General features: G+C 33.5%; 1 protein-coding gene across 3 annotated transcripts; it reads left to right on the forward strand.

Annotated features, from left to right (window-relative positions):
- Window positions 1-438: 438 nt before the first annotated feature.
- Window positions 439-31,973, forward strand: LOC128222492 (uncharacterized). Of its 3 annotated transcripts, none has more exons than XM_052931521.1 (8): window positions 439-861; window positions 9,621-10,225; window positions 16,603-16,854; window positions 17,663-17,737; window positions 18,315-18,395; window positions 22,129-22,284; window positions 22,743-22,781; window positions 30,243-31,973. In XM_052931521.1, exons 2-8 carry the CDS (start codon window positions 9,744-9,746, stop codon window positions 30,298-30,300), a joined length of 1,143 nt encoding a protein of 380 aa, XP_052787481.1. In that variant the 5' UTR covers window positions 439-861; window positions 9,621-9,743; the 3' UTR covers window positions 30,301-31,973. The 3 variants fall into 3 exon arrangements, with proteins under 3 accessions (XP_052787481.1, XP_052787483.1, XP_052787482.1); XM_052931522.1 differs by lacking the exon at window positions 439-861 and adding an exon at window positions 8,152-8,306; XM_052931523.1 differs by lacking the exon at window positions 22,129-22,284.
- The last annotated feature ends 24,847 nt before the right edge of the window (window positions 31,974-56,820 follow it).

The following is a 56,820-nucleotide window of genomic DNA, read 5'->3' on the forward strand; positions in this document are numbered from 1 at the left end:
CAAGCTATTACTAAGATGACGATGATGTTCGCTGTTCTAGTTTATTTTTACAATGAAGTATGACTACAATGTGTACTTATTGCATGTTTGTTAGAAGTATTTTAAGAGCAGGATTCGATGATTAATATCATAACAAATAATGGGTGTGATATCGAACTCCGGTGTACCGTACACTGCTGGTGTGCAAGTACGCATGTTGTTTTTTATTTATCAGCCTAATCATAATCGATTAACGTCTAAAACGTAACGTAGCGGTGCGCAATAGCGTGAGCGTTAACGTCGACTTATCCTAACGTGAACTGAATGTAAAAACATTTAAAGCAAACAAGCGTAACGATTAATTTATCATTATATAACAATTTCTACGGTTTGTGAAGACAACATTTAATACGCCCTGCCCATATATTTATAAATATATGCTATTCTATTTCCTTCCAAACTCATCAATTTTGCGGCAAAACGACCGTTTTATAATATTTTACACACAAAACGAATTTGATTCATCTCATAAGATTTTAGCGGTTTAAGATGGGTGGTTGAGGTGGTGTGAGAATGATTCTTTCTGGGTTTTGAAGGAGTGAGGCTTGATTTGTTTTGCTTAAATTTATGTTAAAAGGTCGTGTTCTATAAATAAAAACCTTGAACGTCATGAGTGATTTGTTTACTAGTACATAAAAAACATCTCTGACATAACTTTGGTCAACTCATAGTTGAATAAATGAAATCGAAGGGAAACAGTTCTTCATTCAGTGTTTTCTCACATATAAAGCCATCGGAATTTAATTGCAAAAAACGAAAACCCCAGACAAACATGATTTTGTAACAAAAAAGGATTTTGGAACTTTGCTAAACAAAAAATAGGTAAGTTATTTTTTAATTTTTATTTTGAGATAAGACTTAAAGACACTTTGATGCGTCTGTGGTCTGCATTAGGTGTCCTGTCTTGTATGTTTTTAAACTTAAATACATTGATAGGTTTAACTCTTTTGACTTAAATAATACAAACAAAAAGAAAACTCATAGCATTTGTTTTAAGATTTAATATACTAGCCTTTATAAATGTTTTTTTACAAATAGCTATACTTGGCCACGAAGTCCCAAGTTAAAAAAGCGCTAAAACATAGCTTTCATTATGTTTAACTAATTTGACTTTAATGATACAAACAAAAAGAAAACTCATAGCATTTGTTTTAAGATTTAATATACTAGCCTTTATAAATGTATTTTTACTAATAGCTATACTTGGCCACGAAGTCCCAAGTTAAAAAAGCGCTAAAACATAGCTTTCATTATGTTTAACTAATTTGACTTTAATGATACAAACGAAGAAAACTCATATTATTTGTGCAGAGATTAAAATATATAAGCCTTGATAAATGGCTTTTTTTTTCAACTAATAGCTATACCCAAGTGAAATAAACGCCAGACATGGCTTATATAATGCTTAACTATTTTGACTTTAATAATTAAAAATAAAAGAAAACCCATATTATTTGTGTAGAGATCAAAATATATAAGCCTTTATAGATGGGATTTTTCGATTAGTAGCAATACTTGGACACGAATTCCCAAGTTAAAAAAGGCGACAAAACATTTTTATCATTTTAAACATACTTATGCATACAAATAAAAACAAACCCTTGGCATCAACCAATATTGTTCCCCTTTAAAGGCTCTTTGGTGCCCTTTTTGGGGAATAAACGCAACATGGACGGAACCAACCAATATTGTTCCCCTTTAAAGGCTCTTTGGTGCCCTTTTTGGGGAATAAACGCAACATCGACGGAACCAACCAATATTGTTCCCCTTTAAAGGCTCTTTGGTGCCCTTTTTGGGGAATAAACGCAACATGGACGGAACCAACCAATATTGTTCCCTTTTAGAGACTCTTTGGTGCCCTTTTTGGGGAATCAACGCAACATGGACGTAACTCCATGTACAAATAGGAGAAGTTACGTCCGTTTTGCCCTTAGCCCTCGATATACCCATTTTAATTACCACCTTTCCATTCCATTTTAAACATCTTTTGATAGTAAAATATTTTCAAAGGATAACAAATGGAAATATGACAGCATTTGATATATATATTCAGGTACAGTGTTTCTAAAAACGTTTAACTGTCAAAAAGCGTATTTGTTAAAATATTTGTAATACGTATGTTTATATGTCTCGACAAAGTGGATAAAGAATCAATCAATCAATCAATCAATCAAGCAATCAAGCAATCAATCAAGCAATAAATCAATCAAGCAATAAATGGTCAAGGTATTGTTCATGGTCCGTGAGACAAGAAGTCATTTTCCAGTATAACTAAACAATGATAGTTCGACTGCACTGATTTATAATCTCCAAATATTTCGTGTAATTTTAACTAGAGATAATTAATCATTGCATAATTGAATATGTCAAATAATTTCCTTACTTCATATTATAATGTCTTTATAATACGCTGTTTTGATCAATTGAAGACATTTTGATTAATTTCTTTCTTCGAATTTATCCACGCATCTGACAGTTTTATAATATATTCCTTTCAGCTGCATAGGTATTCAATATCACATAAAATGTTCAAACAGCACTTTCTTGTCATCCCATGTCGCATTAAGCAGTGTATAAACACGCCCTTATTAAATCTGGACTCTCACAGATTGAATTTTTTGACAACTTTTATATTATTTTTTTAGTCTTGGAATGAGTTTTTTTTCCATAAATATGTAGAAACCAGTAATATAGACTGTTGACAAAACATCAGATCGCAGGTTTTTATATGTACATATGTATGATAAAAATTGATGTTTTTGCATTTTTCTTAAACCGTAAGTAGTTGATGATTTCGCTCGCTTGCTACAATTTTACTCGGCTAAAGCATAAGGCGACTTTAAATTGATTGCTAGACTTTCATCCTCGCCAGCCACCTCTATTTTCCGCCGCCCCTTTCATTCTATTGAGTCAAGTAAAAATGTTAAACTAGGGTATGTATTTGCGCAGGGACGTACCGAGACATACTCCAGTACGCCCAGGCGTACAAAAGAATGAAGGTTCCCACGAAATGGCCAGTAAAAAACAGTCCCACGTCAGGGGATATCGGTCCCGCTTCAACCCCATATATCATACTGGGTCGAGAATATAGAAATACTTTTACTTTTTTCACTGCTCTCAAGTGTACGGGCGTACAATTCAAAATGCTTCAGGTACGCCCCCTGTTTGCGTATTGGTCCGATACTGTCCGTGACCGGCATTTCTTCATACTTATGGCGTCGAAGTATAATATTAACATTTAAAATAGGAGAATTGTTATGAACGTTCTCGTGGTTCATCTAGATCCATGTATAACAGAGTGTGAACCACGTGATAAATCGCATCATATATGCTACGTCTGAAGGTTCGAATGAAGACTTTAAACAAAGATGACTTCACTATTTCTTCACCATTTTAAATGAAACATAGCGCAGTCTACGCCGCATACGGAGCATTGCGTTTGGTCTTTTACCAGAGTTAGATTGAGAGTTCAGTTTCTTAAAACACTTATACAAACATTTTCTCAATACAGCCGTCTGACGGAGCACTGTCAAAACATTATTTTTGAAACAGGTTTGTCGAAGTGTTTGATAAAACCAATCACCTTATCAAACTCCGGTAACAAAACGAAGGCATGTCTCCTTAAGCGGCATAGACTGCCCTTTGTTTCATTTAAAATGGTGTAGTAAAAGAAAAGTTATCTTTGTTTTAAGTCTTCATTTTACGCAAAATGTTGCATTCCGAAGTAGCATATATGCATTGTTCTGTTCTGATAAAAATGGATGAAAATCAAGCAATTAGTTTTATATTGGCCTCACACAGGTGTGGGCTAACATGAAGTAAGCAAAAAAAAATAATAAAAACTGTAAGGTAGGGTGAGTGTTAACATATTGGTATATCGGTGAAAATCAATTAATTTTGATATATTGAGGTTTAATCACTTAAAGATTGTTCACCTTTTTTTATTCACACCACTATAAACAAAAGGTATGACTGCTGTAACCAGTAGTGGGCTGTTTTAAAACCAAGGTGAATGAATGCGCTGAATTGACATTTAAAATTTACCATAAATGGATATTAATTAGAAATACGTGCATTAGTATGGTTAAATAAACGTTTATTTTTTTGAAAATGAGAATGAAATGAACGCCTGGTTGTTGTATTTTACTTTGTTCGCAAATTTTGAATTTGCATTAAACTTGAATCGTCATGTTGTGAAAAAAATACTTATTTTTTTAATTAAGATGCACTTTCACAGATTAAACATTTTGACAACTTTTTTTTTATTTTTTGTCTTGGAACGAGCCAATTTTTGCGACAATCCATGGAAACCAGTTATTTAAGACTGCTGACAAAAAATTAGATCGCATATTTTTATATTTAAGTTCAAAAATTGATGTTTTATGGATTTTTCTTAAACCGTTAGTAACGGTTTAAGCTATAAAACATTAATTTTCGAATGGAAATATGAAAATCAACAATCTTACATCATTGGGTTGCAGATATTTACGCAAAAATTGCTCTTTCCAAGACAAAAAAATAAAAAAACTTGTAAAAATGGTAAATCTGTGAGAGTGCAGCTTTTCAGAACAACGTGTTTATTTATATTTCGAGCTAGCACGATTTTTAAAGTCATTCATTTTTGTTTTCTTTTGCTGGCTTCAAAGACTCCTTTTATTTGCCCCTTAATAGGGACCAGGGGTTGAGGGCCATCCCCATGGGCACTGACACAATTCATAGTTTTAGTTTATTCAGAAATACATGTAGACATACTGTACATGTGTATATATTTGAAAAAGTAATATATATATATATATATATATATATAAGTTGTCAAGTGATCAATGCAATATTTACAGTATATAGAACATATATGAAATCGCATAGAATACAAAACTAATATATATTGTATACATGAAGAGTAAAATCAATACATGACAATATATGACAGCGAGAGATCAGTGTGAAATAACGTTTATATAGGATATCACAAGTCATAATAATAATGATACTTGTTTCTTAAACTAAATGCATAATTAACTTACATGGCTAAATTTCTTAATTTTCTTTAACATTCACGGATTGTATTATTTCAACAAATTCATTAACAGTACTGTTTCATAAGATATACATGCACTAGTCAAGTTATCATGAGCGTTAGCAAAATAAAATTTTGACAGCAATAGACATAAATATTTTGGTATTTGTTTTTGCACTAAAGTGACATTCGTATTCAATATCAATGCATACACATATATAACAAACATATATTCTGACTGATGAACCTTTAACTACTTACTAAATAATGCATTTATGGAAAATATCAATTACTGATAACAAGATTGTAACCGTGTATTTAATAGCTGAAAACACAAAAAGTATTAAATGATTGGTGAATGCTAAAAGATTTACTGTGATCTACTATGGTCTCAAATGGTAGAAATACTTTGATTTAAGCACATTTCTTCCAAATTAAAATAGGTATCCTTCATTAGAAACATTGTTTTCGACAATTAATCATCCTTTTTGGCATAACAAAACAATAATATTAATTGTGGTAAATCTTATGTGGGAGTAAGAGTGCATCTTTAAGTTTAAAATAAAATAACAGATGCGTTTTCACTAGCGTAAAACGTTTTATTAATCGATCGCCGTTTTTTCAAACAACATGACTTATGACGACGCATTGTTGACATCTGCAAAAATGTTGAAATTGCGAAAATCTTACACAAAGCTTCATTTTTATATGAATTTCCTCTTTATTAATTTCCCACAGTGTATGAAAACAACCATGTAATATAAATTAAGTTATAAAAATGTTTTTTTTTAAAAGAAACATAACAAATTAAGTCCGGTAAGCGCAGTGGTTAGTGCACTCGCTTCTCACCTAGGCGACCCGGGTTCGATTCCCGGCCTGGGCGCATGGGAGTTTTGATTGTAGTAATCAAGCCGGAAAATTGTTGTTGTTTTTTTCCGGGCACTCCGGTTTCCCCCGCAACTTAAGCAAGCCCAGACTCTCACCCAACATCGTGCCAACGAGAGTGATTAATATTAGTTGCAATAAATTGTTTCACAAGCGTTGTAAAAGAAATACGTTTAAACTAAATAAAGATGGAAAATTTCTGTTTTAAGATAAGTATGCGTATATCAAAGCTGACGGAAAGGGTGTCATCACCATACAGTTATGGGAATTTTGACATTAATGTTCGGAGCTACCAGTGTGGTATCTTTTGTATGTGTTGCATTAGCCTACATTAACAACAGGCAAAAAAAATCAAATAAAAACCATCAAATTGTTTTGGATTATTATAAATCGTGGCAGGTCCGTGGATTAGTGGTAATACTCTTGACCGTCAATCCAGGGGTCGCAGGTTCGATTCCCTGCCGCTACGTTACAAACATGCTAATCGTCTTCCGGGAGAGGACGTTAATTGGGGCCCCTGTGACATTGCTATACACTGGTGCATGTTAAAGAACCCGGGTAGCTCTAACCAGCGTTACAATCTGTCTGTGCACTATGCTCCAAAAACCTAAAATGACTTACAGTCTTACCGGAACACTCGCTGAATGGACCTTGCTCGAGTGCAAGTATAAATAAGCTTGCACACCCAGTGTGTGTATACCACGTGATAAATTACGTCATATATGCTACGTCGGAAGGCAACATTTTAACTAAATTAAAGACTTAAATCAACGATAACTTTTCTTTAACTACACCAATTTAGATAAAACAAAGGGCAGTCTATGCCGCTTACAGAGTCCCGCCTTAGTGTTATTACAGAAGTTTGATACGGTGATTAGTTTCATTAAACACTTCGACAAACCTGTTTCCTAAAAAATGTTTTGACAGTGTTCCGTCAGACGGCCGTATTGTGAAAAGGTTTGTCGAAGTGTTTTAAAAAACTAAACTCTCAATCAAACTCTGGTAAAATACCAAAGGCGGGGCTCCGTAAGCGGCGTAGACTGCGCTATATTTCATTTAAAATGGTGAAGAAATAGTGAAGTTATCCTTGTTTAAAGTCTTCATCCGAAGCAAAATATTGCCTTCCGACGTAGCATTTATGACGCAATTTATCACGTGGTATACACACACTGACACCCTTGGATTATAATAACTTACGTAGACAACGTTAACTCTAACGTACTTGACGTACAAAAAAGGGCGTTAGAATCTAAATATCGGTTATATCCTGGCATTAATTGTAGACACTATTAATATAAAGTATAACTAAATGTCGTCAGTGAAAAATGACTTAAGAGTTTTACTACAAAATTAATAACATGCCATTTAAGAACATGATTAAAAAAAGCAATAAAACGACAGCGCTTAATTTTCTGCGGTAAAGACGTCATCAAATATAACACAATTTGGTTAAAATGAAAAAAAAAAAACGTTTACAGAATATAAATTGTACTTTTATTTTCGTAAAATTTTATAATATCTAAAAAAAATGAACGAATAAATTAAAACAAAAAAGTTTAGATGGGCATCAGGGTATTAATTGCTCTTAGGTTAAATGCCACTAAATATTTTAAGTTCATATGACAATACAACAGGAGTTAACTCCCTTCAAACGATTGTGCTTCACAACTAAGGAGGTGTTATATATATATAGAGAGAGAGGATAATTGTTTGTTTCAGAGTAAGATCACAATATTTTCACCGAGTGAGCACCAACAGTAATATTTCACGATTGGCGTAGCCAGGAGTGAAATATTCACTTGTGATGTTCACGAGATGAACTAGATTGGAGCCCTCTTTTATAGGCTTTTTTATCCCCGTTTAATTTACTCATTACCGTAAAGCGTGTTCACAAAAACAAATACAGTTGTCACAATATTACGAACAATAATGTCTTTTGAACAAATGCATACTTTACATTTTATCATTGAAGTGAAAAGAACTTTTTTTTTGGTGATCTACATGTATGTTTTATCTACTATTTTTATCGCGCCGACTTAATGCTTATAATGCGTCAATTTCTTTCTTGTTAAGTAATAGTATGTGGTCGCGTTTAAAATCAAATTAATCTTGACGTATGTGTTTAATGAAGTCTCTGTGCAACTGTATTTTCAATTGCATTTCATAGACATTAATGCATTCATTGTTTGGTAATTAGCAAGCGTTCAATGATAAAACACTAGGATCAAAGAAATAAAACACCGATCCTTGTTAATGACTTAAATTAGATGTTTTTTAAGGCAACTGAAAGAAAAATAATCGTATTTCAAACAAAAAATGAGAATTAATGGATATTAATGAGAGCAGATTCATACGATATACATCTGTATGTATATGTTTTCTAGTAATTATATGTATATATTTTATAGAAATTATATTAACTATATGTATTTATATATTATAGTAATTATATGTTTATGTTATATAGTTATTATATGTTTATGTTTTATAGCAAGTATATGTATATGATTTATAGTAATTATATGTATATGATTTATAGCAATTATATGTATATGTTTTATAGCAATTATATGTATATGTTTCAAAGTAATTATATGTATATGTTTTATAGCAATTATATGTATATGTTTCAAAGTAATTATATGTATATGTTTTATAGCAATTATATGTATATGTTTCAAAGTAATTATATGTATATGTTTTATAGTAATTATATATCTTTTATAGAAATCATATGTATATGTAATGGAAGTTTTCTCACGATACATGGCTGCCCATGAAGGCATAATTAACATCATACAACGGATTTACAATCTTTCGCATATCTTTTCGATCAACACTATGTTTTAACCAGTGAATTTAGTTATATTTATGTTAACCAAACATTAAGCCTATTGAACACTTCGTATTAAAATTCTGAATGATGTGAAAAATGTATAAATACAGTATGATCTTTAGCAGATGCTAATATATCAATAAGTTGTTTACAGGTTTGTATGCATTGTTGCAGGGGTCATATTCTTGAAACATCTTAACTTAAGTCATTTTCTTAAGTTTAGTACCTCTCTAATAATATCAGATAAAGGCTTAATAATTCTGATTTCCTTAACAGTCATTGCCCTTATTGAACATACATACTTTTATGCTAAACACACTTTTATTTTTCTTTAATTTTGGTTTTGAAAATTTTAAGAAATTGTTTAGTTAACAAATGACTTAAGATGTTTTATGAATATGACCCCAGGGGTCGTATTCATAACACTTCTTAAGTCATTTTTTTAACTTAAGTCGATTTCTTTATTTTTTCATTGTCAAATTAAAAGAAAAATATGTGTGTTTTAACATTTAAGATTTTTTTTTTTAAAAATGTGAAGAAAATAATGTATTTTAGAAAGAATTTTAAGTTTTTTTAAGTTTTTATATCATTTGACCAATGAGATACTTAAAGTAGGGAAGTGACTTAAGTTAGGAAATATCTTAAGACGCTTTACAAATACAAGTCTAAATTGAATTGAATTGAATTGAATTTAACATTGCTGCAGTGATCGTTGCCCATTTATTTTAACCTTGAAACAAACTGAAACATGTTCAATTGTGGTTATGTTTGAAGGAATGTTGATTATATCCAAATACATTTTATACAATTGTTTTAATGTATGTTTACATTTTTTGATTGCAGGTTTCGCCTCGGGACTAGATCGCTCATCGAAATAACCCATTAAGATCAGAATCAACATCAGTTTTTTGGATCCCGGCTTGTAGTCTTGTTTGGTTGTTCCGGATTATAAACACGCAATTTAACATGGCGATCATAAGTTTAAAGCTCGGAACCAGTACTGAAACTGTTGGGTCGGAGTTTGTAACATCAGGTAGTTGGAGACCAAATGATAGTTTTGTCGCCCAATCGGCGGAAAGAAACGATACTTTAAAGGAGCAATTTACAAATATCAGTGACATTTTCGAAAGGAATAATTCATTAAGTGATTTAACCTCGCAAAGTGTCAAACATCTACAAGAAATTACTACAAAACTTTTTAATTTCGATAAAAGTGCTAATATCAATACTACTAAGGAAGTGACGTTTTATCCAGATGAAGTGACGTCACAGATTGTCATAGGAACTGCAGAAAAGGTTATAATTGGTGCTGGTGTAATTGTCTTAGTTCTCGCAGTTGTTGGAATCATACTGCGCATGCTCGGGCCTTATTGCCGGTCACGTGATTCAGAGGTCATTGAAGATCCGGAAGATATTGGTACCATAGAAACACTTCCGGTTAAATTAAGGTGAGTTTAAAATAGTTAAGTGTTAACTTTATGAAGAAAAACATTTGTCTTTTTGTTATCAGATGTTTTCCTGGTCATTTAAAGGAAATACTTTACACAGTTATAAATGGACATTAATATTCAAATTCGGCTTCAAAAAGACCATTATCTAAATTTATGACGTTTTTCTGTCAAATCACGAGTGAAAAAGCTTACGATATGCACAATATGTCACAATGGTTATTTGTTACTGTCACAGATGTACAAACATCGCTCGCATTTAGAAATATTTTAACGTTAACGTCCTAACGCGATAAAATCAACGTTGTATAAGACGTGTTGATATCTGATATAGGACATCTAATTAAACGCGATCATCAAACTGTCACCGCTATCGTGTAACGGTTATAAATTTGGCAGAACGTATAAACAATCAATCGGCTCATATCGGTAATGATCGCCACAAGTCGGAAATGAGTTGATTGGTGTATATTCCTCGCCATGGATGTTCGTCATTCAACGAAAACCTTCGCATGTTTACGTAAACCGTCGCCAGGTGGTATACATCGATAGAATGTCAAAGTTTAGTATTTAAACGCTTTCGTTCATCATGTCATCACAGAGGCTTGCCCATTCTTATTCATTTCAAAACAGCGTCGGGGATTAGTTTTCGTAAACATGTTTGTAGTGAATTAAAAAGCATCACAAAAAACATGGCAAGAAGTTAAATATTTGACGCGGTAAATACCACTTGTCATCTATTTCTCATTTTATTTTTGCGTGACACTTTCATTGCAAAATGACAACATTTAATGAGACTGAACCAGGTGGAAACATTGCACTGTTGAATTGCAAAGAATGTGTCTGCCTGAACTATTTCACACAAAGCTTAATTTAAAGCTGCACTCTCACAGATTGAACGTTTTGACAACTTTTTTATATTTGGTTAAGAAACAAGCCAATTTATGCGAACATTTATGGAAACCTGTGACATAAGACGGCTGATAAAAATCAGATCTCATATTTTCATATTCAATTCAAAAATTGATGTTTAATGCATTTTTATTAAATCGTAAGTAACGCCTTTAGCCATAAAACATTAATTTTCGAACGGAAATATGAAAATCTGCGATCTGATCTTTTGTCAGCACTTTAATATCAATGGTTTGCAGATATTTACGCAAAAACTATAAAAAGTTGTCAAAACGGTAAATCTGTGAGAGTGCAGCTTAAAGGCCAAAGCAGATTGATTCTATGTAAATGTCCGATTCCAATTATGAAACTGACCTCGTAGGTGTATCGACGGTTTACGATGTCAGGATTCTTTACATTTAACTACGCTGCAAGTAGATCGCGTAGTGATTTTAATATAAAAGTTAAACCTAAGGACTTTTCTCTCGGGACTCTTTTATCAACCATGCAACAAAATACACTTCTCTGGTAATCAATTTTAACTTAGTAATAAAAACACGTTCAAACACTGCAATCAATTAATGCTACTATTTAAAGTTTAAATATCTACTTCTACTGATATGATGGTTTATTATTGTAATGGGTAATAAACAAGTTTGATAAATAGGTTACGAGAAGCATGCATTCATGGGAGTGACTGTCTAGCGCAATTTTAAACTTAAATTTGTGGTTAGATTACATGCAGTTATGAATTGTTATGATTAGATGACATACCATTATGAGCAATTATTTATTAATTATGTTATAAATTATTTAAATCATAAACAACACTTAAACATGGGTTGTTACGCCCTTCTGACGCCAAAATCCGCCTTCACTTTGTGATGTTTCATTATTTTTATTTGTTTTTGTATTTGTTTTCCTTTTTTCTAAATAACAACACCAACGTTTCTTTGTATCCGGAAACTGAACTACATTTTAGCACTGTTTGATAATAATTCAGTTTTATAATTATTCAAGTTTTTTAATGAATTGTTTTTCATACAACGCAGTTTTACACTTCGAAGTCAATAGTTGAGCATATATAAACATTTTTTGAACGGTTCCAGCAGTCAGTATCTATTTTCAACACTTCTAATGGTTTGCCACACTTTCTTTCGCCATAAATGACTGAGCGAGATCCTTAAGATTATACTGTTTCATCAATACACAGGCTAATCTCGGAAAACACTGAAATTTGCCTCACTTGGTGACGTAACACTCAAAAAGTAGTTCACACGTGTACATATACAGGTGACTAGAGTTCGCAGTCCCCTTGTGGCGAATCGGTGGTTTGGTGATAACGCACTTGACTGTCATTCAAGTGATTGCAGGTTCGATTCCCCGCCACAACACTACATACTTATCGTCTTAGTGCCGGGAGGTTAAATTGGGGTTCTATGTGATTGTGCTGTTCATTGGTGCACGTTTAAGGACCAGGGTGGCTCTAAGTAAAGTATCATTCTGTCTGTGCACTATGGTGTCCGCCCGGTTAGCTCAGTCGGTAGAGCGTTGGACTGTTAATCGGACAACCCGGGTTCGATTCCCGGGCGGACCAGGTCACTTCTGTTGTGATTGGTTATGAAATCCTTTCTACGACCATTCGCACTGTACAAATGCCCCTGGCTATGCTAACTATGCTCCAAAAACATAAAATGCCAAACAATGTTATCGGAGCACTCGCCGAATGGGTCTTTCCGAGCCCGAGTGCGAGTATAAATGAGCTAACTACCCCTCCCTAACGCCCCCCCCTCCAGTAAAAAAAAGAAGAAGAGAAAACCCGTTCGCAGTCTTTCTATGTAACATACGGTCAAACAAAACTGCAATGTGATGTTCTACAATTTCATTGTGTTTTGCTACCTAAACAGCATCGCTGAAATATACTCGTCATGCTTAACGTGAACATTTAGAGCAGGGTGTTGTTGATCGTTGCCATTAGTGTGTTTGATCACATCATGACGATCAATTTAGTAGATTTATTTTGGAATTAAATGCACACGGGATTAAGGAAAGCAAATTTAAACACTTTATTTTTCAAAGCAAACGCACGCGCCTGATTTGTTAAAGGACTGTGATAAAACAAACATTTTTGTCTTCATTAATTTAACTACTTTATTACGTCTTTTCTCGCGTTTGAGAATTCATTCGTAAAGCAGATCGTAAGTGAAAGATTTGAAAAATAAATTAATAATTGAACCATAAAAATAGAGCCATCAGTATTGACAATTTACCATAACAGTCGAACCCGGTTGGCTCGAAGTCCGAAGGAATCGGCGAAATAACCTCAAGCCTCGAAAATTTCGAGCCAAGCGGGAATGTTTACATTCAGTATATAGAAATCGGTCATTTACAGTTCATCCAGTTCGAGCCAACAGGAAATTCGAGCCAAGCGAGTTCGAACCAACGGGGTTTAACTTTACTTAAAAAATTACGAGTCTGCCCCTCATAACCTAGAATTATTTGGTAAAACCCCATTTCAAACAATCCAAGGTATCCGGCCCGCAAATAAGCTAGTAATATGTCAAACAAAATGTGTACTGTCAAACCCCGTTAGCTCGACCTCCCAGGGACCGGCGAAACTACCTTTAGCCTTGGGAAATTTGATCCATGCGGGAATACTTACTTTCAGTAGCAAGAAATCGGTCTTTTACATCGAAGAAATCAAGCCAAGCAAGTTCAAACCAACGGAGTTCGATGTATCTCAAAATATTAAGATTGTGTTAATATTCTTATATCGATGAAAGGCGTTCTGTGCCACCATGTCTTCTTCGTAGTCGGTCTCTGTACCGTTTGCAACCAGTGCTAAGTAGCGCAAACCTCTAAAAAAGATGGCGCACAATGTAGGTTGAAGCAAAAACAAAATGTTTGACGGAATTTTAATGCATTATCATGTTAATTAGCCTTACTTCAATGATAAAAAGAAAAAAAAAACAACAACATATGATTATGGTAACGTTACAGATAAAAAAATGTATGCCTTTTTAAATGTGTTTTTTTATTAATATTTACGTGGCCACACATTCCCAAATTAAGAAAAAAAACCGCCAAAATATCGCTAATATTTTTTATCTATTCCTCTATTAAATGCATTCATTTGTTTGATAATTTAAGTCGAATGAGTTATACTCGATAATGCATTACACTTCAAACAAAAAATTGTTTGCATTGGCCTATATTGTGCGCCTTTAATGGCATGTATATTATATTTTTCAAATTTCATTTTTTGTACTTATTTTGTTTTCCTTGCATTTTTATCTTCAACAATTTGCGTACAATTTTTCGAAACTTGAAAATTTGACATTTTCTTATCAAATTTTACCAAGAGCTTATGTCGGTTAAAATTGTATTGTATTTTGTTTCTGTATTACTTATATTTGAAATAATAATCAAAAGTACATGCAACAGTAGGACAATACAAGTAGTTAGCAATATGTTACAGGACAGTAAAAATACTAAAATAACACTAAAAATAATGTAAATTATTAACACTCAAGATAATGTAAATTAACACTACAGGTCAGGTAAAATAACACTAAAAATAATGTAAATTAATACTAAAGATACATTATCTTTAAATACAAAATCAATCCACCGTCTTGTAAAATGAGTCAAATAAAATGAGTACTAATAAATTTATGGAAGTTCATTCGATCTCAACTGCAATATGAGGTATATGACATTTTTGCAAATTCTAATGGCCAATCCTCACATGTTAGTGATCTTATTTTTAATATATGCCTATCAAATTCCTTTTCCATATACAACAGTGAAATTACAGCACGCCGTATTGTTGAATCCGTATCTTGATACTGTCGTTTTATGATTCCATATCATGCGAGTACCGTGTGTAATTTCGGACCTACGTTCGCATTATTAAAAATAGCGTGACCAAAAAAATTAACTGTATACTCGTAAAATAAGTACCGCTTTTATGTTGTTCTGTTTTCTTTTGTGCTGTGACATTTAATAATTGTTTTCGTAATTTGTAAATTTTGCTAAAACCAAAAAAAATATGTTCTTATTTTGCTCAATAAAGTGAATTATGTAAGTTCTGACTTCGTTTCGCTGTAGTAGCCTCCCTTGTCTTCATTACACAAAACTACATAACACAGTTGAATTCATAAGCGCATTTGACAGATGGCGGTAAAATTAAATCAAATTGAAACCAAAAAATGAAAATGAATAATTAAATAAGCAGGTATGTAATAAATGTAATATTACGATAAAACGCTTTTCTGGTGACCTGTATTACGTCTCGTTCGGTGAGTAAACATGTATCCGTGTACACGTGTTTACACACCGAACTCGACGTGATACAGGTCACCAGAAAAGCGTCCAATCATAATATGCCCTATTGATACTTAAACACAACCCACGAATTTCTGTCTCCTTATTTTGACCGGATGTTGTGCAATCATTTCACGAATCGCGAACAACATACTAGATCTACAAAAAATCACAATATACACGTCTTAAGTTATCGACGGTTTGATTTAAATAAAGTAACATAAACATCGAAACGTCTTGGTTGTAAAACCTTTCTATATAGCTGACATGGACTCGCTACTTTCACTTTTGACAGGACGTTGTTATGGTTACGGGTACCTGTTCTGTTTCCCGCGTATTTGCGACTGGTTTACGTATTATTGAAGTAAAAATACCGATAATGAATGACAATTAGTACACCAGTTGCTTCTGAGATATGGGTTATAGAACACTAATTTTATTTTCTTCGTAACATTGGAGCAACGTTCGTCGGAAAAAATAAAAATAAAACTAAAAAAAATATTTTATTTTTATTTGGGTTTTGCAATATTTAGGTACGGCGCTCCCGTAAATCTAAAGATATAAAAACTCTAGCCTTGTTGTTATATTTTTGTTGTCTGCATACACAAACGTTAAAACTGATTTCAGTCTAATATGCCCTATTCAGGTATACATAGTTTACATATTTATGGACGCAATAACTTTGTATATATACACTCACTCTCAATTTTACACACTTTTTATTTGTTAAATGATAATGTATCGACACACGAGTATATGCTTGCTAATCAAAGAGACACACAATCCACGTTAATATTTTAATTTTGATAAATATGTCTCTTTATGTCTGCACTTATCAATTTGCTCTATACAAAATATAAAGATTTAATCGAAGTATGCAATAATTACTCGAAATAAATGAACACCGTCAAACTTAAGTGTTCATGCATACACGCAACACCTTCATGCACTTAAGGTGAGGAATCACGTGACTTCAAAGTGGAAAATGTGAAATATTGTAGATATGCTTGTATTTTAATTATGCAATCCTTGGTCAAAATGTCAACTTAAGGGAATTTACAGGAACCTTAGAAGCTATCTAGGATCCCTTGTACATTTTGACAAACACTGATTTAAAATAGTATTCAAAAAATAAATAACACGTTTTTTTTTCTTTTCAGCGTTTCGAGTGGGCTAGACTGCCTTGCATCGTCGGACAGTAGCGGAATCGGAAGTGCTCAAAGTCAGGATTGCTCCAATTCAACCGGAAGTACGCCGATCTCAGATTGGTCTTCGATTTCTTCCGACATTAATAAATCTGCGGAGAACCAGTCCACATCCGAGATATCAGACCAAAGCATGTCGGGAAAAGACAAAACTAATAAGAAAACCAAAGAAAATTTGCTCTCTGTACCACGTGTTTATAATGGCAGGTAAGAATATATTTAAATGCACATGTTTTACACCATTCACATGTATTGGAAAATTATTTATGGTATTTACCTTGTGTATACGTACGTTTCTTCGTATGTCTTGCTTTTTATATCTCATCATATAAACAAAATATATATCCGCAAAATAGTTACAACAAATCTATACAAAACATGAGTTTATAACGGAATAATACAGAAATCTTATAATGGCGCAGTGCTTATTTTTAGGCAATTGTTCGAAGAATGTCCAAACCAAATAAAAATCAATTTTATATGAATATACAAATATACTGTGTATATGTTATATAAATACATACAGAACATGCATATATACATATTGATTATTTTGTTGGGAATTGTATAGTCTTCATGTGCTACTTATGGTACAAACACACTAGATACCGCAATGATGATTATACACCAGCCAATTGTAACCACGGCCCTCCCAGGTCCGGGGGTGTACCGGGGATAGCCGGGGAAATGGGCCGTGTTTTTACCTTCCAGATGGCCCCGAAGTGCCGGGTAAATGCGGTGAGTTTGTTCTCGCCCCAAAATTAGCGGGGAATGGGTCTTACCTAGAGTCCCTGGGTGCAAGGGTATTTGGTGGGGATTTTACTAGCAGCTCGTCCCCGCAGGGCTGGGGTTTTACCCGGGGTTTGCTGGACCGAAAGTCACCCGCTATTCCCCGGACCTGCGAGGGGGGAGGGCGTGGATACAATTGACTTGTGCATTATGAAATAACCCAAATACCAATGAGTATGTCCACGTGAAACTGTTGATTCATCATGTTTGAGCATGCGCATTTCAGAATGTCCAGCGTAAGCTCCCCTTCTCTTCACCATAAGTTATCATGTGACCAGCCGCCCTATGAGAGGTCTCACTCGTAAGTATACGTCACAAACACGCACCTGTAAATTTAAGTGCAACGCGCACCTGCTGATTATATTTGCTGACGATATCTAACTATTTTTTTTAACTTATTGCAACAATAATATACAAAGGGTATATTAGTACTGCGTTTTGACCTGGGAGGTTGTATTTCACTCTAGTCATTCTTGCAGATTCGGATTTCATAAGATGCAAGTTGAATCATAACGTAGCACCAATAACCCTTTTGTAATATACATTAACGGCTAAATCACTTAACAGACAAGTTTTTTTATATAATAAATGTAATTTTAACGACGCACTGTTTTTGTGACGTCATTTTATCATCGTGGAATAATACCTTTATTAGGTAGCAGAGTGAAATAGGGACGTACGGTCTATTGTATTTTGCGATATTAATTGCCTATGCATTGATGATGGGGTTAATACATTGAACTGTACGAAAATAGTAACAGTTTTCAAGCTATTTATAGTATACAAACAAAAACACATTCTTACACAAATGTTTAAAACAAATACAAAAAAGGCTGTACAATGTCTACAAATAATTAAAACTATGCATGTCTTTTCAGACTTGAACCTGCCCGGTTTTCCGACAGTTACAGGGGAAGATGGGACGAGCAATGGGATCCCCTTGGCTACGCCCCGCCTGGGTAAGATCTTGTTAAACACTGTTTGTTACCCTTGGCTACGCCCCGCCTGGGTAAGATCTTGTTAAACACTGTTTGTAACCCTTGGCTACGCCCCGCCTGGGTACCGAGTTAAATTTGAAAGAAATGAGCATAAAACACGCTATTTCTACCTTAAGAGACTAAAGTAGATCACAGTAAATCTTTTAGCATTCACCAATCGTTTAATATTTTTGCGCTTTCTGCTATTGAATACACGGTTACAATCTTCTTATCAGTAATTCGTAGTTTCCATAAATGCATGATTAAGTAAGTAGTTAAAGGTTTATCAGAAAAAAATTATGTTTGTTATACATGTGTATGGATTGATTTTGAATAAGAGTGTCACTTTAAGGGACCACATTAATAACCAAATTTTAAATTGTCAGAATCATGTGGATCAGCCGCTTACTCACGTATAGGTAACAACATGTCCGAATTTGCAATCGTGGTGGCGATTGTAGAGTCAGGCCATAATGCAGTCGATGAACGCAAACAGACCTCAATAAACCCTTTAAAAATCATGAAAAATTCATTCTTTATTTCCGCATTTGATCGGCCTCTTACGCAACTTCATTGAAAATAAATAAAAATCATTTTCGAAAGTACGAACGTTTTTGATAAATTACACAGGTTAAACGGTATTAATGTGTTCCAAAACTTTGCTGAAACATTATCTCTTCACGATTATTTTTCGATACATCTTTATTAAACAGCGTATTTATGAATTTTTAGGCAATTTAGAAAAGATTCATCACGCGTTTGGGAGTGTGGTCAAAACCATTGTTTGAAATTGCGGTTAATTTTGCTGAAAAGTGATAAAAATACAAAAGAATTGCATAAATCGGGATTTAGATACGAGGGCTGTCTATTAAATTGTAAATATTGAGGTATTTTTATGCAAATATGGCATTTTTGACGCTCAGTTGTTGCGGGACAATTTAGAAACAGTATGAAAAAACTATTATTGATATTTAAATATGGACTCTCACAAATTGACGCTTTTGACCTTTAGTAAAAAAAATCCTCAGAATAAGCTCATCTTAGTATCACTGCCTTCAACTCAGCCATTTAAGATAGCTCACTAAAGAACTGGCCCCTATTTCTCGAAACTTCTTAAGTCCCTTATAACAGTATTAAGCTAATCTCACTATTTTCGTTGTTCTATAAAATGTGTTATGTTTACTTCTTCAAGAATTTTTAGAAATTATGTAGGAAAAATCTGTATGATTATCAGAATAAAGCATTTTTCATTTATCAAAATCCGTTTTCAGTATGTATTTTGGCTAATTCAAAAAAGCCGCTAAAGCCGGTTAAGCTTAAGAAGTTTCGAGAAATTGGGGATCTCAATGGTTTAGTAAACTGCCGAAAGTTTCATTTTTCTTAAAGCTTTAGTAACGCTGTAAGTCATAAAAAAAATCAAATTTCAAACTTAAATATGTCAAAGTTAAATTGTCAAAACAATCAGTCTGTGAAAGTGCAGCTTTAAAGGGCGCAGATAAGGTTGATTAATTTTTTTTGTTTAAATCTAATGCATTATTATCTTGACCTCATTTTACTTTAATGATCAAAACAAATTAAAACATATAATTTGGGTATAGATAAAAAAATATTAGCCATTACAAATGGGGTTTTGCAAATGATGACTACGTGACCACGAATTCCCGATTTCAAAAGGCGTCAAAATATCGCTTTTATGTTTTATCAGTACATAAACTATATCCTTTTTTATTTGTTTTGATCATTAAAGACAAACAAGTTAAACATAATAATGCATTAGAATAAGAATTTTCCTTAAAGATTAAATGTGTGTTACGAAAACAGATCTCGAAATATTGCTTGTAAAATCCGATAAGCGTTACCTTAACTGAAGGGGATGGGGAGGGGGATTTTAAAAACAATTTTAAGCGATTTTCTTCGTATATTAAAATTATGTTAGTGGTATAGTTGCATTTTGTGCTAAAATGAATTGAACCTAAGTCAGTATCAAAGCTGCGCTCTCACAGATTTACAGTTTTGACAACTGTTTTATTTTTTGTCTTGGAATGAGTCAATTTTTGCGTAAATATCTGCAAACCAGTAATATAAGACTGCTGACAAAAGATTAGTTCGCAGATTTTCATATTTCTTTTCGGAAATTAATGTTTTATGGCTAAAAGCGTTACTAACGATTTAAGAAAAAATGCATCAAATATCAATTGCTGAACTTTACTATGAAAATGTGCGATCTGATATAAGCAGTCTGAGACTAATATCACTAGTTTCAATGCATTTTTGCATAACATTGTCAAAACGTTTAATCTGTGAGAGTCCATCTTTGAAAATGAACAAACAAAAAAACATAAAAAATAATTATGTTGCCATTTTTGACGTTTATCTATATATCAGATAATTGATTAGGACTAAAATCCTTAAAACTGGGCAAGGTGTGGTATTCAATATTCAGTTAATAATAATCTAATGGTCATTCATCATAGTCTTCATTCACTATATTGGTCAGATGTTACTACGTAATCCGATTAGCTACATCGTTCTTAGATTCATTTATATCAGCCCCGGGCCGGTGGCGGATCCGTAGTCTAGTGGTAATACAATTGACTGTCGATCCAGGGGTCGCAGGTTCGATTACCCGCCGCATCACTAAAAAACACTAATCGTCTTCCGGGGGGGAGGGGGGACGTTAAATTGGGGTTACGATGTCAACGTAACCAATTTAAAAGGGAACAAGTCACCAAATATTGACAGAAAAAAAAGTCGACCAGCTACGTGATCACAACATCATACGAAAGCAAAGCGATACATTATTATTAAAAGCCGAAAAAGGAAAAAAAAAGCATAAAACAGAATTGATAAAAGAAAGCAGACCACTAAAAAGAATAACCCATTTTTTGCAGAGCCCGCTCTGGTCTCTCTTTTGATATCAAATTTCTTTGAAATGGTATTATTTTCACATGAATTGTTAAGGCCTTGAAAAAGACGAATTAATTTTGCCACCCTGTGCGGTAACCATTGTGTTTGATTTATTTCCTTTGTTTAGAACCTCAAACAAGTTCGAGGTAAAAAAATAATTTGGAATAATTTCGCTTTTTTGATGATAAATGATTGTTTTCTTAATACGTACGTGTAGACTGGAGGTGAGGTTAGTTTTGATTAATATAAAAGTACACTTGATGTGAAATATTATTACTTTAAATGTATGATGATATACCATTATGTCTGATGTGAAAAAAAATCATTAGTTTGTTTAATCGGATAATCTAGCCACAACAGCAGCCACAGCAGCAACAGAAGCAGCTGCTGCTAATTTTGTTGTTTAAAATGACCGCGTTTAGTTTATAAATGCATTTGAGAAGTTAATTATGATTATAATATGCACTGTCATTTTTCAATGTTGCTTGTTTAGTATATGTGCCTTTTGTAAAAATAAACTTTACTATTTATTTTTTGTTTCTTTATATTTGTACATTTAGTAAACGACAGCCTTTAAACACAACGCCTTCAAACTTAAAAAAAACAAACACTCGAAAGACAATTCATAACCGACTGGGAAATGGAAACTTGGGTCGTTCGAAACATCTGTTCCTTCGAGGTTTTAGCTTGGACACTTGTGTCCTCGAGCGATCGCAGTTTTACTGTAATATCAAATTACAGATATCAAAAAAGAATAATGTTCGCATAAAATCACTATTATTTTATTTTTTTAATACATATATTTCAGAAGTCTAAGCTATCAAAGTCATCCGTCTGAAAGTCGTCTGAGCATTAATTCACTTCCATCGATGACGTTATCAAATACGTCATCAAATCCGGGAGGTGCCGAGTTTCCAATACCACCACGTGATCTCGTGAAACAGTTACACCAAGATAAAGAAAAGTATGATTATAAGTTTGATAGTAATAAGATGACTCCACTTAATTTTTAGATATCTTTTATTTATTTTTTTACGCTTTCTGATAAAATCAAGAATAATTTTGATATTATTTTCAATGTGTTCATGGGTTAAAAGATTTCATGATTTATTTGACCACAACCCAAGGCCTGAATTAGTATTCAATAAATCGATCTAAGAACGATGTAGCTAATCGGATTACTTGTTATTCATAACTAACCAATAGAATGAATGAAGTCAATGATTTATGACCCTAAAATTAACTTAAAATTGCATATTAAATACCAACAAAAACTTGTACAATTTATATCGGTTTGGTAGAAATTCAAAAATAATGAATGGAGAAAATATGAAAAAATACCGATTCTTTTCTGTTTGAAAAAAAGCTAGTTAACATGCATTGAAATTTAATCTGACCAAAAGTTATTGTTTGTATTTTCAGGAGATATCCAACCAATACAAAAACTCACCAAACTGCAAAGTAAGTATACGTTGTCTTTGTATAATCGGCACCTCATAGAAACAATGCATTCTATATGAAACGCCGGCTTGGAAATGCACCAGGAAGGCCGTACTATTGATATGAAAGAGTTTAAATAATCGAAGGGCTTTTTCACCAAAAATTGTGAAGAGGCCTAGCCTTTGTATTTCGGGAAATTTAAATGCGAGAAATTCTGCAAATTGGGAAATTAAAATGCGTAAACGTTGCAAAATGGAAAATTCGACACATGAGGACTGAAGACACCTTTAAAACACGGGCCAAGGTATCCATATGAAACTTGGAACTCATGTTACAAAAAACAGGCTCATATCTTACATGTGAGGGTACTTCTAGCTGATTTGTTTTCAATTATGGCCTTTTTAATAAGAAATTTGTACAAACACTCCACAGGGTCAAGCTTAAAAGGTCTAAGATGTATGGACTTTCAATTGATACACATGTAGATTTTATTGGGGGAGAAATCATGTCTTTGACTTCGCTTTTTTAACATGCCGCAATAATTTGCTCAAACAGAATACATTTTTATTGTAAATTTGCGAAGTAAGATCTTCCTTTTTGGGAAAAGTATCTGGGAATTGTGAAAAAATATCTTGAAATTGGGAAAATATGTCATTTTCCCAATTGTGAAGTTCTAGTAGCCTAATTTCGGCCCCTAGCAAAGAAGGTGAAAACGCCCTGAATAGTACATTATTTTTTATTAAAGTTAAATGATGAATTGTTTTAAAACTCAGCAAAAACATAGTGAAAAAGTGAAGATCTGTTTTTGGTTATTCCTTACCACAATACATGATAACAAAAAACAAAACAAAAACAAGTTGATCAATATTTTTAACAGTTTGTCCCCTTTTCGTGAAAAAGGCGAAGCAGACAACATGCTACCTTTTAAAGAAACGACATGGCAGTTACTCCCCTTTTAAAATGTGTTATAAAGCTTAAATATTTTTCTACCTATGTAATGGCTGACCTCTGTCATTGCAAAATCCGGGGTTTCCTCCCCTACCAGTCTTCCAAAGCTATCACGTGTTGAAAGTATATGTTAATAGAAATAAATTCTAGTTTAAACTTTATTTAATTTTGCAACGATCGTGAAACAAGCTATTACAACTTATATTTATCACTCTCGTTGGCACGATGTTGCGCGGGAGTGTGGTCTTGTGTTGTGGGGGAAACCGGAGAACCCGGAGAAAACCCACTTGTCCGGCTTGATGACCACTTACCAAACTCACATGCGCCCAGGCCAGAATCGAACCCGGGTCGCTATGGTGAGAAGCAAACCGGACAACCAAATAGATTTTAAACTAGTAATTACTCATTTTATCGTATTATGATATAATATGCACTGCGCCATTAGTAAAAAATATTGATATTTCTTTTAATATGTAATCTAAAACATAAATGCATTATAGTTATCGATATTCTGCCAACCAGTTCGTGAATTGTTTAGTGTTGACATATCTAGTCAAACAGTTGAACGGACGATAAAAATGTTGCACTTTTAGATCAGAAAGATTATATTTTATAATATATTATATAACAATATAACATCCATTTGGAACCCTCGGCCATTTTCTATCGAAAACAACCTCGGATGTATATAAAAGAGCTAACAATATCAGAAATCTTGACATTTAACAACGCTGCAGGTTGATCGCGTAGAAATTTATATTTAGCAATTAAGCTTAATGACTTCTCTTTTCGGAGTCTTAATTTTTCATGCAAAAATACAATTTAAAATTAGTAATAGAAACTGCACGTGAAAACACTTTAATTAATTACTTATTTAAATTTAACGAACTACTTCTACTGATGTACCAGCATACATCCGAGCTTGATTTTTTATGGAAAGTGGCCGAGGTATTCCGAAAGTATAACATAATCAGTATACGATATACGCTTCAATACTGACTGATTTAAGATACTCAGATACGGTTCAATTGCCACATCCGGTTGAAGCGTCATGTTGTCGGCGCAAATTTTGATCTACTTGATATATGTTATCATTTTCACCACATTTGTTGCATTCCTATCACAGATTTGAGCCACTTTATTGAATTGTTAGTTGTTTCGTTCAACAGTTTTCGTAATGTTTTTTCCAAACATTTCTTTATGTACACAATCGGAACTTTCTTCACATATATGGTGTTGGGGGTCGTGAAAATCAAGAAGTCAGTGTTATTATTCATGTAAATCGGTCAGTTTACTTTAGAATACAACCTACATTTACAGCCAATGATATCGCAGATTTGCAATCGTTATATACTAATCACTAAGAATATTTAAGAATATTTCAACTTTCACGGATGTTTAAAGTTAGATGACCTGAATTAAAATCTTAAAAATTAAAAAGTGCTCATTCCCTTGATTCGCCCAATCTTAATCATTAAGATTTTAATTAATGGTATCCGACTATAAAATAGAATATGTAGAGCATTTATTTAGTATCCATTATATCAAAGAAATCTCGTCTAAGTAAAACGCCCGGACTCTTTCAGCGATTTAGATGCGGAACGGTGGTTAAAGATTAATGATAAAATGCAATTACAAGGGACTTTTTTTCTAAATTGATTTATAAATTGATTCATAAATCTGGAGTAGTCCTGTGATCTCATATCATAAACATCTGAACAAAGAGATTTCATGATATACAGAGCAATTCCGTTGCATATTTTGGAAACATCGTTCTTCTTTTTAGGATGTTGCCAGATTTTTTTTATATTTTTATGGATTAATGTTACTAAAGCTATTGCTCGTTTGCTAATAATTACACATGATAAATTAAGATACATCATAAGGCGTTAACATTTTTAGAAAGTCATTTTTAGAAAAAAACACTGATAGATGGGTTTATAAAATTGAACCTTTTGCGCAAAAATGAACTTACTGAACGAGTCATCGTATACTAATTAGCCCTTTTGAACATTAAACGTCTGAAGTACGTCATGTTGACATGCAAATGGTTCCTATGTACATTAATTTCATTTATACAAAATGAAGATTAACAACTCGTTTGAGGTCCTCGAGATCTCAAAAAGAACAAAAGATGGTTTAGACAATAAAAAGATATTAGACAAAATAAAAAAAACCTCGTTTGCAGTAGTTATCATCGACTTTTCATTGTTTTATAACTAAAATATTTCTTATAAAACCTCTTTAGTTTATAGGCGCTTAAAGAAAAATATTTAATGCAAATTTTCCTCTTTAATGTACAACATATTAAAATGCATGTTATCAATTAAATTCTAGTTATAATGCATTTTATGTTTGACAAAACTTGTATAAGGGGAAACAACTTTGAAGTCACAATGTCTGATGGTGTATTTTAAAAATACAGATGATGCGATCATTTAGTCCAAACTCCACAAACTGTTACTTCCCTTATAATCACTTCCGTCAAGCAAAGCACATGGCAATTTTGTTTTCAAAATTTAACCTCATTTCACCTTGAATAATTGAAAGGATATTCAACTATCCTAACAAGGTAGAAGAAAAACATTTAAAAAAGTATACATCACTGAAATCCAACTCATGTTAGCTAACTGTTTTTTATTGTAACCCAGTTGTATATAATATATAAACAATAACACTTAAACGTAATGTTTTAAAGCTTTTATAACTTAAAGTTTCAACGGTAGATATAAATAAATAATCGGATTATGTAACACCAGGCACTGTTTGATGAATACGTGTCGTTTATCGGCAAAACAAATGATGTTTATATAAACAGAAACATGATATAGACGCAAGCATATGCACATCATTGCAAATTTTTAGACAGTTTTTACTATTTTTGCCATTTGTTGAATCGTAGCGCATACTTTGCAAGCGGGAAACCAAATCGCAAAATAAGTTTTGTACAAAGGCATGTTAATTAATGATAAATGGAAATTATTTTTAATGAAAAATATAGCAAAAACACCACCATTAAAGGCAATATTGTAATCTATCATCTGTATGGTAATTTTTTGGTTTTAAGGCCCTTTTAACACAAAGTTGTTTTCTTTTTGCTTTTTTATAATCATTGCGTTTACTCATAGTTTTTATTTAATAGTTTAATTATGCATTATTATATCTTAATTTTATAAGATTATGCATCCTTTTTCTAGTATAATTTTCATAGCTATCCGGGCAGTGTACTTACCTAAAGGTATTAAGACAAATTAAGACAAATGCCTTGAACTGAAAATCCATACCAAGTACTGTCGTGCATATTTTATCTATGAAATGATCAAAATTTATATAAAAACCTACAGAAGCAAGCACAGTAGTCGACTGTTTAAACCTAAATCTCGTTTAATGGCAAAGGGTAAACGCCAAAGACATAGACCACAAAAACAAACAAGCACAAACCAGAATCATGGAACAACAGCACAAAACTCCACACATAACACAGTATATATATACTATTTAAAAAAAATAAGGGGTGTTTATCAAGGACTGTTAGGTATCGCCTTGGAACGGTCAGTTAAATGTCAATTAACTGGGTTTTTTAACTAGTTTGTGTGCACAACCTCACACTTATCCCAAAAATCCCGAATAAGGTAAATACGTAAAAGGTAAATCTTATCAAAGTATGCAATAACTTGAGGAAACTTAATAATGAAACAAATAAAAATAAACTAATAGGTAAACCCCAAGTACTTCTATGATTAAGGATCCCGACTCTATCTGCAGAGGAAGTAAAACAATTCAGAGTACCTAATGAAAAAACCTTTCAAAGATATGATGCAGTTATTGTCAAAAACAAAAACTTACAGAAGATTATCTCACAGTTGAAGCTATGTGATATTTCATATAATTTTGGATAAAATTTACAAGTATATGCTACCTTTAACTATCAACACTAGCTTAACAAGTAAGGCTTGGTGTTGTTTGTGGAGTTTGGTGCTGTTGTTCTATGTTTCTTGTTTTTGTTTTGTTTTTGTGTTCTATGTAGTTGGCGTTACCTTGTGTCATTAAACGGGGTTTATGCTTAATGTTTAGCCTACTGAGCTTGTTTCTCTAGTTTTACACATAAATATTGGTGGAAAAACTGACTGAAATATATTTTATGAAACTATTTGTTAGTACATTCGTCAGAATTAATCTACATAGTATCAAAGAAAAATATTTGAAAAAAAATCCGCGATTGTCATTGGCCCAAAAAATGCAAACACCTATTTTTATGAATACAACATCAGCATACACGAGACTCTTATAGACAGTGTTAAAAACATTACAGACATGAATAGTGCACCGAACATCAACAACAAATTGTTTGCTAAATTAAATAAAAATAGTGAACAAAAAAGTGCATGCCTTTTGTAAATGTTGTGATGGAACGCTTTCATTTTTGTTTTGGATTGAAGTGAATTACAATCTGTTATACTTAATATCATATATAAAACAAATTTTGAACAATGTTGACGTAAATAATAATGTCATAAATAGTATGTTTGGTTTACAAGTGTCTGGGAACAATCATCTCAAGTTTGATGTACTTTGTTTTGTATAGAAATCATTTTTTTTATTATAAATTTTTCTTTGACAAAGAAATTGTTCCGACGGTATTCAAAAGTATCAATAACAACCCCAGGTTTGCATGGGTATCACTAATAACACAAAGGCTTTCAGGTTCAGATACGTATAATTGGAACTTATTTTTCTTTCTTTCGTATCTACATTTAGAATAAAAAATAGTGTGTACTAAAATACTCCTACAGTATGTTAGATAAATAAGTATTTGCATGTGTATTTGCTGTCATTAATTTTAACGTTTTTTGACATTGTTTCAACATCAACTATATTGTAAAACAGAAGAGTGTTTTTGTTTCATCCTTTACCAATCATATTTATTTATACTGAATCAATTTGTGTCAATATTTTCATTTTTTTTTTAATAATTGATCGTTACATGTTAACTGATTTTTGCTTTGTATAAGTTATAAATATGTCTTTTGATGTATAAAGTATCCCCTGAACAAAACACAAGAACAAAAAACATTGGCATGACAAATAAAAAACTTATGACCAAACCCAAAAAAGTAAAAACAACAACTTTGTACATGTATCTGCAACAAGTTAACAACTAAACAAGCAATATATGTCTTAAATGATATTGAACTTAATTGACATTCACTATATAAGGGAAATGACTCATTTTACTCTCATCAATACTATTTCAACCAACAGCTCAGAGCTAGCTTTACTTTATACAATACATCACTTCTAAAGTTTCTTAAGTTGGAAATGTTTTGATAACGGTGAGGCTTAAAGGATACTTCTGGTTCTGGTTAAGGTCTTCTAACGAAATAGGTGCCCAGATGTTAGATGTTTGTTTAGTCCGTCAGTTAAACTTCTCCTCTTGCTTGCGATTGTGTGTTTTTATATGTAGTTTTATACTCAATTTAACTTTAACTTTAATTTAACACCATTCCCCAATGATGACAAAAGCGTTCTTACATAAAATCTGATAAGAAATCCTACCGACAATACTTGGCCAAGATGTACCCCTACCACTATTCTTTTTTGAGGCCTAACGATTTAAGTTAATAAATGCACACCTATCATTAGTAAAATGACGTAATGAAACGCATCACTATTTATTGACTATTACGCAATGGTCATACTATGAGCTTATTTTCTCTTTCAATACTATCATTACAGTTGCCGATAGCTATTTTTTTAGAAAATGCTACATTCGCTTTCGCAAAAATAGATAACGTTGCGTCGACGACAGTTTGCTATGTAGGTTTAAGATTGTCTACTCATTTAAAATTACATCCAATCACACATTGCTACCATTTGTCTTACCGATGTCTATTCGATACACACAGATAAGGGAAAAAGCTAACCTTTTTCTTCGTTTTCTTGGTTCTATCTTTTCTACGATTCGATTTATTACCTCAACAACAAAATGTTAAACCGGTTTAAGAGCAAAACGGTTACAAACGGATAGGTTTGGAATGCGGAACGGGATAGGTCTAAATTGCGGAACGGGATAGGTCTGAAACGAGGAACGGATAGGTCTGAAAAGCGGAATGGATAGGTTTGAAATGCAGAATGGATATGTCTGAAATGAGGAACGGATAAAGCAGAACTGTAGTCGTTTTACAGAACTTACAGAGTTCACTTCATATAGGCACTTTCTTCTACACAGAATGAACTACCGAGTGCATAATCGTGTGCATTAAAATTTACCACGTGACTAGAATCATCACATTTTTTTTTTTTATATTTTTCAGAAAATGGAAAAATATCGGAACAATATAACTACCCCAAAACGCATATCTGTACTAATATATTTGTCTTTTGTCTGATTGTGTAAGTTAAAAACTCGACGTGGCGCAAATGTTCGCCAACAAATGACGCGACGTCCGAACTGGGACTAACATGTTTATGCATCCCTTTCAGGGAAAGTTTTCTGTGTTATAATGTATATATTATGTGTTTGTTTATTTTCAGAAAAGGAAAGCACGTTCGTTTATCCCCACCATGTGACCGGAAGTCATCTGATCGTTGACCGGAAGCTGCACTGTTTCGATGCGCAGAACACCGGTGATAGATAATGCATTTTCCGGCTGATACCAAATGTGATATGATGAAGAAAGAAGAGACTGAGAGAAAACAATTGCGAATAAAGTGCAAATCTATATGTGATCAATATTTATTATTATCGAACTGTTTAGTTATAAATGTATCTTTGTACTAGAATAAGATGTATATCTATATGAAACTAACGGTGAAATCTGATGTAGAATGGTTTTCACCTTGTTATGTTTTATTGAACATAAAAACTATAACATAGAATATATATCTCATATCAGAGAAAAACGCGTGACTAACACTACGGTCTTAAATTATTGGAAAATCAGGAAAGTATTAAATTTGAAGATTTATCTACAAACCATTCTACAATATGAAAAGCACGAAAGGTGATGAACACAATAGATGTACCGGAAGCATTGTAAACTGTATGTCATTATACTCTAGTGAGATGTTGAAACGTGTAGGTATCTCAGTATGCTATTTTTGGTTGAAGCGGAAAGGGCGTCCCCTTTCGTAGGAACATGTTGAAAAACAACAACAGTCAATCGAGGAACTATTTTTAAGACTTCAGAACTAACTTGAACACTTGTTGGAACCAACATTAATGTGTGTGCCTAGACGTTCGGAATTACGCATAATTACGCCCCCTGGAATCAGTTTTGATTGAACTGACTGTTATATTGACTTGTGATCAATTCAATAACTTATTTGTACTAAAATGCATTGAATCATAAGCAATATAATTGACATGATTTTTGTCAGGTTTTTGAATGATCGTTTGTTTGTCTGTCTATGAATTGTGCATATTATCATTGAAAATATTATCACAAAAATAGATGTTGTTTCGCTTGTATGTCATAAGGCCATGCCACAGAATATCCTCACAAAGAAAGATTAGTTATTTCCCTTTTAAGTCATTTAGTCATGACACATAATATCCTCACAAGAGAAAAGGAGTTGTTTCCCTTGTATGTCATAAGGCCATGCCACATAATATCCTCACAAGAGAAAAGGAGTTGTTTCCCTTGTATGTCATAAGGCCATGCCACAGCATATCCTCACAAAGAAAGATTAGATATTTCCCTTTTAAGTCATTTAGTCATGACACATAATATCCTCACAAAAGAAGAGGAGTTGTTTCCCTTGTATGTCATAAGGACATGCCACATAATATCCTCACAAAAGAAGAGGAATTGCTTCCCCTGTATGTCATTAGGCCATGTACAAACCCAAAAAATATTATTTATAAATTTTACAATAAAAATACTAATAAAAACCAAATGACTTAAAATATTATTTTTGAAATGAACGGAGTTATTTATAGCGAGGTCACACCTGTTCCGAGGCAATAACAAGGAGGTGAACGGCCTTCCTTATTATTTATTTTTCAATGTATTAGGCCGTTGTTATGCAACATTTCAATCTCGTATGTATTGTTATGAACGTGCACAGCATAATAGTATAAGGTGTTTTGAAAGTAAATGATTTAATGAGTTGTTGTATGATGAATATGTTGTTTATTGGTTATAATACATTTTATAAATGCATAATATTTACAGGAATGTGATTAACACATGTTGTTGCATTTCTGATTATTATATTTTGTTCATATTAAACTATTTGCTCGAATAAAACGATAAAGTGAAATGCCTTCTTTATTCAATTTTTTTCTTAAACAGGTGTAGTAAGTCAGTTAAACTATGAAGTATGTTTCGCTGAAAGTTATCCATGAACTGTTTGCCTTAACTTTGTGCTTATGACATTAAACATTGTCGTAGGGCCATGCCATAGCGCGAAAGGCATAAAATTGTGCGTCAGGCCTAAAGATTGTCGTAGGCATTGACATTGTGCCTAATAGCTTATCATTGTGCATAAGGCCATACCATTGTGCGTAAGGCGTAACATTGAGCGTAAGGCATTATCATTATGCGTAAGGTCTTAACATTGTGCGTAAGGCATTAACATTGTGCCGAAGGCCTTTACATTGTCATAAGGCTTTACATTGTGCGTTAGGCATTAACATTGTGCATAAGGCTTAATATTGTTCGTAAGGCATTAATATTGTACGTAAGGCTTAAGGCTTTACATTGTGCATAAGGCTTAACATTGTGCGTAAGGCATTAACATTGTGCGTAAGGCATTAACAATATGCGTAAGGCACTAACATTGTGCCTTGAAAGAGGGATTGCATTGTAATGATTTTACTAATGGGTAGATGTTTTTATTGTATGACTTAGCCGAAATTTATTGTTATGAGAATTCACTGACGGTTCCAAGGCGATTACACCAACGTTGACAGTTCCAGGGCTGTTACCCCGGTTGCCATTACAGTGAACTTTTATTTCGTCGACGTTTAGTACTGATCTGTTAGCCTTAACAGTGTGTGTATGTCATTCACATTGTCATAAAGTTTAACATTGTTCTTAAGGCCTGAACATTGTGGTGCGAAAGGCTGAACATTTGTACGTAAAGCCTTTACATTATGCGCAAGGCCATAACATTGTGCATAAGGCTTAACATAGTTCTTAAAGCATTAACCTTGCCGTACAGCTAAATATTGTCGTGGGGCTAAAAATAGTGCGTAAGGCATTAACGTTGCCATAAGGCTTAACATTTGAGTAAGTCTTAACATTGTGCGTGAGGCTTAACATATATTATACACAAGGTCTTAACATTGAAACTAGGAAAGATATGTCTGAAATGCGGAATGGAAAGGTTTGAAATACGGAACGGATAGGTCTGAAATGAGGATAAAGCAGAACAATAGTCGTTGTACTGAACTTACACTTGAGCTCAATTCATTTACACATTTGTTTCTTCCTCACAGTATGAACTATTGAGTGCATATGCACATTCAAATTAACAACGTGACCAGTATCATCACAAATTTAAAAATGTCTTCAGCAAATAGAAGAATATCAAAATACTCTAGTTTCGAACTTCCCACAAACGCATATCCATACGAACTATTCCGTCTAGTGTCTGATTATGTTAGTTAAAAACACGACGTGGCGCAAATGTTCGCCAACAAATGACGCGACGTCCGAACTGGGATTAACATGTTTAAATCTGGTATAATAATATAATAATAATAATATCCTCACAGAAGAAGATGATTTGTCTCCCTTGTATGTCATTGGGCATTACACATAATATCCTCACAAAAGAAGAGCAGTTGTTTCTCTTGGATATCATTAGGACATGGCACATTGATTTTCTTTTGTTGACGTCATCAGGGTTTTGTACACCTTAAGACTGATTGATTTGAATTAAATAAAAACACTTCAAATAATTTTAAGGGATTTATAATTAAAATTGTAAAAAACAATTGAGTTGATTTAAGTTAGTAAAATAGAAGCAGATATTAACTCTCGTGTTGTAAGTGTAAATTAAAAATTATTTATAAAAATATTTAGGAAAATCAACTAAGATGGGCATGTTTATATGACTTTTTTCAGGAAGAATACTACTGTTTTCAGATGAACTTAGCATTTCAAGTCTTTAATGCATTAAACGATCGTGACTTTAAGTCGACCAAATCCGACAAGTGAATTTCAAATTAATTGCAACATCTACAGCCTGTCAATCGACTTACCACATCAAAGGAACCGACTGCAATAAACAGCGATTTGGCATATACTTTGGCTCTTCACCATAAACTAACTTCTGAAAAGGCGGGCCCATTACCCCGCAAAGTATTCATACATGTACAGCTTGCGTTTGTTATATACCAACCGACCGATTTAATGAAAGATTTAAATTACACTCATAAAGACGGCAAGGTTTAAAAAGTCTATTTGAAGTGCTGAAAACTTACTGTTTGAAACCGTCTGTGCGGCGCTACGAAATGTCTCTTTTTTGCGAAAAGACATAGTGAACATAATTTTATTAAGTGATTAATGAGAAGACTTTGCTATTTTCGTTTGCAAGAAGTAGTATTTGTTCGTGTTTCCATGTTTGTTTGTCCGTCTATTTGTTTGTTCTTTCATTTAGAAATGAGAACCTGACGCTCAGATCAAAATGAAATGGTTTGGTTAGGGTTACATCCTTTTCAAAAAACAGGTAGGGTAGGTGGGCTTTTTATTTTTGTTGGGCTTTATTTAAGAACGTAAATGTCATCGCAGGAGAATTGTGTAAGCTTTAAAGGTTTTAAACTATATATTAAATCAAACACTAAAGAAAAGCATTTTTTGAACAACTGACCATAAGAACGTTATGGTCGGCGCCTATTTGGTAGGTAGGGTCGGGTAACCCGACCCAGGTGTATGTTTAAGGCCTTACTATTGATTTGATAACATTGTCGTAAGCCTAACATTGTCGTAAGCTTAATATTGTCGTAAGGCTTAACATTGTCGTCAGGCTTAACATTGTCGTTAGGCTTAACATTGTCGTAAAGCCTTAATAGTGTGTATAAGTCTTAACAGTGTGCTTAAGGTATTTGCATTGCCTTAAGGCTCAACATTGTCGAAAGACTTAATATTGTACATAATAAATAACAGTGTCATAAGGCATTAACATTGCAGTAAGGCTTAACATTGTGCCTAAGGCTTAACATTGTGCGAAAGGTCTTAACATTATATGTAATGTTTAACATTGTGCGTAAGGCCTTGACATTAATTGTGCAAAATGCATTAACATTATGCGTCATGTTTAACATTGTGTGTAAGGCATTGACATTAATTGTGCAAAAGGCATTAGCATTATGCGTCATGTTTAAAATTGTGTGTAAGGTCTTGACATTAATTGTGCAAAAGGCATTAACATTATGCGTCATGTTTAACATTGTGTGTAAGGCCTTACTATTGATTTACTTTTGTGTGGCCAAATTTTGAAATCAAACATATTAAAAAAAGATGCATTTGTTTCTGTGGTTTCTTAATTTAAAACATAATAAATTGAAGTTCTTAAAGTACGTGTCAAATGTATATAAATTTTGACACAAACTTGTTTTTTTTAAATGATTAAAACATCAATTATGAAAAATGCGCCAAATAATCCAGTAATGCGAGATCTATAAAACACAGTTAACCATCTTTATTTAAACAAAAACCACAAAACAAGAATGCAGCGTCTTTATGTGCAAAAAAAAAATGTTTGTTTCAAAGGTTTGAAATAAAAATATTAATAAAAACTAAATGACTTTAATTATTATTTTTGAAATGAATGGCGTTAATAATTATGAGGTAACGCCAGTTCAGGTAAACGGTGATCAATTCAATAACTTATTTGTACTAAAATGCATTGAATCATAAGCAATATAATTGACATGATTTTTGTCAGGTTTTTGAATGATCGTTTGTTTGTCTGTCTATGAATTGTGCATATTATCATTGAAAATATTATCACAAAAATAGATGTTGTTTCGCTTGTATGTCATAAGGCCATGCCACAGAATATCCTCACAAAGAAAGATTAGTTATTTCCCTTGTAAGTCATTTAGTCATGACACATAATATCCTCACAAGAGAAAAGGAGTTGTTTCCCTTGTATGTCATAAGGCCATGCCACATAATATCCTCACAAGAGAAAAGGAGTTGTTTCCCTTGTATGTCATAAGGCCATGCCACATAATATCCTCACAAAGAAAGATTAGATATTTCCCTTTTAAGTCATTTAGTCATGACACATAATATCCTCACAAAAGAAGAGGAGTTGTTTCCCTTGTATGTCATAAGGACATGCCACATAATATCCTCACAAAAGAAGAGGAATTGCTTCCCCTGTATGTCATTAGGCCATGTACAAACCCAAAAAATATTATTTATAAATTTTACAATAAAAATACTAATAAAAACCAAATGACTTAAAATATTATTTTTGAAATGAACGGAGTTATTTATAGCGAGGTCACACCTGTTCCGAGGCAATAACAAGGAGGTGAACGGCCTTCCTTATTATTTATTTTTCAATGTATTAGGCCGTTGTTATGCAACATTTCAATCTCGTATGTATTGTTATGAACGTGCACAGCATAATAGTATAAGGTGTTTTGAAAGTAAATGATTTAATGAGTTGTTGTATGATGAATATGTTGTTTATTGGTTATAATACATTTTATAAATGCATAATATTTACAGGAATGTGATTAACACATGTTGTTGCATTTCTGATTATTATATTTTGTTCATATTTAACAATTTGCTCGAATAAAACGATAAAGTGAAATGCCTTATTTATTCATTTTTTTTCTTAAACAGGTGTAGTAAGTCAGTTAAACTATGAAGTATGTTTCGCTGAAAGTTATCCATGAACTGTTTGCCTTAACTTTGTGCTTATGACATTAAACATTGTCGTAGGGCCATGCCATAGCGCGAAAGGCATAAAATTGTGCGTCAGGCCTAAAGATTGTCGTAGGCATTGACATTGTGCCTAGTAGCTTATCATTGTGCATAAGGCCATACCATTGTGCGTAAGGCGTAACATTGAGCGTAAGGCATTATCATTATGCGTAAGGTCTTAACATTGTGCGTAAGGCATGAACATTGTGCCGAAGGCCTTTACATTGTCATAAGGCTTTACATTGTGCGTTAGGCATTAACATTGTGCATAAGGCTTAATATTGTTCGTAAGGCATTAATATTGTACGTAAGGCTTAAGGCTTTACATTGTGCGTAAGGCATTAACATTTTGCGTAAGGCATTAACAATATGCGTAAGGCACTAACATTGTGCCTTGAAAGAGGGATTGCATTGTAATGATTTTACTAATGGGTAGATGTTTTTATTGTATGACTTAGCCGAAATTTATTGTTATGAGAATTCACTGACGGTTCCAAGGCGGTTACACCAACGTTGACAGTTCCAGGGCTGTTACCCCGGTTGCCATTACAGTGAACTTTTATTTCGTCGACGTTTAGTACTGATCTGTTAGCCTTAACAGTGTGTGTAGGTCATTCACATTGTCATAATGTTTTACATTGTTCTTAAGGCCTGAACATTGTGGTGCGAAAGGCTGAACATTTGTACGTAAAGCCTTTACATTATGCGCAAGGCCATAACATTGTGCATAAGGCTTAAGATAGTTCTTAAAGCATTAACCTTGCTGTACAGCTAAATATTGTCATGGGGCTAAAAATAGTGCGTAAGGCATTAACGTTGCCATAAGGCTTAACATTTGAGTAAGTCTTAACATTGTGCGTGAGGCTTAACATATATTATACACAAGGTCTTAACATTGAAACTAGGAAAGATATGTCTGAAATGCGGAATGGAAAGGTTTGAAATACGGAACGGATAGGTCTGAAATGAGGATAAAGCAGAACAATAGTCGTTTTACTGAACTTACACTTGAGCTCAATTCATTTACACATTTTTTTCTTCCTCACAGTATGAACTATTGAGTGCATATGCACATTCAAATTAACAACGTGACCAGTATCATCACAAATTAAAAAATGTCTTCAGCAAATAGAAGAATATCAAAATACTCTAGTTTCGAACTTCCCACAAACGCATATCCATACGAACTATTCCGTCTAGTGTCTGATTATGTTAGTTAAAAACACGACGTGGCGCAAATGTTCGCCAACAAATGACGCGACGTCCGAACTGGGATTAACATGTTTAAATCTGGTATAATAATATAATAATAATAATATCCTCACAGAAGAAGATGATTTGTCTCCCTTGTATGTCATTGGGCATTACACATAATATCCTCACAAAAGAAGAGCAGTTGTTTCTCTTGGATATCATTAGGACATGGCACATTGATTTTCTTTTGTTGACGTCATCAGGGTTTTGTACACCTTAAGACTGATTGATTTGAATTAAATAAAAACACTTCAAATAATTTTAAGGGATTTATAATTAAAATTGTAAAAAACAATTGAGTTGATTTAAGTTAGTAAAATAGAAGCAGATATTAACTCTCGTGTTGTAAGTGTAAATTAAAAATTATTTATAAAAATATTTAGGAAAATCAACTAAGATGGGCATGTTTATATGACTTTTTTCAGGAAGAATACTACTGTTTTCAGATGAACTTAGCATTTCAAGTCTTTAATGCATTAAACGATCGTGACTTTAAGTCGACCAAATCCGACAAGTGAATTTCAAATTAATTGCAACATCTACAGCCTGTCAATCGACTTACCACATCAAAGGAACCGACTGCAATAAACAGCGATTTGGCATATACTTTGGCTCTTCACCATAAACTAACTTCTGAAAAGGCGGGCCCATTACCCCGCAAAGTATTCATACATGTACAGCTTGCGTTTGTTATATACCAACCGACCGATTTAATGAAAGATTTAAATTACACTCATAAAGACGGCAAGGTTTAAAAAGTCTATTTGAAGTGCTGAAAACTTACTGTTTGAAACCGTCTGTGCGGCGCTACGAAATGTCTCTTTTTTGCGAAAAGACATAGTGAACATAATTTTATTAAGTGATTAATGAGAAGACTTTGCTATTTTCGTTTGCAAGAAGTAGTATTTGTTCGTGTTTCCATGTTTGTTTGTCCGTCTATTTGTTTGTTCTTTCATTTAGAAATGAGAACCTGACGCTCAGATCAAAATGAAATGGTTTGGTTAGGGTTACATCCTTTTCAAAAAACAGGTAGGGTAGGTGGGCTTTTTATTTTTGTTGGGCTTTATTTAAGAACGTAAATGTCATCGCAGGAGAATTGTGTAAGCTTTAAAGGTTTTAAACTATATATTAAATCAAACACTAAAGAAAAGCATTTTTTGAACAACTGACCATAAGAACGTTATGGTCGGCGCCTATTTGGTAGGTAGGGTCGGGTAACCCGACCCAGGTGTATGTTTAAGGCCTTACTATTGATTTGATAACATTGTCGTAAGCCTAACATTGTCGTAAGCTTAATATTGTCGTAAGGCTTAACATTGTCGTCAGGCTTAACATTGTCGTTAGGCTTAACATTGTCGTAAAGCCTTAATAGTGTGTATAAGTCTTAACAGTGTGCTTAAGGTATTTGCATTGCCTTAAGGCTCAACATTGTCGAAAGACTTAATATTGTACATAATAAATAACAGTGTCATAAGGCATTAACATTGCAGTAAGGCTTAACATTGTGCCTAAGGCTTAACATTGTGCGAAAGGTCTTAACATTATATGTAATGTTTAACATTGTGCGTAAGGCCTTGACATTAATTGTGCAAAATGCATTAACATTATGCGTCATGTTTAACATTGTGTGTAAGGCATTGACATTAATTGTGCAAAAGGCATTAGCATTATGCGTCATGTTTAAAATTGTGTGTAAGGTCTTGACATTAATTGTGCAAAAGGCATTAACATTATGCGTCATGTTTAACATTGTGTGTAAGGCCTTACTATTGATTTACTTTTGTGTGGCCAAATTTTGAAATCAAACATATTAAAAAAAGATGCATTTGTTTCTGTGGTTTCTTAATTTAAAACATAATAAATTGAAGTTCTTAAAGTACGTGTCAAATGTATATAAATTTTGACACAAACTTGTTTTTTTTAAATGATTAAAACATCAATTATGAAAAATGCGCCAAATAATCCAGTAATGCGAGATCTATAAAACACAGTTAACCATCTTTATTTAAACAAAAACCACAAAACAAGAATGCAGCGTCTTTATGTGCAAAAAAAAAATGTTTGTTTCAAAGGTTTGAAATAAAAATATTAATAAAAACTAAATGACTTTAATTATTATTTTTGAAATGAATGGCGTTAATAATTATGAGGTAACGCCAGTTCAGGTAAACGGTGATCAATTCAATAACTTATTTGTACTAAAATGCATTGAATCATAAGCAATATAATTGACATGATTTTTGTCAGGTTTTTGAATGATCGTTTGTTTGTCTGTCTATGAATTGTGCATATTATCATTGAAAATATTATCACAAAAATAGATGTTGTTTCGCTTGTATGTCATAAGGCCATGCCACAGAATATCCTCACAAAGAAAGATTAGTTATTTCCCTTGTAAGTCATTTAGTCATGACACATAATATCCTCACAAGAGAAAAGGAGTTGTTTCCCTTGTATGTCATAAGGCCATGCCACATAATATCCTCACAAGAGAAAAGGAGTTGTTTCCCTTGTATGTCATAAGGCCATGCCACATAATATCCTCACAAAGAAAGATTAGATATTTCCCTTTTAAGTCATTTAGTCATGACACATAATATCCTCACAAAAGAAGAGGAGTTGTTTCCCTTGTATGTCATAAGGACATGCCACATAATATCCTCACAAAAGAAGAGGAATTGCTTCCCCTGTATGTCATTAGGCCATGTACAAACCCAAAAAATATTATTTATAAATTTTACAATAAAAATACTAATAAAAACCAAATGACTTAAAATATTATTTTTGAAATGAACGGAGTTATTTATAGCGAGGTCACACCTGTTCCGAGGCAATAACAAGGAGGTGAACGGCCTTCCTTATTATTTATTTTTCAATGTATTAGGCCGTTGTTATGCAACATTTCAATCTCGTATGTATTGTTATGAACGTGCACAGCATAATAGTATAAGGTGTTTTGAAAGTAAATGATTTAATGAGTTGTTGTATGATGAATATGTTGTTTATTGGTTATAATACATTTTATAAATGCATAATATTTACAGGAATGTGATTAACACATGTTGTTGCATTTCTGATTATTATATTTTGTTCATATTTAACAATTTGCTCGAATAAAACGATAAAGTGAAATGCCTTATTTATTCATTTTTTTTCTTAAACAGGTGTAGTAAGTCAGTTAAACTATGAAGTATGTTTCGCTGAAAGTTATCCATGAACTGTTTGCCTTAACTTTGTGCTTATGACATTAAACATTGTCGTAGGGCCATGCCATAGCGCGAAAGGCATAAAATTGTGCGTCAGGCCTAAAGATTGTCGTAGGCATTGACATTGTGCCTAGTAGCTTATCATTGTGCATAAGGCCATACCATTGTGCGTAAGGCGTAACATTGAGCGTAAGGCATTATCATTATGCGTAAGGTCTTAACATTGTGCGTAAGGCATGAACATTGTGCCGAAGGCCTTTACATTGTCATAAGGCTTTACATTGTGCGTTAGGCATTAACATTGTGCATAAGGCTTAATATTGTTCGTAAGGCATTAATATTGTACGTAAGGCTTAAGGCTTTACATTGTGCGTAAGGCATTAACATTTTGCGTAAGGCATTAACAATATGCGTAAGGCACTAACATTGTGCCTTGAAAGAGGGATTGCATTGTAATGATTTTACTAATGGGTAGATGTTTTTATTGTATGACTTAGCCGAAATTTATTGTTATGAGAATTCACTGACGGTTCCAAGGCGGTTACACCAACGTTGACAGTTCCAGGGCTGTTACCCCGGTTGCCATTACAGTGAACTTTTATTTCGTCGACGTTTAGTACTGATCTGTTAGCCTTAACAGTGTGTGTAGGTCATTCACATTGTCATAATGTTTTACATTGTTCTTAAGGCCTGAACATTGTGGTGCGAAAGGCTGAACATTTGTACGTAAAGCCTTTACATTATGCGCAAGGCCATAACATTGTGCATAAGGCTTAAGATAGTTCTTAAAGCATTAACCTTGCTGTACAGCTAAATATTGTCATGGGGCTAAAAATAGTGCGTAAGGCATTAACGTTGCCATAAGGCTTAACATTTGAGTAAGTCTTAACATTGTGCGTGAGGCTTAACATATATTATACACAAGGTCTTAACATTGAAACTAGGAAAGATATGTCTGAAATGCGGAATGGAAAGGTTTGAAATACGGAACGGATAGGTCTGAAATGAGGATAAAGCAGAACAATAGTCGTTTTACTGAACTTACACTTGAGCTCAATTCATTTACACATTTTTTTCTTCCTCACAGTATGAACTATTGAGTGCATATGCACATTCAAATTAACAACGTGACCAGTATCATCACAAATTAAAAAATGTCTTCAGCAAATAGAAGAATATCAAAATACTCTAGTTTCGAACTTCCCACAAACGCATATCCATACGAACTATTCCGTCTAGTGTCTGATTATGTTAGTTAAAAACACGACGTGGCGCAAATGTTCGCCAACAAATGACGCGACGTCCGAACTGGGATTAACATGTTTAAATCTGGTATAATAATAATAATATCCTCACAGAAGAAGATGATTTGTCTCCCTTGTATGTCATTGGGCATTACACATAATATCCTCACAAAAGAAGAGCAGTTGTTTCTCTTGGATATCATTAGGACATGGCACATTGATTTTCTTTTGTTGACGTCATCAGGGTTTTGTACACCTTAAGACTGATTGATTTGAACTAAATAAAAACACTTCAAATAATTTTAAGGGATTTATAATTAAAATTGTAAAAAACAATTGAGTTGATTTAAGTTAGTAAAATAGAAGCAGATATTAACTCTCGTGTTGTAAGTGTAAATTAAAAATTATTTATAAAAATATTTAGGAAAATCAACTAAGATGGGCATGTTTATATGACTTTTTTCAGGAAGAATACTACTGTTTTCAGATGAACTTAGCATTTCAAGTCTTTAATGCATTAAACGATCGTGACTTTAAGTCGACCAAATCCGACAAGTGAATTTCAAATTAATTGCAACATCTACAGCCTGTCAATCGACTTACCACATCAAAGGAACCGACTGCAATAAACAGCGATTTGGCATATACTTTGGCTCTTCACCATAAACTAACTTCTGAAAAGGCGGGCCCATTACCCCGCAAAGTATTCATACATGTACAGCTTGCGTTTGTGATATACCAACCGACCGATTTAATGAAAGCTTTGAATCACACTCATAAAGACGGCAAGGTTTAAAAAGTCTATTTGAAGTGCTGAAAACTTACTGTTTGAAACCGTCTGTGCGGCGCTACGAAATGTCTCTTTTTTGCGAAAAGACATAGTGAACATAATTTTATTAAGTGATTAATGAGAAGACTTTGCTATTTTCGTTTGCAAGAAGTAGTATTTGTTCGTGTTTCCATGTTTGTTTGTCCGTCTATTTGTTTGTTCTTTCATTTAGAAATGAGAACCTGACGCTCAGATCAAAATGAAATGGTTTGGTTAGGGTTACATCCTTTTCAAAAAACAGGTAGGGTAGGTGGGCTTTTTATTTTTGTTGGGCTTTATTTAAGAACGTAAATGTCATCGCAGGAGAATTGTGTAAGCTTTAAAGGTTTTAAACTATATATTAAATCAAACACTAAAGAAAAGCATTTTTTGAACAACTGACCATAAGAACGTTATGGTCGGCGCCTATTTGGTAGGTAGGGTCGGGTAACCCGACCCAGGTGTATGTTTAAGGCCTTACTATTGATTTGATAACATTGTCGTAAGCCTAACATTGTCGTAAGCTTAATATTGTCGTAAGGCTTAACATTGTCGTCAGGCTTAACATTGTCGTTAGGCTTAACATTGTCGTAAAGCCTTAATAGTGTGTATAAGTCTTAACAGTGTGCTTAAGGTATTTGCATTGCCTTAAGGCTCAACATTGTCGTAAGACTTAATATTGTACATAATAAATAACAGTGTCATAAGGCATTAACATTGCAGTAAGGCTTAACATTGTGCCTAAGGCTTAACATTGTGCGAAAGGTCTTAACATTATATGTAATGTTTAACATTGTGCGTAAGGCCTTGACATTAATTGTGCAAAATGCATTAACATTATGCGTCATGTTTAACATTGTGTGTAAGGCCTTGACATTAATTGTGCAAAAGGCATTAGCATTATGCGTCATGTTTAAAATTGTGTGTAAGGTCTTGACATTAATTGTGCAAAAGGCATTAACATTATGCGTCATGTTTAACATTGTGTGTAAGGCCTTACTATTGATTTACTTTTGTGTGGCCAAATTTTGAAATCAAACATATTAAAAAAAGATGCGATTGTTTCTGTGGTTTCTTCATTTAAAACATAATAAATTGAAGTTCTTAAAGTACGTGTCAAATGTATATAAATTTTGACACAAACTTGTTTTTTTTAAATGATTAAAACATCAATTATGAAAAATGCGCCAAATAATCCAGTAATGCGAGATATAAAACACAACTAACCATCTTCATTTAAACAAAAACCACAACACAAGAATGCAGCATCTTTATGTGCAAAAAAAAATGTTTGTTTCAAAGGTTTGAAATAAAAATATTAATAAAAACTAAATGACTTTAATTATTATTTTTGAAATGAAAGGCGTTAATAATTATGAGGTAACGTCAGTTCAGGTAAACGTCCTTCGTAAATATTTATTTTATAATATATTACATTGTTGTTGCAACATTTCACTCTCGTTTGTATTGTAATGAACGTACACATCTTATTGTCATGAGGTGTTTTGAAAGTAAATGGTTTAATGAGTTGTTTAAAAATGAAAATATTGTTAAATGGCTCTAATACATTTTATAAATGCATACTATTTACAGAAATGTGATAAAGACTTGTTGTTGCATTTCTGATTATCATTTTCGTTCAAATATAACAATTTGCTCGAATAAAATTATGAAATCAACTGCCTTTTTTCTTTAACTTCAGCTTTTACTTATATTTGTGTTGTTAAGTCAGTAAACTATGAACAAAGCCACAGTTTTCTTATAAAGATTTGAACCGTGTGAAGTTAAGTACTGAACAGCTGACAAAAGTGAGATGGACAAGTATGGTAATACGTAATGTGAAACTTGTTTAATCACCCAGTGAACTCGTGTTTCGATGTGTATTAGTACTAATAATGCTGAACAAGTGTAAGGATGACCACTCATAAACTAGTTTAAACGCCAGTGACCTCGTGTTTCACTGAGGATTATAGCACTGATCTGTTTGCCTAAAAGATGAGCGTATGGCATTACCATTGCCGTAAGGCTTAACATTTAGCACAAGACCTTAACATTGTTGAGCGTAAGGCTAAGCAGTTGTGCGAACAACCATTACATTATGAGTATGGACAAAACATTATGGGTAATACCTTAACAGTATACATAATAACTTAACTTTGAAGTAAGGCTAAGCATTGTCGTTAGGCGTAACATTGTCGTAACATTGTCGTAAAGCTTAACATTGTCGTAAGGCGTAACATTGTCGTAAGGCGTAACATTGTCGTAAGGCGTAAAATTGTCGTAAGCTTAACATTTTCGTTAGGCTTAACATTGTGGTTAGGCTTAACATTGTCGTAAGCCTAATATTGTCGTAAGCCTAACATTGTCGTAAGCCTATCATTGTCGTAAGCCTATTATTGTCGTAAGCCTTACATTGTCGTAAGCTTAACATTGTCGTAAGGCTTAACATTGTCGTTAGGCTTAACATTGTCGTTAGGCTTAACATTGTCGTAAGCCTAACATTGTCGTAATCCTAACATTGTCGTAAGCTTTACATTGTCGTAAGTCTAACATTGTCGTAAGCTTAACATAGTCGTTAGGCTTAACATTGTCGTAAAGCCTTATTAGTGTGTATAAGTCTTAAAAGTGTGCTTAAGGTATTTGCATTCCCTTAAGGCTTAACATTGTCGTAAGACTTAATATTGTACATAATAAATAACAGTGTCATAAGGCATTAACATTGCAGTAAGGCTTAACATTGTGCCTAAGGCTTAACATTGTGCGAAAGGTCTTAACATTATATGTAATGTTTAACATTGTGCGTAAGGCCTTAACATTAATTGTGCCAAAGGTATTCGCATTATGCGTCATGTTTAACATTGTGCGTAAGGCCTTGACATTAATTGTGCAAAAGGTTTTAACATTATGCATCATGTTTAACATTGTGTGTAAGGTATTGACATTAATTGTGCAAAAGGCTTTAACATTTTGCGTCATTTCTGTCAGTCAAATGTCCCAAGGTGTCTGTCTGTCTGTCTGTCTTAACTACACCCTCGCGTATCATCGTGTCAAAGAGAGTGATCAATATAATGTTGTGAAAAATTGTTTAAAATCATTGTAAAGTAAATAAGCGTAAACTAAATGGCTACTCTCTCTCTATATATAGCATCACGATGCCGTAAAGTACTGTATGGTCACATACTAAGGAAAAACACATAATAAAACACGCCTGTTTTGTTTAAAACTTAGCACACTCTTCCATTAATAGAAATAATAATTGCTCAAAGCATATATTCTGGTAAAATACTCATATTTATCATCATAAAAGAGATATATAATAATGAGACATAAGTGAAGAGGCAAATGATTAAAATTGACAACACGAGAATAAATGGATTCATCTACTGTCTAGCTTTAGTTAAATATAATCATTGCCGTCGTCATGTAAACTAATACGCTATGCTTCGTTGTGCACCGTGAGCGATTTGGCTAGAAAATTGTCGTAATCATAATGCACCAGTCAATTGTAACCACGGCTCCCCCAGGTCCGGGGAATAGCGGAGACTTTGACTTTCGGTCAAGCCAAGCCCGGGAAAAATCTCCGCCCTGAGGAGACGAAATCCTGGTTAAATCCCCGCTAATTGCCCCCGCACTCCAGAGACCATAGGTAAAGACCATTCCCCGCTATTTTTGTCGCGGAGACAAACCCACCGCATTCACCCAGCACTGCGGGGCCACCTGGAAGGTAAAAAACACGGCCCATTTCCCCGGCTATCCCCGGTATACCCCCGGACCTGGGAGGGGGGCGTAGTTACAATTGACTGGTGCATAAACACTTATTGTGGAAGTTTCATTGCTTCCGCAAGGTTCCAGATGCATTCCTGTAGAAATATATTCCATCGAAAGCCGGATTTGAATCGGGTCCGCCTTTTGAGCACATATTATTTGACAGCAGTCTATATCACTAGGCTATGAATACTATTGACAGTACTATGATGCTGAAGAAGAAGAGTTGTCTCCCCTGCCTCATACATATTCATAAAAGCGAGATTATGTCAGGCAAATGTCCCACGGTGTTTATCAGTGTGTGTATACCACGTGATAAATTACGTCATATATGCTACGTCGGAAGGCAATATTTGTCTTAAAATGAAGTCTTAAATCAAAGATGACTTTTCCTATACTACTACATCATTTTAAATGAAACAAAGGGCAGTCTATGCCGCTTAAAGAGCCACGCCTTCGTTTTATTACCGGAGTTTGGTGATTAGTTTCATCAAACACTTCGACAAACCTGTTTCTAAAATATTGTTTTGACAGTGCTCCGTCAGACGGCCCAATCGTGAAAAGGTTTGTCGAAGTGTTTCAAGAAACTTAACTCTCTATCAAACTCAGGTAAAATACCAAATGCGGGGCTCCGTATGCGGCGTAGACTGTGCTATGTTTCATTTTAAATGGTAAATATATAAAAAAGGTATCTTTGTTCAAAGTTTTCATTCGAAGCAAAATATTGCCTTCCGACGTAGCATTTATGACGCAATTTATCACGTGGTATACACACACTGTTATGAGGTATGACGGAAGTAAGTACCGTGGTTGCCAACAATAAATCATTACCGGCCCTAACGAATTATTCCTTCGTTTTTTTATGTTTATTTTTATTTACTTTTTTTCAGTTTTTTTTTTTATAATCCCACACTTTATAATAACATCATTTAAGTTTCATACATTTCTGTAAATGTATAAGTAAAAATAACTCATTCATGTGTACGTAATGATGTACTGTAATACCCACCTTGAAATCAATAATACATCGATATTGTTTTTAAGAAATGCTAAGGCAACTTTATATTAATAGAAAAATACTAGCACACGCCTGATTTTACTTCACAAATATTCGATTACAATGAATAATTGCTAGATAGGTATAATGCCCTAACATTTTAAGGCCATATTATACGATTTTTGGAGAAAAGTTAGAAACACACAACACACACACTGGCACGCATGCGCACGCACGCAATTTTGAACGCTTGCACGCAATTTTGCTTTTTCTTTAGATGGGAATTATTACGGTCCTTTTATACGGAAACAAAAAAAAAACATACACAAACCAATGTACATCTTTCAAGAGGATTTCATGTCCAACCATAATAAATATCTCGCCCATGTAAACTGTCACCTCAATCATTAAGGGGGCAAGATAATAGATGATTAATTATCAATAATTACCGACCACTTAATGACAATGTACATGACACAAATGATCACCGAATATTGTTTACTGTCATTTCAAAGCGACGAATCTTGTTACCGTATTTGCTCCAAAAATAAGACGGATTTGGGAAATTTTAAAACATAATATATAAACGTATGCACTATATAAGCCGCATCAATCAAAATTGGTCTTGTTGCGGTTTGTTAAATTATCAATATTTGACATTATATCATATGTGTTATTTAGACATAATAGCATAGTAACATAGGTTTATGGTCGATGGGCCTCAAAAGTACGCACACCCACCACGCCTTTATTTAACTTCAACTTTCAACTTTATTCAGTACATAAAGGCCAGCGACCCAAAATACATACTATTGAATATACGTCATTAATTACAATACTGTGGTGTCATTGCTTAATACAAATTTTATAAAAAATGATATTAATCTTTAAAAATAAATATTGCCACTTAACTTATAACAAAACCGTTATGTGACTGATCAATAACTAGTCACAATAAAGTATGTGTGAGTAATCGAATTTATATGAAGACATATGATTTCTGGCGTAAAGTACCTTAATGCATTGCCACAAGAAATTCTCAAACGCTATCCTGGTGGCGGATCCGTGGTCTAGTGGTAACACACTTGACTATCAATTCAGTGGACGCAGGCTCGATTCCCCGTCGCATCACTAAAACAATGCTAATCGTCTTCCGGGAGGGACGTTAAATGGGTGCCCCGATTGACAGTGCTATACACTGGTGCACGTTAAAGAACCAGGGTAGCTCTAACCAGGGTTACATTCTGTTACATTCTGTCTGTGCAGGATGCTCCAAAAACCTAAAATGCCTAACACTCTTAACGGAGCACTCGCCGAATGGACAGAGCCCGAGCCCGAGTGCGAGTATAAATAAGCTTACACACCACCGCCGAGCTATCCAAAGAAATAGAAGGCCAGGACCCCATCATGTTTAAATGCAAAAAACTGCTAAAGGTTTAAGCATTTATATACAATTATTTGAATTGGAAAAGAATACAAGGACTGTTTTTCTTTTTAACCTGGATAAATCGTACATAGATATATAAGCAATTACTAATCCGATTGTCTCTTAACGATATACCATCCCGCATTTTTTATGAATACTACGGCAACTCGCTTTTCGAGAATATGATAATAGCAAAAACACAATTGGGTGCGGTATTCATTTGACCGCTAAATAGCCTTTGGAGCGATCTTATTGATTTGTTGTGCGGAATTTTATTGATATTTTGTTAGATCGGTTTCAGAGAAATCTGCATCGGTGTTGTGCAAACGCATGTGTTGTTTGACTAGATCAGTGTGAAATAGAGTTCTGGATCTCTTATTATACAAAGGAAAGACGAATATGAAATATAATTAAATGAAGTGGAAGTAATCCGGTATTGATGAAAAAATCCACTCTTGAATTAAATGTGATATTGATGAGTTATAAAAACAAAATCGAAGGGAATTAATCTGAAATTGATGAAAGCAACAACAACAACAACAACAACAGCTATTAATCTTATATCGACAAAAACAACAACTACAGCAAAATAATTATTCTTATCTTGATTAAAAGACACACTGAAATTAATCTGATTTTAACAAAACTGTAAAAAAAGTATACGGAGGAAACAAAAGTCTTATATACTTAATACTTTAAAAAAGTGTGACTTTTAAAAAAATCTTCGGTTGATATTCTGTGAGTTAAGCATTACACAAAGGTTGGAAGATTAATTTTCTACGAATTGAATTCTGTATGCGGCAGGAATATAACTAGAAATATAAAACAGGAAACACTATTTTTTACTTTTTATTGCGGTGGGAAATGTTTTAGTCACCAAAAAGTGACTTAAGTTCTGCAGACATTTCGGATACCTTCACACAGTCGAAAATGGTGAGTAAAACTATTTACGACTTCCGTTCTACAAAAATGGTATTGTTTTAAGGATACACTGATGTAACGGAATTGCAATTTATTTTAGCTTGTGATTGAATTAGGTCTTTAGTTCTCCAGTCGTACGCCCCCACCACCCCAACCCCCATTAACGCCCTTAACTGGGTCTGTTTTGGAGTACAATATCGTGTTTTATTAGGCAACATATTTTATCACATGTATTTTTCTTCTTTCCAGAAATCCACGCAAGGGATGCAACTCGTATTTGTGTTGTGTGTGACAATATGCAGAGTTGCTTCACAAAGTAAGTAAAAATGCTACACCATCACATTATTCACAAGTGAAAAACAGGTGATAACATCTTTCACAATTGTAAAAGGAGAAGTGTTTTTGGTCTGGTTCAAGACTTTCACCATTTTTTGCACACAACCATACCTTTTTGCACACGACTCAATTTGTTTGCTCACGGCCACGTTAAACTGCTGCTATTATCTTGCTTGACTGATAATCTTGTTACTAAGTAAACTTTATGCTTCAATAAAATTGCTGTTTTTGTGTTTCCGGTTTACCAAACAATCTCTTGTTTTGCACACTACCTTATTTCTTTGCACACGACCCTATTTCTTTTGCACATGACCACATTTATTTACCACCAATTACATTTTTTTACACGACCCCTTTTTTGTATTGCTAGCAGATGAAAAAAAATCTGATGGTTATTTTTTTTTCTCTCTCTTTTTTGGATATATTTTCTGTAGTTCTAGGATGGGAATGTACCAAGACAAAATTGCGTCGGTTTTTAATGTGGAATTGGTATTAAGTAAAAACTTGACCGAAATAAATAAGAAATCCCGACCCTATATTTGCATTGTAATCGGAAGACACACTCATTTTTGTGTCTTATTCAGTTTAATACGATTGTGTAGGTAACTTTAATGATCAAAGCATGTGCCTAGCTAACAACTTTATCAAACTACCCACAGATTAATAAATAGATAAATAATAAAACGAAAATATGCCATCTTTAAACAAATAAATGATGATGACGTCACGTTCGTTATATGGTTTTAACAAATAAATGATGATGACGTCACGTTCGTTATATGGTTTTAACAAATAAATGATGATGACGTCACGTTCGTTATATGGTTTTAACAAATAAATGATGATGACGTCACGTTCGTTATATGGTTTTAACAAATAAATGATGATGACGTCACGTTCGTTATATGGTTTCTTTTATCTACTATTAAAGGCCTTGTGCTGAAATGTTTATAGTTGAATGTAGGAAAAGAGAAAAATACCGTTTTTTATATCTTATATTGAACTCATAAATATCAAGTAACTATTACAACATTTTTCCACATCTCGTGGGAGTTAAATGCTTTTAAATAACAGACAAAAAAAATGACAACTTTAATGTATGACAATGTTTGACAATATTTGACAGGCGTGTTTTTTGGTTAATTGTTATGTTAATATCCCTAAAACACGTTCGACGAGTGATTTTATTGTCGTAATTAGTTACTTTTGTCGTTAACATGTCAACTATATTGTAATAGATACTGGGCTAAGTCTTTAATGGTATGACTAACTGAATATAACATTGAATCAAGGTGATTTACAGTTTACCTATAGTTATTGTTTTAGGGGGGGGGGGGGTATTTATGTCATCAACAATGGATTGTAAAATAATCAAACAAACAAAAACATTTTTTCGAACTAAGAAACATTATTATTGCGTTGAAATATTTTTAAAACCTTTTTTAAGATTTTTATAATTAATTAAGAATCACTTTTTCATTGGTGTTTTTTTCTCTCTCAAGTTTTGGTATTTTAAATAAAAGAATTATAAAGCAATGGACATAAAATAAAAACAATTCAATTGAATTCAATCCATTGTGTTTAGTGTCTCTTTTTACAAAAGCTTCATATTAAAGAACCTAAGTAACATAATTATATAAAACTTAAATCAATGCAAAAGGTATACAGTCGAACCCCGTTTGCTCGAACGCGCATGGTTCGAATTTCTCGTTAGCTCGAACTGGATGTAAAGGACCTAATTATTTTACTAAAGGTAAGCATTCCCGATTGGCTCGATTTTTCCGAGGCTCGAGGTATTTTTGCCGATCCTTTCGAATTCGAGCCAACGGGGTTCGGCTAAAGTTACATAGTAACTGGTTAAAACTATACTTGTGCAGCAAAAGCAAGAAGTTAAAGATAAGCCATCCATCATTAGCATGCAAAGGTGTGTTTTTAAGATTTAAATCAAGATTATTTCTATGTTTATACGTTGATTAACCATCACATTATTTGAATTTTTGAATAGCACCACAATAATATTGCTATTATGATGATAAGATATATTTAAGGGCGGTAATATTTTTTTTTATAAAAACTCTTTGTTAAAACTGTATTAAACTATTCAAACTTAACTTTCTGTGACATAAACATAAATCTTTACCAGTAACATGTTTTATTAATGATGGATGGATCACCTTCGGTGAATTCAATCATATTTCTAGTTCTTGATTTTATCCATTGTTTCTACAAATGATTTATGTTGTATATACGATACGTAAATTTTCGTTTCTGCGCGCTACCGTTTACAAGGAATCTAGCCTCTATATTTCCCAATCTTTAGTTGCTAGATGAATTAGTGCTCTTGAAATGATGGGACACTTTGTCTCCCCCCCCCTTTGTTTAATGTGCACATGTCCAGCGAATACGACAATTCAAATGGCCAAACAAAAATAGAATTTATAAGAGCACCACCGCGTTATTGAATTATTTATATGTAATTGTCGCATATACAAGTTCAGTTTTGAAAAAATAGAAAAGCTCCGTTTCCTATTTTTGCCATGCAATGAGTATATCATATATTCAAAGTAGCGCTTATATGTATACACTTCTATAAAATGAAATGTATGCGCACGAACTTTTGTTTGTTTCACTCCCTTTTTAATTTTATCAATTATTTTATTTTCAAAGGGTATGGAAAAGGGGTATTTAGAAAAATAAATAAACACACTATTAAATGTGTGAAGATTTGCATTAAAAAACAGTCAAAACATTAAAAAGAACCCGATTATTCACATGTTTATATTACCCCCCTTACACAATTTGTCTGAAAAAATGTGCCTGTAAAACTAAAGATTTGTTTCCCTTTGCATAGCTATAAAAATAAGAATAAGTAAATTGCAACAAAGATAATGCGCCTCCATGTCATTTGGAAAGTTTACGTACTTAAGTTGTGATATCAAATTGTTAATGTCTTCTAGCACGTGCTGTGCACGAGGTATGCGGAGCGACGTCAGAATGCCCGGCCCATTCCACGTGCAGGCCTACGTCGTGTGACGGCTATACCTGTTTGTGTGACGCCGGTTGGGTTTCAAGCGAAAGTAGATCCATGTGTCTTAGAGGTAAGTTTTATTCAGTTTCTCTTTAATTTTTAAACACTTGTTGAAATATCATAATAAGGAGCAATATTGGGCCGACGTTGGAAACAAATGTAACGATGCACTCTTTAACTATGCCCACGACACTAGTTTTATATATGTTTTTGTAATTTCAGCCTCTCGCATTGGCGAAACTTGTGAACCGGATGTGACACGATGTATTTCCGAGTATGCGCGTTGCGAGGCGGGGGTATGCACATGCCTTAATGGTTTCAAAGCCACCAAAGATGGCCGATGTAAACTTCCGGTTTCCAATTTTGTCGGGGAGCCATGTGGTGGTCAGTGCGAGTTTCCCGCGCGGTGCGAGGCGGGCATGTGTCAATGTCTAGGTGACTTCCGGTCCCTGACAACAGATGAATTCTGGGTAGATCCAATCAGTGTATTACAATGTCGGCCGCGGATGTACAGCTTAGGTAAGCTTTGTTTTTTTTACTTTGATCAGCTGATCATTGCTCGATTTTTATTTACTTATACATGCGCACTTGACGGACGGAATTTTATTAATATCAAACAATAAACCGCATGTAAATATATCACCTTAAAACATGTTTACAAACTAAATAGGGGGAAATTTGAGCTATTTTGTTATTCTCGAACATAACGAAAGTATTAATCATTTAAAATCTTGCTCAATTAACTAAGGATATATTAATCAACATTATCAAAACTGTAAGAGCAGATAATGTTTAAATCTTTCAGACAAATGCAATGGAACTTCCATCCTACGCGAACCGGAAGTATCAATTCACACAACCAGAGAGATGAACCCAGAATCTTCAGTTACTGGAAATGAGTGGTCTCTCATACTTCCTGACAAATCCGTGTACGAAGCATGCAGTGCGCATGCGCAGTGTCCATGTAAGTTTTGCATGGGTTTTATGTTTAAACTGTATATTGTCGAGTTACTTTAATAACAAAATATCACCGAAGTTGCTTGCAAAATCACAAATCCCAGTACATATGAGGTGATCATTTCTCAGTCTACAAATTGAAACAGTTTTCTCATTGTTTATATTATGTTTTAGAAGTAATTACTTAAATCTAAAAATCAAGATATTGTCATGTGTTCGCATGTTCATGTGACGTCAACATTGGTGGTTTCAGGCCACTTTATTTCGAAATATATTATTAGGTTATTTTCTGTTTACAGCGAATTCACGGTGTCGGCCAAACTCGTGTGATGGTTTCGTGTGTCTGTGTGACGTCGGTTTTATCGCAAGCGAGGACCGCTTACAATGTCTGCCAGGTAAAAACTCTTACCTAGATATGTTGCGCCGTTTCAATCTCTTGTAATTCCGGTTCATGTCTATCGAATTCGACAAGTCTGAAGAAGATTTCTGCAGATATGAACCATTGTCCTTAATGCACACAATACTTAAAGATCGGGGTTAAGTGCTGAAAAAATAAAAACATGTTCAACCAAACGTAAGGCAATTCGAGGTTTGACTCATTTGTCATTAATTGTTCACCACGTGTTTTTCATTAATCATGTGGCAGTAACGGGATATTGATTTGAAACTGTGAATTTTTACCCAAATGTCCTAAATTGTTAGCCATATAGTTCAAAAGTGGTTGTCTAAAATTAAATGCCCTTATGTGTTTTATTACCTTAATTGTACACCATACGGGCATATCGTGATATAGGTACATGTACGTTTATATCCCCGAGTTGTACAACATCTTTATTGCAGCAATACTTTTTTGATAATCTTGTGACAGAGTAAGTTTAAGTTTTGCAAATATGTTCATGCTAAGCTGTGACAATACTCCCGTCAACTGTATATCATATATTTTGCAGCAATTAAGATTGGATCATCTTGTGACAAAAGAATAGAAACCTGTCTATCCCCGAGTTTTGCAAAATGCGAAATGGGCATTTGTAGCTGTGATCCCTACACCACACCTACCATTGACGGAAGGTAGGGCTCCTTTATTTTCCTAAACGGACCTTGTACGGTCGCGTTCTTGTTTGTTTTTTACTTGTTAATCTTTGCTTGACAGGACCAAAGACTCTCAACAACCCCGGCGTTGTTATGATAGGACCTATTACTTTTATAATTAACTATTGCATTTCGAATAAAATAAAAACAAATATTTATTTCAATACAATAAGACTCAGACATAAACGTTTGATTTATATATATAGAGAGACCTACTTTAAATCTTCGCACAACTTCCAAAGTGTATACAGACATACTTAGATAGATCTTGACAGGCATTAATTACTTAATAATTAACTATCAGGACTTGGACTGTATCATTAATTACTTACCACACTTAAACGGTCTGTAGGTTCTTGTTTGAAAGAAATTTACTTTGGTAGAACTGTTTGTCTAGATTGCCGTAAAGCTTTTGACATTATTGATCAAGATATTCTTACAAAAAGAGCGAATCTATCACTCATCTTATTCAAATAATGGGCTTATGACTTCATATTTACTTAAGACATTATGTAAAAGCTGATGGTAATAATTGTGCATTTCAAAATGTTAAAAGTGCTGTTTTGCAACGCTCCATTCTCTGTCCTCTTCTTTTTTTAATTTATATCAATCATATCAATCTTTCTCTGACCAAATCCTGCATTTATCTCTTTACTGATGATTTCACTTGGTATACATCTGGATATAAGTTGCTAGAATATTTGTAGCATGATTTGGATGCAGTTGATTCCTTGTGCTTAATATTATATCCATAAAGGTAAACGTAAATACATGGTGATTTATAGTTGTTACATGTCTTAACAAATATATTATCGTTGGTAATGCATACTGCAACGTTTAAACAAGTCTCTAGCCATACGGTTCTCGGTGTTATAATTGATGATTATTTAACCTGGAAAGATTAAATTAACAAAGTCGGTCGAAAATTATATTCAATTTACAATGGACTACTGCTAATAAATATGAAGCAGAGGTATTCAATCACACGCCGTTAAAATATCTACATTTCAGATAAAAAGTTGCTAAGATAATTTACCAAAAAACTCTTCTTACCCCATCTGGTCCTTTATTTAAAGATTTAGGATGGCTATCTATTGATTACAGATGCAAGTTTCATGTAATGTTACTATCTTTATATATTTTATTGGGATCATGCCACAATATAATTTGAAGTAAGGTCATTTA

The sequence above is a fragment of the Mya arenaria genome, chromosome 16 (assembly GCF_026914265.1).
Source record: "Mya arenaria isolate MELC-2E11 chromosome 16, ASM2691426v1".
Taxonomy (NCBI): domain Eukaryota; kingdom Metazoa; phylum Mollusca; class Bivalvia; order Myida; family Myidae; genus Mya; species Mya arenaria.

Bases quoted from the DNA above. Each gene is read 5' to 3' on its own strand.
- LOC128222492 (XM_052931521.1), top strand. From the start codon at position 9,744: ATGGCGATCATAAGTTTAAAGCTCGGAACCAGTACTGAAACTGTTGGG. The intron at 17,738-18,314 runs GTAAGTATACGT...ATGTCTTTTCAG, and splicing joins CCCTATGAGAGGTCTCACTC to ACTTGAACCTGCCCGGTTTT. The intron at 18,396-22,128 runs GTAAGATCTTGT...CATATATTTCAG, and splicing joins CTTGGCTACGCCCCGCCTGG to AAGTCTAAGCTATCAAAGTC.